Consider the following 72,089-nt stretch of genomic DNA (forward strand, 5'->3'; position numbering starts at 1 on the left):
TCTACTAACATTGAGCAAAATGTTGTTTTATTGTATACATTTATCATTGTTGTAAATGCCATACAAGGGTCAAAATTTAGATTGTTGCCGCATCAAGCTTTTTCAAACCACTACAAGTAATAAAAACAGCCTCTCCCCAATTCCTTTTCAAATTTTTGCAACTTTGTATGTTATAAGTGTCAACTTCCCACTCTATTTATTCTTTTCTCCAAACTTGCAGGCAGCCTGATTGGAGACTGTGCGGGCAGCCATGGGGTTTCTGCCAAGTTGGAAGGAAAAAAGCAGAAGCTGGTGGGATTCAACCTTGGGAAGCTGGTGGAATTTGACCTTGGGAAGCTGGTGGAATTTGACCTTGGGATGGACGCACAAATTTACCAGTCAATGCACTCATTGAGATGAGTTCATTAATTTTGCACTTAGGAGTTAGAAGCAAGTGTATTTTACTGTGACTCACTTATTTTGTGCCCATAATTTGAAGTTTCCATTCATTACATTAATTCTGTCTCTACAAGTTCTGGAAACAGTAAGTCAAAAATTAAATAAGATTCTGGATGGCTGTTGATAGCAAAGAGAAAGCGAACATACATTCACACAGCTCCTTTACTCTTCTCAGGATACTGCAAATTTGTTTAACTTCCAGCGGTTCAACAGTTTTGCTGTGGTTTTACGAAAGGAAACACAACTGCTGTGTCACACACAGGAACCTCCCCTAAAAGGTCAGAATAATTTACTATTAGGTGATAGCTGAGAGTTGAACAGCTGTCTCAAAACAACAAGGATATTCCCAAATTCTCTTTCCTTCGGAATTAAGGAATTGGTACATTTCATCTCTATCTAGTGGCAAAGTCAGACTCCTCATTTTACATCTTATTCGAAAGAAAGCATAGCTGGGGGAGTAGCTTTCCCTCACTAGGTTCACAAAACATCACACTGGATCTTTTAACCACACTTCTGCAAGATGCTTGGTGCCCAGTACTTCCTAACTCAGAAGTGCAGTGTGACCACTGATGCAAAACTGACAACCAAACGGAACCATTCTATCAAGCAAATTACACTCAAACTTTAGTGAAAGGAGACATAGTTGAGACACTGAATGAGCAGAACATTGCTACTAGCAATAAGGGCTATGCTTACATTTGGTTACCAGAACCCGATAAAATGCATTAGATTTGAAGAACAGCTACAAGTTGTGGAAGTCGAATCTTCCATGATGTCATTGTGCCAGAGGGTTCGAGAATTCCACATTGTATGCCATTGCTCCTGAAAAGGATAACCCCAGCAAAGACAGACCAGTCGTCTCAATGCCTGTGATGAGCAAGCAGAAGGCAGCACCAGTGGTTAATAGGGTAGTTAAGGAGGCAAGCAGGATACTTGCCTGTCTTGATCATGGCATAGGTTTATAGGAACAGGGAGGCTTTGTGGAGCTGTACAGGCTTTTGGTCAAACCGCAGCTTAAGTCAATACCAAGATGGCATAATTTCAAGGTGAAAGACAGGAGATATAGAGTGGATTTTAGGAAAGAAAATTCTAAAACACTGTGCTTGGGAAGCTAGTTGAGGCAAGAAATCTTTACAAAGTTCTTGTATGAACAGTAGAAATGTCACAACATTTAGGTCCATGTGTCAATAGCTAGAAATTTAGATGAGGGTATTTTAGCGAATTATTTTTTGTTGGAGCAGACTCACTGAGCCACACTGCCTTTACTTAACTATACGACTCTATGATTCAATGTATCTGTGATTCTGTGCGACAATCTGATGTAAACTTTACAGCAGGTTTGAACATTTGGAGGATTAATTCAGGAAAATATATCATGGGTTCATTCAGATTCATTAATTTGATTCCATTTTTGTATGAGCAAACAAAAAGATATTACAAGGATAATGCATAAGGGTCCTGAACCAAAACGTTGACATTCTTATTCCTCTGATACTCCCTGATCTGCTATGTTCTTCCAGCTCCACACTGTCTTGACTGTGACTCCAGCATCTGCAGTTCTCGCTATTGACGAGAATGAAACAAATATTTTTTTGTCGTGTACATGCTGTTTTGAAAGCCACCTAAAGTGTCACGTTAAAAGCTTGTCACTAAAGATGAAATCCATAAAATCGAAAGGGGCCAATCCACGTTAAAAAAAGAAATTTGATATTGTAGGCAGTATTGGTGGAAATACTGTAATTCAAAAAAGAATTACATTGATGGATTAATTGAACTGTGGCAAATCAAATTTAAAATTGACAAGCATGAATTAATTCACTACAAACAGAAAATGGACATTACGGAATGCTTGCTACATAGTGAAAAGTTTGGAAGACTGCAGACCAAATGAGACATTGTCAACATGGCTTTCTTAAAGGGAAATCATACAAAACAAATCCAGTTGAATCTTTGTGGATATAACTACTGAATGTGTTGGGGGTTGGGGGGGGTGGGGGGGGTGTGGTTCTGATGTTTCAATGGGTAACTTGCATGCTTCTGAACCTGCAGTTCTACGTTTAGGTCCAGTCCCAGGTCTTGATAGTCACAAAATATAGCATTCATAGTAAAATGTAGCAAGAAGCATTCTCAATTTGTAAATTCAACTGAGACACTCACTCAGATGGCAAGAGCAGGAGTATCCCTCTCTGCCATGCTTAGTAAAGAGTGGTGTCCTTCAAGCGTAGCATCTAACAAAAGGCAAGTGACCTGTTCCCTGAAATCTGGACATGAAAGGAATGACTAGTAAGAATCTGTGTCCCATGTGCTTTCAGATATGGGAGAATAACCAGGAAAAATATTTTTTAAAAGTAGCAGGATAAATAAAGACATTGGATATGACACAGCTCAGTAACACAACATACAAAATGAAGAAACATGCAGTAGGGACTCATATTAGAATGCATTGAGAACTGTAATGCAATCCCAGAAGGATAAATGTTAGGGCTATAGTTATTTATATTAACGTTGGAACCTTAAAAGAGATTAGTTCGTCAATATCTTTGAAGATTCAAATCTAGGTGAGAATAATGTGTACGTGCAGGATACACTGAGCCTCAAAGAGATGTGGACAGAACCACTGACTGTATCACAAGGTGATAAATGAAATACAACATGGGCAGTGTCAGATTACTCACTTTAACAGGGAAACTAGAAAAACATAATATTTACTAAAATAAGCCAATCTTTTAATTGCTCAGTAAAAGGTGGGCATGGTACAATAAGGAACACAGAAAGTTAGGACGTAGATCATACATGCAATTAAGAAGAAAAGAAACTAGGTTCCTTTTTATAGTATGACAACTGAAATGATAAACTAAAAACACCTTGCTTTGATTTCACAAAGCTTCATTGCGACCACAACATAAATATTACATCTTCATATTTAAGCAAGAATATCCTTGTCTTGGAAGTGAAACAGAGAAGGTTAAGGACTTTGATTCCACGTCACGTACTGGAAAGTTAAAAAAAACATAACAGAACGCAGGGAAATATTGTGAATTTGATACAAAATTGGCTCAGTGACAGGAAGCAAACAATATTGATCGACGGAGTTTTTATGAATGCAAGTGGCTCAATGCTAGTTCCATTGATATATAATCTGCATCTGAATTAATTGGAGTTAATGTGAGAGTCACGATAGGAAAAATTGTGGAAGAGAGGAAGCTGAATGATGTACTCAATAGTGAATAGGCTAACTATCGATTCCAGCAATAGATCAATGGTTTGATTTAGTGGGTGAAATGCAGGAATATTGGAACATAGGATCAAAAGCAGTGCATTGAGATGGTTAAGCCTATCCTGTCATTCAATACTATTATGCTGATCCAAAACTACCATGCCTTGTGCACACCCCATCCCCATAATCCTGAATGCTGTTGGAAGTCGGAAATATCAATTTCTGCCTTAAATACACTCAAATTCTGAGCTTCCACATATCTCCTGTTGAGAATTCCAAAGCCTCACAACCTCCTGCAGAAAATAAATTCTCATCATCTCAGAGCTAAGTGGCATCCCACAATTTCTAAATTGTGCACATTTGTTCTCGTCTCCCCAGTCAGTTGAACCCTGAACTGTGGTGGCAATTACAATTCAAGCAAAAGATGATGGATAAAGAATTTGCTTAAGTCAAACAAAGGTAAGGAATCCCAATTAACAGGTAGATATTAAGATAAGCATTAATATAAGCATAAATATGGACTTTAAGGTGCTGCATTTTGGAAGGACAAATCAGAGCAGGACTTAGACACTTAATGGTAAGGCCCTGGGGAGTGTTGCTGAACAAAGAGACTTTGAAGTGCAGGCTCATAATTCATTGAAAGTAGAGTCGTAGGTAGATAGGATAGTGAAGAAGGCATTTGGTTTGCTCGCCTTTATTGGACAGTGTATTGAGTGCAGGAGCTGCGAGGTCATGTTGCGGTTGTACAGGGCATTTGGTAGGCCACTTTTGGAATACTTTGTGAAATTCCAGTCACCCTGCTAAAGGAAGGATGTTGTGAAACTTGAAAGGGTTCAGAAAAGATTTACAAGGATGTTGCCAGGGTAGGAGGGCTGAAGCTGCAGGGAGAGGCTGACTGAGTTGGAGCTATTTTCCCTGGAGCATTGGAGGCTGAAGAGTGATCTTACGGAGGTTTATAAAATCATGAGGGACATGGATAGGGTGAAAAGACAGGGTCTCTTTCCTGGTGCGGGAGAGCCTAAAACTAGAGGGCATAGATTTAAAGTGCGAGCCAAAAGATTTAAAAAGAACCTGTGGAGCAAGTTTTTCATGCTGGGGGTAGTGCATGTATGAAATGAGCCACTGGAAGAAGTGGCAGAGGCTGGTATAATCACAATATTTAAAAGGCGTTTGGATGGGTATATGCATGTGAAGGATTTAAAGGAATATGGGCCAAATGCTGGCAAATCAGATGAGATTTATTGAGGATATCTGCTCCACATGGACAAGTTAGACCAAAGGCCCTGTTTCTGTGCTGCAGAACTCTATGACTCTGTGAACCTATGAGCTGAAAACGGGAGAAGCCTTTGACGCATGCCCACAGTTGGTAAAGAAAGCACATGGATTGTGTTCATTTATCGGAAACGGTGTAGAATACAAAAGCATGAATGTTATAATAGGATGGTGTGAAATGCTGTTTAGGAAAAAGTTAAACTAAATTTGAACAGTTCTGACCACCACATTGCAGTAAAGATAACGCTGTGATAGAGAGAACAGAGATTACAAAGGAAATTAACAATCATGTTGCTAAGGCATGAAAATTGCAGCTAAGGTGCCAGACTTGATTACCTAAGTTCTTGTTCCTCAGAGCTGAGGAAGATGTGGGTTTATTTTGTTTCCATGTTCAGAATTACGAGGGGCCTAGATCGAATCGACAGGAATGATGCAGTTATCCTAATGGAGATGCCTACTTCCAGGAGATACAGATTTCATTTGATTGGTCAAAGGATTAGAGGGGACATGAGGAGAAATATTTCAAGAAGGCTGCGGATGCCTGGAATTCTCTGATTGGTTTGATTATAAACACACAAAAACTCGGTTGTGAAGTACTAAATGTTGCAAAGTATTAGCCCCATTGGTCAAACTTGTCCATGCCCACCAGATATCCTAAATAAATCCAGTTTGATTTGCCAGTATGTGTAGAATGGGTGGCAGGAAGTTAGAATTTGGTGTTTGTAAAATGCTAGTGGTCACTTTAAAAGACCATGCGCTTTTTCTATGCTTAGAGATTTAAAATGGATATCTGGGAACAGCTGCTTGAAAGTTTGCAACCACACAGAGAGCACCCAAATTGAATCATTTGTATCAAAAGGCCATACATTTAGCAGGGCAAGCAGAAGTTGTTACCAAAACCACAGGCTTTTGAATTTAGCCAATCAATTTGAACCAGGTACTTAAATACCAAAACTCTGTTCAATTTAAGTCTGATGGTTTTGACAACATAGGACCAATTCTATTGTAAGACATCTTGATATGTCATCAAGGGTATAAAAGAAGGGGGCAAAACAAAGCCCACAGAGAACCAACTGTCAGCTGCCAGAGCTAAAAGCCCTCAGCTCTCAAGACAGAATCGCTGGCTCTCATAGTCTCCTCTATATCTTAGAGAAAGCACCATCTAATAACTACAGTACTAACACCGCAACTAGTTCATACACTGACAGAAGAATCGATGAAGAAGGTATTCCTGACAGAAGAATCAATGGGCAAGGCACAGAACATTCTGGAAGACATGTCACCTGGCTGAATTTTGAGAGAGTAAATTCTGATTTTTTTATATATGCATGTGAGACTTCTATTAACTGGAACAGCATACCATCAGAATCTTGCTCTATTCGGGAATAGTTAGTAGTTTTAAGGGTTTTATTCTGTTTGTTAATAGTTTAGTTAATTTGTTCACTGTTAGAGTTCGATAAATAAATTGTCACTTGTTGATTTTAAAGTGAGTGTCAGAGATTGATTTTATTTAACTGCTAGAAGTTGCTGAAAAGCAGGTTACACCATTTTCACTCTCCATTTGCAGATTATAGAGTGAGGTGCTCCTCTTTGAGTATTCTCATTTTAGTTCTCAGGGTTGTCACACTCCGCTTTATAACAATTCCACTTACACCTCAATAGCTTCATTCCGCCATAACTTTCTGGTAGCTCTGAGGCAATGATTGTCACGAAGGGAGTTGGTCTGTGAAAAGACATTGAAAAAAAATGCCATATTCCCTTTCATAAAAGAATGAGAGGCGATCACATAGAATGATATACGATATTGAAGAGAATTGGTAAGGGAGCCTGTGATAAACTGTTTCTACTAGCTGGTAGAGTAACTGACAGCTATAGTATAAAAATGAAAGAGATAAGCGTGAAATTGTTGCAATATTGAAATTGTAAAAGATAGGTGAAAGGTAATAGAGTGAAGAATTGTCTCTTGACTTTAAATGATCAAGTCTTATTGTTGTTCAGAGAGGAGATAGGATAGCACTTGGGAAAATAGTGATAACTGAGTGTGTGGAGTAACAGCCATCTTACCACTTTTGGAATGTATGAAAAACAAGATGTTTGCCTAAAACGGACCATTTTAGAATTGGTGTAATGTTCTGTCTACATGACTTGCATTTAAAAAAGCTGATGTTTCCTCACGGCATTAGGATACCACCTTGGAATCTTTTCTTGTTAAATAATCTGCCAAAACAGTGATTAGCCCCTTTCTTACTCTTGCTGTAGTTCATGGAGTTTAGGATTACTCATACTGCTGTCAGTAAGGAAGTTCCATGATTTTTACCCAGCGACAGTGAGGGAACAGTGATACAGTTGCAAGTCAGGATCATGTGGAGAATGAAGATGAACTTTGCAGTCAATGGTGTTCCAATATATCTGCTTCTCTTGTCCTCCTAGGTGGTAGATGTCCAGGAGTTTCCCCAGAAAGACACAGACTCTTTCAGCATTTATGGAGCTATAAACATTGCTGAACTTTATCTGACCTTATGATGGAAGGAGGTTCATTAATGAAAATGTTTGCAACATTTTAAATTAAAAGCCACTTGTTCAAAGATTTAAGCATCTTTGTCAAGCTGATCTGATTTAAGTTTCTGATGTGTAAAAAGACTACTCAGCATAAACAATGACTTCATGGTGTTTCAAGTATCTGATAAGCGCTCAGCTAGATCAGAAAGCAGCTTCCTGGGCTTCGAATTGTGGATGGTGAAGCTGGAGGAGTCAGCGTTGATTAATATTAATTGCTCGTTGCCTCCAGCATCAACAATGTAGCCTACAGTTGTTCAACCACCATTATATCAGACAAGGGGAACCACTTTTTTAGAAAATATTCAGTCATGGAACATGGGTGTCATTGGTAGGGCCATGATTTATTGCTCATCCTTAGTCGCTCTTAACTGCTTTCTTGAAGTAGCATGGTTTAGTTGGTGTAGGAAGCCCCACAAAGCTGTTAGGGAGGGAGTTCAAGGGTTTTTCTTAACCCAGCAACACTGAGGGTGCACAATATATTTCCTGATTTTGTTACTGCCAGGTTCATCCAGTTTCATTCTTTGATACATTTTCGTGGTTTGATATAATTAAGTGTTTGCAAGGCCATATCAGGTAGCAGGTAAGAATCACATCTTAGCCAAACTAGACAGGACGGCAACATTTCTTCCCTCGAGGATCTGAGTGTACAGGCTGGGTATTTGTAACAATTGCTTCATAGTCATCATTAAGCTTTTAATTCCAGGTTTTATTTAATGCAAATTCCACTAAATTCCATCATGGAATATGAACCCGGTCCTCCAGAACATGAGCTTGATTTTTATGTAATTAGTGCAGTAACGTTATTCCTATGCCATCATGTCCCTCATTTAACATTAAACAGATGTAAAAATTATTCAACGGTGACTTCTGAGAATTCTTCACTCATCACAGCAGACAAATGGGCTGTTGACCTATAGTACTTTGGTCTCAGAATCATCAATTGCAGCATTCTGCTTTCTGTCAACATTTTTAAAGAACTTATGTCAGGGTGTTCCTGCATCTTCCCTTGGCCCTTCCTCCATTTAAAGCCAGTGACTGTGGGAAGAGGACTTATTAATACACTTTAATTCTAGGATCTAGTCATTTCTTCTATCTCAATCATTTTTTTTAAACTTTCCCAGTTTGGCAGTGTCTGTCAAGGTGACCTCAATATGGGAAACACAATCTGGCTGATCTTAGGTCCTGACTGCTTAGAATTGTTTGGGTCTTTTTCAGAGAGAGAGAAAATCAATCCTGCACACAGTTATGCCATAAGATTTCAATACCATTCTGAAAAAGGCTCTTATTTCTTGAACAAAAGCAGAACTGCAGCTCTGAGGAAGGGTCACTCAACCCGAAATATTAACTCTGATTTCTTTACACAGTTGCTGCTAGACTTGCCGAGCTTTACCAGCGATTTCTGATTTTGTTTCTACCAGTTCTTATTTTTTGAGCCAGGTAGGCACCATTGTTGTAGCAGTATGGGAACAGCTTGGCTATGGCCACAGCAAGCTGTGGTCGACCGATCTTCAGTCTTATTGCCACAATGTTGTCAGTATCAGCTGCCTTCATTTATTTTTTTGCATCACAAGTGAATTGAGTTGGCTGAAGACTAATATCTGAAATGCTGGGGACTTCGGGAGGAAGCCAAGATGGATCATCAATTCAGCAAATCTATCTGAATTCTTTTTTAATGCACAGATGTGGTTGGCACCCTCATTATTGAAGATGAGAATATTAGTGGAGCCAATGAGTTGTTTTATAGTCCACCACCATTCATAACCAGATGCAGCAGGACTGGACACCTATCTAAATCTCTCTGTTCTTGCATCCACTCTGAAAGGGAGCTATTTATCTTGTCTCAGCTCCTCCAACTGACCAGACTGACCCACTTCCACATGCAAATACTGGCAGTGTTAAAATCAGGAACCACTGCTTGGGAAGATGGAGCTGATCAGACTCACAAAGGTTTTGGGTTTCTGCATTCCAGATCCTAATCTGGATTAAAGGGCTGAATTAGTGCCCAGATATTGCAGCCCAGTTTAGATTTTCACTTGTGAAGACAGCTGCAAAGTGCCTAATTAGTCATCTCTAATAATACCTTTCTATTTTTATTCTCTCAATGGACATGGCATTGCTGGCTGGCCAGCATTTATCACCCATCTCTCGTTACCCTTGAGAAGGTGGTGGTGAGCAGCTGTCCACATGCTGTAGGTTGACCTCCAATGCCCTTCTGGAGGAATTCCAGGATTTTGACGCTGTTTCAGTGAAGGGACAATGATGCATTTCCAAGTCAGGATGGTGTCTGGCTTGGAGGGGAACTTGCAGGAGGTGATGTGTGTGTGTCTATGTATAGAACATAGAACATAGAACTTTACAGCACAGTACAGGCCCTTCAGCCCTCGATGTTGTCTGCTGTCCTTGCCCTTCCAAATGGGAAGTGGTTCTGGAAATGTGCTCCCTAAACTTCCGTTGTGAATTTCTGCAGGGCACTTGTAAAATGATATACACTGCTAGCACTGAGTGTCAGTGGGGGAAGGAGTGGATATTTTTGGGTATGGTGCCAATCAAGCGGGCTGCTTTATCCTGGATGGTGTCAAACCTTTTGAATGTTATAAGAGCTGAACTCATTGTAGGCAATAATAGTTTTGCGTTATACTCCAGACTTGAGCCTTGTAGATGGTGAGCAGATTTTTAAGGAGTCAGGAGGTGAATTACTCACGGCATATTCTTGACATCTGGCCTGCTCAGGTAGCCACTGTATTTATATGGCAATCTTAGTTGAGTTTCTGGTTAATGATAACCCCCAGGATGTGATAGTGGGAGATTCGCTGATAGTAACACCATATAATGTCAAGGACCAGTAGGTAAACTGACTCTTATTGGACATGCCATTTCCAGAGGTGTAAATGTTACTTGTCACAAGTCAGCCCAGCCCATACATTTTCCAGATCTTGTTGCATTTGAAAATAGGCTACTTCAGTATCTGAGGAGTTGGGAATGGTGCTGAACATTGCACAATTATCAATAAACATCCCCACTTCTGACCTTATAATGGAGGGAAGGCCATTGTTGAAGCAGCTAAAGATAGTTGGTGCTCAAATACTGCATAAAATGGATAAGTCTCTGGGACTTGATCGGTGTGCCCTAGAAATCGGTGGGAAGCTAAGGAAGTGATTGCTGAACCCTTTGCTGAGATATTTATATCATCAATAGTCACAGGTGAGGTGCCAGAAGACTAAAGCTTGGCTAGTGTGGTGCACTTGACAAGTTTCCTCATGGTAGACTGAGTAGCACAGTTTGATCACACGGAATACAGGGAGGACTAACAGTTGAATAGAGAACTGGCTCGAAGGTAAAAGACAGATGATGGCGGTGGAGGGTTGCTTTTCAGACTGGAGACTGAAGGGTCTGTTTCCTTGCTGTATGTGTCTATGTGGTTATGACCCTGACTAACTCATGCAAAGATATCCTGAAGCTGAGATCACCAAACTCTAAAAATCACAACCACAGCGTTTTCCTTTACACCAACTATGACTGCAACTTGTAAAAGGTTTCCTGAAGCCCATGTGTTCAACATCATAATATTTCCCCATTACTGGGTCTGATACCCTCCTCAATGACTGCTAGCAGCTTGGACAAGCAGCATCTTTCCTTTTGGAATGTGCTTCTTTGTTATTAATTCTTCTTCATAATCCCTTAAAGACACCAAATGTTCCCCAAAACAGGTGGATTAGTTTTGAACTGGGGTCAGAGACAAGAAGTCTCTGGGGAGGTTGATGGCCTAGTGGCATTATCACAGGACTGTTCATCCAGAAACCCAGATAACATTCTGGGGACCTGGGTTGGAATCTCACCGCGGCAGATGGTAGAATTTGAATTGAATAAATATCTGAAATTAAGAATCTAATGATGACCATGAAACCAGTGTCGATTGTCAGAAAGATCAATCTCGTTCAGTAATGTCCTTCAGGGAAGGAAACTGTATTCCTTACCTGGTCCAGCCTACATGTGACTCCAGACCCACAGCAATGTGGTTGACTCCGAACTGCTCTCGGGGCAATTACGGATGGGCAGTAAATTCTGCCGAGCCAGCAATACCCTCATTCTGTTATTGAATAGAGGGAATAAAAAAGTGGAAGAACAGACTCATTTATTATTTAAATTATAATTAAAACAAAAATACTCTTACAGATCCCAGATTTGAAAGCATAAATCAAATAACCATCATCAGTGTTATTACAAAAGACTTCCCTACTATTATTTTATTGGAAATTAACGAAAGCTAATTTAAGTCATCCAACTGAATGTACGCTGCTTAAATTTCTTTGATCTTTCAGAATGACTTTAGTACCATTGTAAATTAGAGTAGTCACAAACTGTGTTATGCAAATGCTGATGTGAATCATGAGCTCAGTTGTAACTTTTATTCCTGCTTGTGATCAGTCCTAGGGTGAAGCAATTGGGAGTTGAATGGATGGAAATTTGGCCTAATATTTTAGTGACCTGAACATTTTTGAGGTACTGAATAGACAGTAAGTACACATAATGATGTATAATGTCGCTGATTGTAAAAGCAGGTATCCTGCTGTATGAGGGCAAAAAGATAAATACTTTAGTAGAATCTCAGCAACCCAGAGAAAAGGCAAACAAAGGCAAACCTGGAATCCCACACATGCTAGCCGCATACCATGATTCCTCTACTTTAGTCAAGCTTGACACGAGATAGTTTAAAACCAATAGGTGCTTTTACTTGGAAAATTGTTGAAGGCAGAAATCCTGAGCCTGTGACATACCTGGGCAGGTAGATGGTTCATGACATTTTTTGTAATGACACAGCAGTAAGGCAATGACTGAGTTCAATAAGACTGTGAAGGGATTTCTGTGTTACTAATGAATATTTAACCCAAGATCTGGAACTGTACCATCGATGAATGGCTGGCACAGCGTTCACACGTACATGTTGCAGTGCCTCAGAGGTCGGTGCCAGATGCACAGTCACTTTGGAATCACCATTTGAAGACAACGTTTCTACCCAGGAATAAGAATCATATTGTCACACAGTGATAATACGGCCAGATATTAGAAAGACACATAGAGTATTGAGATTTTATTGTTTGCATCATCGATTTGAAACGCTTCAGAATCAAGAGTGAATGTTTTAACCGGTCATTCCTTATAGGACATCATTGAATTGGGGCCACTGGGGAATAGAAAGAAATACATGATTATGTTTGAAGGAAACACAACAGACCCAGCACACAGCAGCAGAACCCATCTGACTCAAATTCAAATATAAACAACTGAGAAAGGGTCACCGGACCCAAAACATTAACTCTGATTTTTCTTCACAAATGCTGCCAGGCCTGCTGAGCTTTCCAGCGACTTCTGTTTTTGTTCCTGATTTACAGCATCCACGGTTCTTTAGGTTTTTATTTAGTATCAAACCTGAGCAAGGCTCATTCAACCCATTCCCCAAAAATCAGCAACATCTGGCAGACCCACTCAATAAAGACCAGCAAAACCCACAGGGGCACAAAAACATGATGATTTTTGATTAGCCCCTCAATCCTGTTCCATTATTGTTGTCTGGTTCTAATTAGACTGACCCCTCAGTCCGAGACTGCCCAAACAGTGGAGATGATTTCCCTGTATCTACTACCCACTTCTCTTAATATATTGAAAACCTTGGTCAAATGAGACCTTGACCTTCTACATTTCAGGGAACACAACACTAATTTGTTTAATTTCTCCTCATAATTTAACTCTCAAAATCCAGATTTTTATTCAGGTCTGTCCACACTGCACTCCCTCCAAGATCATAAATCTCCTCAAGCCTGATCTCTTGAATTGCTCTGAGTTCTCCATTAGATCCAGACCCCATCCATCATGGCATTTCACAAACACCAGTAATTCATAATCCCAGGAGAGCAACACTAAACTCCAGGAACCAATTTTAGTGAGCAGTCTGGGAATATTGACTCCCTTAAGGAAATCGAGCAGTTGACAGGAAGCCACATCCAGAATGAGATGTTTACAAATGATTTTATCGTCTAAACCCCATCTCTCAAAGAAAACTTGAGACTCAGACCCGTCTTGGGTAGCCATCTCCAGAAAGTCAGTCTGAAATTTCAGTGCTGAACTCTATGAGGCGGTCTTTAGTGAGCGCACAGTAGGAGGGAGAGAGAGAGAGAGACCCTGAGTTCAGAGACCACCCTCCAAGTTATATAGTTAACACCAATTTCAATATCCCGGTTAGAATGATCTGCTCCCATGACTGATGAACGGTATTCATACCTCAGATACTGACAGAACTGTCTGTGGATGAGGTTTCACCAAGAGCTGTTAATAGAAGGAGAGGTATTAAAAACTGTTCAATATCAGAGGCAGAGACACAGTAATTGCACAGATCAACAGAGCAGAGTCAAGCATACAGTAAAAGGGGTGTACGCACAGATGCAGAGACGGGCAAACATATCCAGATAGTGACAGATAGAAGCAGGCAATGGCAGCAGATAGGCAGATTCACAGAGAGACAGAGAATGATATAAAAACAAATAGTGAGAGACGCTCATGCGTACAACTACACACAACAGATCACTCAAATATACACGCGCAGCATGAGACAGGAAGAGAAAGACAGTTAAGTATATGTCACAGAACGAATGATTCGGTAAGAGAGAAATACCGGTTTTTGATGATAAACTTACATTTTGTAGAATTGTAGTTGCTCATCCCTCTTACTGTAAAAGAATGAATGTCTGTGAGTGACAAGACACCGTCAGAAAGTGAGAGAAAAAATACTACAACTCCAAGTAAAAGTGGGTGGTAGACTCCACCATACTGAACTCCTCCAACTAATTATTGAGCCCCTTACACCTTGACTTCAAATAATGAGACAAATAACAGGTAATTACAGACCAGTTAGCTTGACATTGGCCATTGGGAAAATGTTGAGCTTATCATAAAGGATGTAATAATAGAACGTAATGGAGGTACAAACAGTCAGTATGGATTAATGAAGGGTAAAACATTTACTGGAGTAACAAACAGAATTAGTAAAGGGAAAGCAGTACTTTGGTTGAATGGCACAATTCTGCTCCTACTTCTTAGGGTCTAACGAGCCACCACCATAGACCACTTTGTCGCAAAGAGGGAGACTCTCCCCAGAGCCTGAGTCACCACTAACTCCGAGATCAACTTCCAACTCCCTGAACACTCAGTGAGAAGCTGCCTTTTTCTTACAAACTCCTACCTTTTTTCTTGTACATGAAGACAGCCACAACTGCAAGAGCGATGATTCCGAGGACTCCAAGCACAATCCCAACAATAACAGGAACCTGAGAGTGAGGCTTTCGGACTGTCATGAGAGAGAATCAAGATAATACAAGACATACAACACAGGCTATATCTGCAGTATGTTGTTTTTATTTCAATGTTTAATTCACAGCCATCTTTCTTCCAGGTATGCATACTTTGAAGAAGTTCTGCCGTTCTCTCTGGTGGGATGGGATTGCTGGTGGAATCTTTCAGCTTGTTCATTTTCTTGCTTTCTACTTCTGTCCACTTGCTTTTTCTCCATCATCAACAGCATAAATACCTTTGTTTTCCAAACCTGTTCAGCCCTGAAGAAGGGTCAATCAGGTCTTGGACATTAACTTTATTTCTCTCTCTACAGACAACCCCAGACCTGCTCTAGCACTTTCTAGGTCTCTCTCACTTTCTCTTTTTATTTCAGCGTTTTTGCGTATATTCAGTGTATGTTGCACTTGAAGTGCCACATTATCACCCTCTTTTCATTTCTCTAAATACATTATTACAACTCATTTCAAATCATTCCCTGTGGTAGAAAGTTTTACATTCTAGCCCTCTCTATCATTCAGTATAGCTATGGCTGATCATTCAACTCAGTACCCAGTTCCTGCTTTCTTCCCATACCCTTTCCTTCTATTGGTCTTAAGAATTATATCGACATCTTTCTTGAAGGTCTTCAATATGTTGGCCTCAACAATTTGCCGTGGCAAAGAATTCCATAAGCTTGGTTCTGGATTCCCCAGTTATTGGGAACATACTTACTGCATCTACTCTCACTAAACATGTTTGAATTTTATGGGTTTCCATGGGATTCTACCCTCATTCTTCTAAACTCTAGTGACTATAGTCCTATGCAGTTCTGTCTTCCCCGACAAAAGCAAAAATTGCTGGAGAAATGCAGTAGGGGTTTCCAAAAATTCACAAACCTCTAAGAGACGGTCAAAATCTCTTTGGGAATCTATTCATGGTGAAATCCAATTATTGTGTCATCCAATAACATTTTATCAACAGACCAGATCTGTTACTGTGCTTACAGAAATGTCTGAAACAAGCACCGCTGTATCATACAGGACAGTAATGCTCCATTCCTCTTTCAAGGGGAGTTAGAGTTTCTTTTATCTGTCTTTGAAAAGATCTGACACAATATCTATCTTTAAATTTCCAGCTCAGAAACTTCCAAAAAATCTATTTTCCTTGAACCCGTTTAATATTTTTCAAAGCCATAGCATTATGTTTTACAGTTTGTCTGAAGTACTATTTGAACTCAATTGCTAGCTGATTCTCATCCTCACTAGCATCTTGCAGAAGACAAAGTGTGATCGCCTAAAATGAAATTTTCATCAACTCTAAGACAACATGGTGGTCCTCTGCGCTTTCCGCCAACAATATAACCATTTCCTGATGCTTCTCCTCCCCTGCATCCAAAATCTTCCCTGAAGGAGGTTTGAGGATTTGTGCTCCTAAGATGCTGCTTGGCCTGCTGTGTTCATCCAGCTCTACACTTAGTTATCACTGTTCATGCCTGCTGTCTTATCCTGTCTGAAGCTGTTTTGGAACAGAGAACCTTTTTAATTAGACATGATCAACTGACAGTACACTTGTTTGATACATTGGGGAAATTTTGTGAAAGTTATCTACAGGTAGTTACCCACATCAGCCCGGTACTTTCAAACTTGAATTTAAAGAACAGTGCTGTTTTTGAACAGTAACTCTAGACTAGCAGCATGCTGGGTTGTTTAGTGGTAAATGAGACATTACACTATTTGGGTAATATTTTAAAGAAAACAAAATTGTCTGTTTTGAAACGGATAGTCCACCCAATACCCTCGCCTGGATCACAAGCAGACCATTCAGCCCCTCAAGCCTCTTCCGTCATTCAGTGAGATCTTAGCTGATCAAGGCCTAACTCCATATCATGCATTTGACTCGAGTTCTTTCATTGAACAAAAAGTTATTTATTTCAGGTTTTAAAAATTACCAACTGTCATCCAAAACTATTGTCTCTTGCGAGAAAAACAAAAAACTATGGATACTGGAAATCTGAAACAAAAACAAAGTGCTGGAGAAATTCAGCAGGTCTGGCAACATCTGTAGAGAAAGAAACAAAACTGACATTCAAGTCCAGTGAGCCTTTTTCAGAACTGAAAATAGCTGTTTAAGGTTGGGTTTTATGCTGAATTGGGCAGGGAAAGATGGATATAATAGGAGAGAGTGAATACTGTACACAGAGACTACTCAAAGAGCGAAAGGAAGGGATAGGCAAATGAAGAGATGACAGCTAATAAGCTGAGAAAGATAAATGCTGGCAAGGGTGCGAATGAGAAGTACAAATGGTTGAAAATGTTATCTCTGTGTTTTTCTCTATATAGGCTCTGTCAGACCTGCTGAGTTTCTCTACCATTTTGCTTTGTGATGTTATTTTCTCCTGTGTTTTCTTTCTTCTCTGTTCCACTCCACCATCACTTTCTCCCCACTCTACATCCTTTTCCCCATTTCCAAATACTTCAGCTTCTGCGGCTTGCGTTGGTTTTGTAGCATGACTTTTGAAATCTCACCATGCATCAAGAGCAGAACTGTGATGTATTCCTTTTAAATATCATTTGCAAGCTCTACGCTTCCTTTCGTAGTTTGAGGTTTTCTGGCCTGACATGCATAATTAGAATCTTGTAATGAACTGTTGGTCACCTTTTTAGAGAAATGGGGCTTGTAGTACAATGTAACCTTTCCAGTGCAGTGTGCCTGGGACCAAGCCTTTTCTGGATTTGGAAAAATGTTAAAATGCCAAACCTCAAGTTTGTGGATAGGATTAAAATATGGATCTTCCTGACATGCACAACAGCGACATTAAAAAATAGCAGTAGACGTTTTTAGTCATCTAAATACGGCATTTTCAATGCATTCATTTTGTTTTAAACAGCGATATTGGAGTGAGCTGACACTTTCTGAAACACATCTCTACACATCTTCAAATGTCTGCCTCAACATAACTCATCGACTGCATCATCTTCTGTCTCTTTGTGTTTGGACATATTGATGCTCTAATGTGTACTTGACAAGGTACAAATATGCTTGGAAAGATCTGAAGCTTTTCCAATATCAACTATTGACGCACTAAATTAACTCTGTTTCAGCATTGCAAATGACCAGAGCTGTATTTGTTCAAACCAAAATTCAAGATAGCTGGTGTTCCAGTTTGAGAAGTTACAATACATTTTTCTTACCCAAACAATGAATTGGTAAAGAAAACTCCAGAACAATATCTTATTAGTTCTCCATTGTATTTGGTTGTTAGTGGAAAAAGTCAAGTAAGTGTGTTTACAATGAAATTATCACAGGTATGGATGTATAAATCAACCATTGATAAATCCTTCTAAAAATTGGAGTCAGCTTACGTGACAAGCATAAAGATGAGGTCTGAGCATGGGTACAGATGATCATTTTGAAGTGTCACTGTCATCTGATGCAATCAGTGGATGTATCTTAAACTACTGTTCAATTTCTCAATGCATTGCCTGCTTGACCTCTTCTAAATAACACACATAGGGTGATAAACTGAGGCTGGTGACTAATGCAAGCATAGTCTGCTGTGGTTGGGAGGGATGGTCAATTTGTATATTAAACATAGAACATAGAACATGGAACATAGAACAGTACAGCACAGAACAGGCCCTTCAGCCCACGATGTTGTGCCGACCATTGATCCTCATGTATGCACCCTCAAATTTCTGTGACCATATGCATGTCCAGCAGTCTCTTAAATGACCCCAATGACCTTGCTTCCACAACTGCTGCTGGCAACGCATTCCATGCTCTCACAACTCTCTGTGTAAAGAACCCGCCTCTGACATCCCCTCTATAGTTTCCTCCAACCAGCTTAAAACTATCACTCCACGTGTTAGCCATTTCTGCCCTGGGAAATAGTCTCTGGATACCAACTCTATCTATGCCTCTCAGCATATTAAGTGTATGCATAACCTTAACTTTTGGAACTGGAAGTTAAGGGTTGTATCATGCCAGATCAACACATATGCCACAATTTACAGCAGGTCAAACAGATGTTATAACCTCATCTGGATAATCCTTTTTATTTCAGTATTGCATCATGAGCTAGCATGCAAAATTTGTCGACAAGATAGGGCAATTTAGTTTTACAGAAACTGGGTTTATTGTTTATCCAACATTGCTGTAGCTAGCTTTTGTAACTTTGCGGTCATCTGCACTGAAGACATTTGCACCATGCATATATGGATTTACAGTGCAAATACTTATTTTCAATTCACTGGGAATTCCAGTACATTCAATTAGAGGAATCCTAGTTGATTGTAAGTTTTCTTCTACATCTTTTAGAAGCAGGGCTACTTAATTTGATTTTAATTAGCTCGTAGGAATGATTTGTCAATATTCTACATTTTTACCTAGGTTATATGAAGACAGGATAAAAATGGTCATGGAAGAATGTGAATTAGCCCTATTCCTTTCTGAAGGTGCTTATTTTTAATTCATTTGTGGGATGAGGGATCACTGACTAGGCCAGCATTTATTGCCCATCTCAGAGGGCAGTTAAGAGTCAAGTACATTGCTGTGGGTCTGGAGTCAGATGTAGGCTAGGCCAGATAAGGATAGCAGTTTCCTTCCCGAAAGAACCTTAGTGAAACAGATGATTTTTTCTGACAATGGACAATGGATTAATGGTCATCATTAGACTCTCTTAGTTCCAGATTTTAATTGAATTCCAATTCCACTATCTGCTGTGGCAGGATTCAAACCCAGGTCCCCGGAATTTCACAGATAACACGGTGTGAAGCTGGATGAACACAGCAGGTCAAGCAGCATCAGAGGAGCTGGAAAGCTTGACATTTCAGGTCAGGACCCTTCTTCTTCCCTTTTTCTGAAGAAGGGTCCCGACCCAAAACGTCAAGCTTTCCTGCTCCTCTGATGCTGCTAGGCCCACTGTGTTCATCCAGCTTCACACAGTGTTACCTCAGATTCTCCAGCATCGGCAGTTCCTACTGTCTCCCCAGAACATCACCTGGGTCTCTGGATTAACAGTCACTAGGAACAATAATATGGGATCTTGAGAAATGGTGGATACTTGAATGTTAAACTGAAGTATGCAGTAGCCACTTGACATATGAAACTAGCTTAAAACGCAAAAATCATTGGGGAATGGTTCTTGTTGAGACAGACATACTAAAAATGAACTAAAGATGACTGAATTTTAAAAGAGCTAGTGAAATCTGGATGTTTGCCTGAAGGCTATATGCAGAGTTAGAGGGTTGCTCATAATTTTGAAATAAACTTGCCAAAAGTAATTACGAAACTTTGATATTATAGTGCATCTGCGCAATCACTAAGGTCTCACCTGCAGGCTGTTAATCCATCATCCTAAATGTGTCATGGCTTGTAAAGAATTTAGCAAAATCTTATTAGAACATTTGATTTGATGAAATCTCTGAACTAATTAAGGGAGTGATTTGTATCTTTATAAAGTTGTTATTTTGAAGAGTTATATATTTGATCCCAGGCTTCTAAAACTGAACGAGAATAGGAGAAAAAAGTGTTTTTTTTCTCTTTTTTGCAGAAAACCCAAAGTTGTAGGTTTTGCACTTAACTGAGTTTTAAGCTACAGAATTGTTATCGATATTATCTTTTATTTGAAAAGATGATGTGTTGGGAGTACTTTAAATAAGTTTGTGGTTCTTGTGGAGACTCCAGATGATTCTCTGCTTTTGGTACTTTGTAGAATTTTAAAATTCAACTGTTTTTACCACAAATCAACACATATTGTTTATTTTTACATAATTATTTGCGAATGAAACTACAAAGCATTTTCTTTCTGGCTGTGGTCATGAGATGAGCTTGGATTGTCTACAGAATTGAGGGAAGAGCATTTGTAGTGATGTGTTCTCCTTCAATTCCTGTCCAATCACTTTTTGCATTTGTTAGGGATCCTTCCTTGACTTTATTCCTGTCCTCAAATAAGTCTAATCAGGGACTCTAACCTAATATTGGAGAGTGAGAGATAAAATAGACAGGTCAGGGACATGAGTATTAAAGACTTTAAATAAATCAGGGACTTAAATCCGGCCAGACTGGCATTGTTTGCAGTGATTTCCAAATTAGCCTGTGAAAAACGACTCTCGGGATTATCGCGATATATTGTAACGAAGCTGTTAAGGTTTTAGAATGTTGTGAAGGTTTGTGGAAGTCGATAGTTTGCTGTTCGTTGACAGATGGTTGATCAGTGAAAGTTTTGGGTCGAGATTATAAAAGGAGATTGTTTAAGATGTGTAATAGTATAGATAAGATGGACGATCCGTCTTCTTCACTGGTGAAACTATGTGAATAGTATCCGGATAAATCTGAAAGCCTGCGTGAAGTTTCTGGCGCCTTAAATAAAAAATTAGGTGATGGACATTGGCCACTAGGCAGCCTCAACAGTAATTAATTCGTTAAATCAGCCCAGCGATGAAACATGGGCTCGAAAAAAGAAATGAAAAAATTGATTGGACTGTGGCGACAATTTTGCGACGAAAGCCACAAACAATTGGTATTAAATTCATGGCTGGAGCCTGCCACCAAATTGGGAATTGAACTGACTGACGATGGTACCATAAAATTAATTGAGGTCCTCAAAAACAAATGTACTCAACTCAAATGTCAACAGGAACAAAAAGTGATTGGTGTTCCTATTGGCTCCTCGCACCCCTAAGCAGAAGTTGCGTTTAAAAAGCTCGGAGGTTTGAGTCCCCCAGTGGCAGGAAAAGTGAAAAAAAAATCTGGAGGTTCGCGATAAAAAATATATAAGTCTGGAGGAATTAGTATAAGACTGGTAAAGTAGAATAAGTATTCGGCTATAAGTATAGGATAAGTACAGTGTCTGTCTGTCTCAAACTCTCTGCCTTAGACCGGTTTTTAAGAGGGAAATCCCCGCACGAAGGTCGGGACTGTGAAGTGGGTGTTGAGACCAAGGACACTGGTGTAGTAGATAGAAATAAGCAACAATGTAAAAGCGCTAAAAATTGGTTAAACCTCGGATAAATCCAGGACTGGTGTTCCTCTACATCGAATGTGCCGAGGTAATTCTGAGGATAGGAAGCGAATCAGACGTCTGTCGGCACGCCTTAATAATAAATTAGGGAATGAAATTTGGCCAATAGGGGGAACCTGAGATGTAGATAAATACATAAAAGTGAAAGAAGCAATTTGAAAATGCAATTCAGGGACAAAATTGAAGAACTTTAATATCCATGTAGAGAAAAACTGCTGAGGAAATAACGAACAAATCTAAACTGGCGAGTTGGGAGAATAATGCATGTCGAAGAGGGATTAGAGTATGTGATTATGAGGGAAGCTTTAAATCGTGGGATGCATTGAAGGAGCAGTATGGGGAGTAAAGCAGAACAGGAAATGCGGAATAAAGAATTAGGAGTAAAACACCAGACTGAATTACCGTACGGAAATAAAAAGGAGGTGCCTCCTGACATATCTGTCTTGCTGATGTTGTTCCAAAGTAATGACATAAATGAGTAAGACAAGCAGGACTGGAGAAGGAAGTAGGCTACTTAAAATAAAGTGTTACATGCAATGCAGATTATGTGGTACATTAGAACATGCAGAGATTCTGCCAATACAGATCTGATGAATTGGTTTAAACTCCCTGTTAACAATGCAGAGATTTAGCTGGGTTAGAAGTGCCTTATAATACAGTATCAAGGGGCTATTTCCTAGCAGAAGTTGTTTTAAAAGAATACAGTAACCCTCCTTTGGTTGCCCACGTCGGGGTACTGGAGGAATACAGTTCCTTCATGTAGTCATTTTCAGATTAAACATCAGTAATGCATTTGTGCTGTTGTCTGGCACACCACATTTTAGTTACAGCCATAAGATAAAGAATACAAACCCACGGCTTGTACAGACCATATGTCCTGTCGTACAAGGCTTAAAACTAAACAGAGAAACAGGAGACTGAATACAGAACAGACTGTGGACAAAAGGAGGGAGGGCAGGATTCTTCTAAAACTCACAGGGGAGGCCTTAAAAAAAAGCCTCCTCAGGTACTCCCATCCAGAATTCCCTGTATGTTAAAACCCTTGTCCAGGCAATCCTCTTCCCTAAACAATTGGCTATTATCAAATGCGCTGCCCATGCCTCCTGTATTTATTTAGGGTAATGCTTGGGTTGATCAGGCTGCCACAGATCAAACTTTTATTGTGCCCTCTATGAGCAAGCAGATCATAAATTGCTTACCTCCTTCCAACATCTCAAGCATGCCAGATATTGTCACTGTTCAGTGTTTACAGGGGGTCGCCCCTGACTCTGAAAAACAATTATGGAAGGCGCGTGGGTGTTGGCGCTCTGCGTCAAAAGGCCTCTGGGTCATTCCACTTGGCCAAGTGTGTATACCTGATGCTTTGTTATCAATGCTTATTGACTGGTCAAGGAGTGCGGTGCGTAACAGGAAACACTCTTGCCAGGTAGTCTATTTAAGAGCATTAGCTTGATTTTATTGAATTGCCACGTGTACATTGCTATAGGTATTGTCTTGTTACTGTTGATGTATTTAGTAGAAGAATCGAGGCCTTCCCAACCACTCATAATGAAGCCTCGACGGTGGTAAAATTACTACTGACAGAAATCATACCAAGATTCGGGGTACCTCGACAGATTAGTTCAGACAATGGCCTCCACTTTATTGGGGATATTGACGATGAAATATGTGCTCATTTTGGGATCTGCCGCCAACTTCATTGTGCGTATCACCCTCAGACTGCGGGGCTTGTAGAACGCTGTAACCAAACTTAAAAAAACTAAACTTGCCAAATTGACTTCTGTGACCAGTCTCTCCTGGGTTCAATTGTTGCCTCTGGTCTTATTCCACCTGCGTTGCACTCCCATGGGCAAAACTCGCTTGTCCCCAGCCGAAATCATTTACTGTTGAGCTTTCCGGGGATGATGCCCTTTCCCCTGTTCATTTCTACCACGTGACTGAAGACATCCTCCTGTATTCTTACTTCAACTAAAATTTTGTGAGGTCTTCACTCCCAGTCCTTGCTGCCTATGAGAAGCTCCCCTCCCTGACACTGTTCCAACTGTTGAACCCAGCTCCTTCGTTCTCATCAAGAATTGGATGCGCCGCGGCCTCCAACCTCGATGGGAAGTCCCCTTCCAGGTTCCCCTCACCACCCCTACTGCTGCTAAGGTCGCTGGGCGCTCCGCCTGGGTTCACTTCCATCATTGCAATGTCATCGGTCTAGCCCCTTCCGAAGCGGGGAGATGAAGGAGATGGAGACGATGAGGGACTGGGGAAGGAACCAGAATCAGTTGGTTACAGACCAGACTCCTAAGATACAACCAAAACTGCATGTTTCGAATAATAATTCTTCTTTTGTTTTAGATATCCTACTCCTTGCCCCAGGACGACCAGAAGGAATCTCCCGGCCATTCTAGATTCTCCTGCCAACACCAACAGCTGCCAAAGTCCAGAGGACAGAGCCGCTGGATTCACCTGAGTGATTGTAAACGATGGGCCCCCGCAAAAGGATTAAAGCCTGCTATTGGGCTTTCCATTGTCATGGCTGCCTTTACAGCATTAAGCCAAAAGGACAATTTGTTTTTTATGGCTCATATCCTTTTATGTGGAAACCGCACTGTGTGTCACCCACTTGCCCTGTCAGTAGAGGCGTTATTTGCAACCACCCCTGGATGGACGCCCTTTGACTTATACACGACTGACACGTCTAACACCTCTTGCATAGGCCAGACAAAGTATTCACGGGAGATGTGTAGAGCTGATAAACTGAAACAGGACAGAGTCCCCCAATTGTTCGAACCTGCTAAGTTACCAGCTTTGCTTTTCAGGACAGGGATGGGGATGCGTATACGCTCCAGTCCCCAGTGGCACCTCCTGTGCGCAGATGCAGTGCTCCCGCCAACAAAGGCCTGTTTACATGCACTTGCGATGAACAAAGATGTCTCAACATAACTGCCGGTAGACAGTTTAATTGTGGCCAATGTAATGGGACACATGTCAGTTCAGCCACCTGGACGTATCTGTTTGATACCGACCAACTGGTGGGGTCAGGCAGAGACTCCAGCCAGCCGGAGAACTGGTGGTACAAACAATTCACACAGGAAAATAATCAGGAGGTCAAATGCTATTGAGCTAAGAAAGGCTTTGTGTTCCTCCTTAATGGGATATACACAACAGCCACCCCGACCCTTCCAGTCCTCTTTGCAGTTGGTACTATCGGATCACTTACTGTCCCATGTCCCCAGTGAGGACATACCCACAGGAAGATTGTAACCTGAGCCATTAGCGCAAAATTTTGTGCAGATTGGGAGGACACCAGTCACACTGGGGCCCTCGCTTGGCTACGGGTTCCTCGGATCCCGGTCTCTAGGGGGATCACCGGGAGTCATTAGTGTTAAAAATAAGAGCTACCTTATTTATGGATTAACCATCCTCTTCCTTGGAGTCAGAGGAGTATTGGCAGGCCTTGGTGTCCATCCGCTTGGACTGACCTAATCTGTGCTCTCCTGCCCTATGGTGTGGTCACGGAATGACCAAAGCAGGAAGATAAGAATCTGAAACTTGGATACAGGCACAAGATGGCTTCTCGGTGCAAGTTAGCAACAAAATGGCTTCTAGCCTGGGAACTGTAAATTCTGCTAGAGCTGCTCTTTTAGCCTAGGAACTCTGAGATTTGCTGGAGCTACATAAATAATGCAGTAATGATAAGATAATGTAGTACTATCTATTCTAGCTGACCTTCAGTACAAATGTTATGGCACTATATGGTGAGACAAAAGTAACCTAGACATGGTGACATAAGTTGTTTACCAGTATTGGATGATGTAACTGTCAATGAAGCAACGTCATGTATTGACTGGTAATTGTTTGAAAACACGATGCAATCACGCCAAGTACCCTGCTTTAAGAAAAGTATAAAAAATGTCTTTGTATTAACCCGTGGTGTGCAGCTCCTCCGAGGAATCTGGAAGTGCTCAACTTCTGTGTTTTCCAGATGATCTGTACCCGGCCGATTGAAGAAATACAGTGTAAAGCCTCAAACAGCCAGACCGACTGCGAGCGTTCATTGACTGAGCACGGAATAGAGAGACCCCACCGGGGGTCTAGACTTGCACAATCAAAAGTTCTAAATCAGTTCTGTGTAGTCTTTACAGAGGGGAATAAAACTAGAATCTTGACATTTCTTAGAAATTCTCTACAACTCCAAAATGCAAAAGCATTTTCAACTTACATGGGAAGCTATTTATGTTTATTTTGAGGTGCCAAGAGGGTCTGACAACTGAACCAACACTTGTTATAGTTTGGCAGAAAGTCCTTAGATGACAGTCTTTCTCCACTGCACCTTGGTAGCCGCTGCCCCAAATTTTGAGGGTCCTTCAGCAAGTAGTCCTGGACCTTGGAATGTGCCAGTCTGCAACACTTGGTTGAAGTCAACTCTTTATTTACCCTGGAAGACCAACAAGCAGTCAACAATAGTGTCCTTCACCATGTTGATGGTCCTCCAGATGCAGTTGATGTTTGTTTCGATATATGTCTCAGGCAATGGCCTGTAGAGCACAGACTACTGCATAATGGAGGTGCTTGGGACAACGACAAAAGTCATTGCATCTTTCTCCAGACCTTCTTTGCAAAGGCATGATCTATAAGGAGCTATGTGACACTCTGTTAACTAGTGAAGCCGCTTCAAGGGCAGCGTGCAATAGCACACGAGAGATGAGGCATGAATGAATGATCTGATGGGCAGTGCCATTCTCACCGCCAGCCAAGCTATGACTTGGTGCTTGTTAGAAAGCTCTGATGATGAGATATTTTACATAACATCTTTGAGAGTCCACTTTGGGAACCTCCCAAGAAAGAATCCACCCTTTCCTTTTCCATTACGTGGTCTTGAGGACATTCCGTGCTGACGACTTCCGATGGACTTGTGGTCAAAGGTGTTTTTCTTCTATGCAAATTTTTCCATGAAAGGTGATATAGAATAGTCCAGCTACTTGGAGTATTCCAGGGCTGTGAGGCCAGATCCATCCTCTACGACACCAGAAACTGGTAGAACCCCAGTGCTTAGTGATACTTGTCTATCAAGGGTCTACACACTACTTGATCGAACTACACAAAGGACAGCATAAGGGGGGCATTGGACACATCTTCTCTCCCCTGCTTCAAATCCATATCTCCCTATGGACATGGTCTAATGAAGTGGTACAATGGCTCAGTGGTTAGCACTGCTGCCTCACAGCACCAGGGACTCGGGTTCAACTCCACCCACGGGGTGATTGACTGCGTGGAGTTCGCACATTCTCTCCATGTCTGTGTGGGTTTCCTTTGGGTCCTCTCGCTGCCTCCCACAGTTCAAAGACATGCAGGTTAAGTGGATTGGCCATGCTAAATTATCCATAGTATTCAGGGAGGTGTAGATTAGGTGGGATGCTCTGAAGGTTGGTATGACTTGCTGGGCCAACAGGTCTGTTTCTGCACTGTAGGGATTCTATGATAATTCTTTACTGTTTGCATCACATGTATACAGGGTGGTTAAAAAGGCATTTGACACACTTGTCTTCATTGCTCAGTCCTTTGATTTTCTGAGTTGGGACATTTTGTTGAGGTAGTACAGGACGTTAGCCAGGCCTGTTCTGGAATGCTGTGTCCAGTTCTGGTCTCTCAGTTTTAGGAAGGATATTATCAAGCTGGAGAGGGCTCAGAAGAGATTTACGAGGACGTTGCTGGGCATGGAAGGTTTGAGTTATGAGGAAAGAATGGATAGACTTGGACTTTTGTTGCTGGAACATAGGAGGTTGAGAGCTGACCTGACAGAAGTTTATAAAATAATGAGAAGGACAGATAGAGTTGTTGATTGTTTTTTTTCCTCTAAGATGAGAAATTTCAAGACTAGGGGACACATTTTTAAGGTGAGAGGAGAGAGATTTTTAAAAAAGATAGAAAGCAAGTTTTTTACACAGAAGATGGTCCGCATGTGGAATGAACTTCCTGAGCAAATGGCAGATGTGGGTAAAATTATAATGTTTAAAAGATATTTGGAGAATATATGAATAGGAGAGGTTTGGAGGGATGTGGACCAGGGGCAGGCAGGTGTGACTAGTTTAGCTTAGGATTATGTTTGGCATGGATTGGTTTGACTGCAGAGTTGCTTCCCTCTATGGAAGAAGAAAATTCTCCTCACCTCTGCCCTTAAAGGGTCAACTTAATCTTAAAATAGTGCTGCCACGTCCTGTGCTCAGCTATAGACCAGTGAGCCCTACCTCAGTTGTTGGATTATAGACCAGTGAGCCTTACATCAGTTGTTGGTAAAGTGTCGGAAAAAGTTATAAGGGATAGGATTTATAATCATCTAGAAAAGAATAAATTGATTAGGGACAGTCAGCACGGTTTTGTGAAGGGAAGGTTGTGCCTCACAAACCTTATTGAGTTCTTCGAGAAGGTGACCAAACAGGTAGATGAGAGTAAACCGGTTGATATGGTGTATATGGATTTCAGCAAGGCGTTCGATAAGGTTCCCCACAGTCGGCTATTGTACAAAATGCGGAGGAATGGGATTGTGGGAGATATAGCAGTTTGGATCGGAAATTGGCTTGCTGAAAGAAGACAGAAGGTAGTAGTTGATGGGAAATGTTCATCCTGGAGACCAGCTGCTAGTGGTGTACCGCAAGGGTCAGTGTTGGGTCCACTGCTGTTTGTCATTTTTATAAATGACCTGGATGAGGGCATAGAAGGATGGGTTAGTAAATTTGCAGACAACACTAAGGTCGGTGGAGCTGTGGATAGTGACAAAGGATGCTGTAGGTTGCAGAGAGACATAGATAAGCTGCAGAGCTGGGCTGAGAGGTGGCAAATAGAGTTTAATGCAGGTAAGTGTGAGGTGATGCACTTTGGTAGGAGTAACCAGAAGGCAAAGTACAGGGCTAATGGTAAGATTCTTAGCAGTGTAGATGAGCAGAGAGATCTCGGTGTCCATGTACACAGATCGTTCAAAGTTGCCACCCAGGTTGACAGGGCTGTTAAGAAGGCACACAGTGTTTTAGCTTTTATTAATAGAGAGATCGAGTTCTGGAACCAAGAGGTTATGGTGAAGCTGTACAAAACTCTGGTGCAGCCGCACTTGGAGTATTGTGTACAGTTCTGGTCACCGCATTATATGAAGGATGTGGAAGCTTTGGAAAGGGTGCAGAGGAGATTTACTAGGATGTTGCCTGGTACGGAGGGAAGGTCTTACGAGGAAAGGTTGAGGGACTTGAGGCTGTTTTCATTGGAGAGAAGAAGGTTGAGAGGTGACTTAATTGAAACATATAAAATAATCAGAGGGTTAGATAGGGTGAATAGGGAGAGCCTTTTTCCTAGGATGGTGACAGCGAGCACGAGGGGGCATAGCTTTAAATTGAGGGGTGAAAGATATAGGACAGATGTCAGAGGTAGTTTCTTTACTCAGAGAGTAGTAAGGGAATGGAACGCTTTGCCTGCAACGGTAGTAGATTCACCAACTTTAGGTACATTTAAGTCGTCATTGGGCAAGCATATGGACGTACATGGAGTAGTGTAGGTTAGATGGGCTTGAGATTGGTATGACAGGTCGGCACAACATCGAGGACCGAAAGGCCTGTACTGTGCTGCAATGTTCTATGTTCTATAAGAAGAAGCGTCCTTTCCAGATGCACCTTGTCAAGAACTGTTCACAATGTTATACACGTCAGTCAAATCACCTCTCACTTACCTAACTCCAGTGGAAAACAAGCCCAATCTGTGCAATGTTTCCTCATAAACCAATTCACCCATTCTGGGCTACCTCCACAAAGAATTTAAACATTCTGTGAGTACCAGTTGTAGCATTTCAGGATATGCTGACTCAATTACTATCCCTTATAAATGTTGTAAGCACTTTAACATCAAAACGCAATTTTAGTTTCCCTGCCTGCGCATCATGGAATCTGCTTCTCTGGACTGGCAGCTCGGCACTGATCCTCCCTCCTGTGCTCTGGGTCTGACTCCTCTCTAATAGTGAGAAAAGGTCTTACCGTAAATCACTACCAGCTTGTCCTCCAGCCCGCTGTGTTCCACCTGACAGGAATACTCAGCCTGATCCACCGGATCAAACTCCATCCATTTCCGGATCTGGTAGGTCCTGTCATGATTGGGTAAGATTCCAGTGGACAGTGTCTCATCAACCAATACTCCATCCCTCCACAGGGTCACCTCGATGGCTTGGGGGTAAAACCCAGTAACGAGACAGGACAGCTGGTTGGAATTGCCCAGACGGGTAAGGGACACGATGGGGGCAACTGAGGGAGAGAGGAAGAGGAGTGAGTGCAGGAGCATCAAGATAGAGAGAATGACTATTATTTTTCCCCTTATTCACTGAATGCCCCCCCCCCCGCCCCAGTTTACTCAGTTGCCCCTTACTCACCTACACTCAGTTCTCTCTGTCCATATTCCAGGTATTTCCTCAGCCACTCAACACACTCCACCTCCAAAAAATGCTTCCATTGCTGGTTGTTGAACTTATCCTGGTCCAAGTTGTTTTTGATGCTGTCCGCCCAGGGGACTTGGGTCACCCACACGACATGATCCTTATCGAAACTGATAATGCCTTGTCCATCCCACCCATATTGATTGACAGCACTCACCATCTCATTGTCCCTCAGATCACAACCGATCATCATCTGCAATGTGTGAATCCCTGTCAATCCGGAACACAATTAGAGACAGTCACAGTGGGAGACCAAGGCTATCAGACCCACAAACACTGCCAATCAGCTTCTGGATCCCCAATCCTGATCCACGCCTGATTTCTCCCCATTCCATCCCAAACCCCCTGACTATACAGGAAGATCTAGAGTGGTGGACAGCTGAGCACTCACCGTCTGTCTGGTTGGTCAGTGACATCACTATTGGAAAATAGTGTCTGAAAACATCCTCCCGCTTCTGAATGAGGAATAGTTTCCTTTTCCACAACTCAGGCCCCTCACTCTCCACCATCCACTGTTCCCGGGGGATTAGCTCTTTCCGATCACTGTCGTACATAACAAACTGGACCCCATCCACATAACCAACAAGCACAAACTCTGGGAAACTGGGAATTGGAGTCATGCCAGTGGCAAAATACCGGACAGAGTGAGTGTCTGAAACACAGAGACAAAAACAGTGGGGCATGAATTCCTCAATATCAATCACAAAACTCCAAGTGAATACTGAGAGAGACCTCCCTTTACGTTCCATACCTCTGTTTATAAAGCCAGAATTCCATCCACATCTTTAACCATTTTCTGAACCATCTCCCCTCCCCCCACTGCATCCCAAAACCAGCCCAGCTCATCCCCGCCTGCCTAACCTGTTCTTTCTCTCACCTATCTCCTCCTCCCATCTCAAGCCGCACCCCCATTTCCTACCTACTAACCTCATCCCACCCCCTTGACCTGTCCCTCCTCCCCAGACTAACCTATCCCCTCCCTACCTCCCCCTCCATGCTCCCCTCTCCACCTATCTTCTCCTCTATCCATCTTCAGTCTGCCTCCCCCTCTCTTCCTATTTATTTCAGAGTCATCTCCCCATCCCCCTTTTCTGATGAAGGGTCTAGGCCCAAAACGTCAGCTTTTGTGCTCCTAAGATGCTGCTTGGCCTGTTGTATTCATCCAGCTCCACACTTTGTTATCTCGGATTCTCCACCATCTGCAGTTCCCATTATCTCCGACCAACATTTTTTGTTTATATTTATATTCCTGGTCTCTCTGATCCTGCATAGGGTTTAGAAATTAAAAGTTTACTTTGTCTTTTCACATTCTTCTTGTCAAAACATGTAATTCTCCACTGTTCTACATTAAACCTCATAGGGGACTTCTTGGCCCTTTCCACCAACAAATTTGAGTGCTTTTCTGAGGTTCAGCAACCAAGAATCTATGATCAGAAAAGATTAGGGCATTCTTTCCAGTTGGAAAGAACGCAACAAGATGAAAATGGCAGTTTCTGACAATGTTTGTAGACACAAGAAGAGTTTGATTTTCAAATGAATGCCATAATGTTCAGAAGAAAGGGTTGAGGCACAAACTTTCAGGCAGACCTAGTTGTTAACCTGCAGAGTCTATTATTTACTTAGCTGCTGGTAACAAACTGATTCAGAAGTTCAGAATATGTAATTAATGGTCTTGAAATCTAAAGAAATTTCTATCAAATGTAACTGGCCATCAACCGGATAATGGCTGGTCATTAATGAGCTTATTCATCGTCACATTGGAGTTTGCATCTCCCTGATCAATCCATTGAACCTGCCCTTGATTATCAATAGTTTTTGCATCCCTGGCAGAATAGGTCAGGGGCAGAGAACGGGGTCTGATCTCTTCTTGTTTCAATGTCTTTTTTCAGTATCTTCACACAATAACAGGTAAGAAACTGTCTTTCCTAAGTCACTCTGTAATCCACTGTAAAAAGCTTCACAACCATGATCACTTTGTAAGTCATATGATCTGTGGAAACCATTTTAAAATGCAGCAGTCAGTTTTTTTTTCAACAAGAGCGAAGTACCAATTTTAACACTTGCAATATCCTTCATGTTTCCATGGACATGAAAACATTCAAAGCTGAGTTAGATGGATTTTTGATGTACTTGGGGGTTAAAGGCTTTGGAGAATAGGCAGATAGCTAGAGATATTAAATGCAGATAGAGCTATATCCATGGAGAATGCACCTATTAATGCTGATTGACCATTCACCTCAAAGCTTTGTTTAGAGAGTTAAACAAGGCAGCTTGACACTCATTGGTCAATCCATTACGCTGAGAAAAGAGCCAAGAAATGCTGTTGAATTGAACTGTATTTTTAATCTCTTGCAATACTTCAGTTTTGTCCATGAAGGAACAATGTCATTCTAATTATTTTTGGAATTTGGAGCGCAAAATACAAGCAGGTGCCCAGTTACAAGGAAGGAACTTGAGCGAGAGGAGGATGAAAGAAGCATCCCTGGAAACATCTCTAGAGAAAAGCAAACAGATGTCAACAGATGTGGGACCCTCTTTCAGAAGAAACTGATTTCAAGGAACCTATGGTATGAAGGGACACAATTTTTCAAGAGCAGCTATTGGCCAGAAGGAGCCTGCCAAGTCTGCCAACGGGATTCAACACAAGGTTTGGGATCATCACCCATGCAAGCAGTCATAGAACCCACGATCAGTAACATGGAATTTCCTAGGTGCACAATCATATTCATTATGGAGTATTTGCTGGTGACCATTCATGATGATTGTCGGCAATTTCAGTAAGTAGTTTTCAATAATTTTCTCCAAAAGTCAATGTATCTTTCCTCAACAGTGATTAATCCAGCATTTGGCAAAGAGCAGGCCTTGGTGATGATTGTACTGTTGAGTTTTTGACAGATTTTTTTGTGTCGTCTGCAAAATTTTGATACATTACACTTGGTCCCCAACTCTAAATCATGTACATAAATGTAAACAGTTGCAGTGCCAACACTGATCCCTGAGATACACAATTAGTCATTGATCGCCAACAAGAAAAATGCCCATTTACTCCTCACCCTTTGATTTCTATTAGTTAACCAATCTTCCGTCCATGCTAATATCTTGGTCAGGTGTGCCAGTGGGCTGAGGAATGGCAGATCAAGTTTAATTTAGATAAATGTGAAGTGCTGCATTTGGAAAGGCAAATAAATCAGGGCAGGACATAAACACTAAATTGTAAGGTCATGAGAGTGTTGCTGAACAGAGACCTTGGAATGCAGTTCCCTGAAAGTGGAGCCACAGGTAGATAGGATAGTGAAGAAGGCGTTTGGTGTGTTTGCCTTTATTGGTCAGTGCAATAGGTATAGGAGTTGGGAGGTCATGTTGCAGCTGTACAGGACATTGGTCAGTTTTGGAATACTGCATTCAATTCTGGTCTCCCTGCGATAAGAAGGATACTGTGAAACTTGGAAGGGTTCAGAAAAGATTTACAAGAATGTTGCCAAAGATGTTGGAGGCTTTGAACTGTAGAGGGAGGCTGAACAGGCTGGAGCTATTTTCTCTGGAGTGTCAGATGCTGAAGGGTGACCTTATAGAGGCTTATAAAATCATGAGGGGCATAGATAGAGTGAATGGACAAACTCTTTTCTCCAGGGTATGGGAGTCCAAAACTAGAGGGCACAGGTTTAAGGTGACAGGGGAAAGATTTAAAAGGGACCCAAGGGGCAACTTTTCATGCAGATGATGGTGTGTGTATGGCATGCGTGGTGGAGACTGGTACAATTATAACATTTAAAAGTCATCTGGATGAGTATATGAATATGAAGGGTTTAGAGAGATATCGGCCAAATGCTGATAAATAGGACAACATTTATTTAGGATATCTGGTTGGCATGGATGAGTTGGACAGAAGGGTCTGTTTCCTTACCATACATCTCTATGACTCCAATACATTATGCATACACCTTTCTCTTTTCAGTAGTCTTTTGTGAAGCACCTTGTTGAATGCTTTCTAGAAATCCAGGTACAGAACATCCAGGCAGGGACCCATTGTCCACTGTGCTCATAATGTCCTCAAACAAGTACACTGTTCAAATCCCATTTTGCTGCCTTTGGCCCTTCCTGCACTTTTATACCTTGGCACCACAAGTACACATCTAAATCCTTCTTAAATGTTATTCAGGCTTCTGCCTGGACTACCCTTAATCGCAGTGAGTTCCAGATTCCTACTAGTCTCTGAGTGAAAATGTCCATTCAAAGGGGAACAGTTTCTTCCTGTCTACCCTGTCTATGTCCCTTATAATTTTATACATCTCAATCATGTCCCTCTCAGTTTTCTTTGCCGTAGGGAAAACAACCCCTGTATGTCCAATCTCGCTTCATAAGTGAAAGTCCATAGATCTGGTAAATCTTCTCTGCACCCTCTGCAGTTCAATCACATCCCTCCTATAATATGGCTTCCAGAAGTGGACATAGTACTCCAGCTGTGGGCTAAGTAATGAAATATACACTTGCAGCATCACCTCCTTTCACTTAAATTCTATACCTCAGTAAATAAAGCCAAGTATCTATAATGCCTTCTTAACCAGTTTATCCACCTATTCTGATATCTTAAAGGGGACTGGTGGGCATACACACAAGATCCCTCTGACTTTGATGTTGCCCGGGTCCCACCATTCATCATGTATTCCCTTGCTTTATCTTTCTAACTGTTAACTGCTTAAGTCATCCTGCTGCCAATCTTTTCAATGTAATGAACTCCAAGTTTGAACTGAATGTACTGCTGCTGTCTCTTCCCAGTCCTTCAGTACTAATGCTTGTCTCAGATTGTGCACTGTGCATTGAACTGATACTATCATCTCAGACTTTAAGTTGTGTTTTGCATTGCTGATGTTGTCTTCACATATGAGTTGGGTGCTGCACTGATGCTGTAGCTCTCATTCGGACAGTTATGTCCTTTTACTGTTGCTGTCCCTTCTATTCAGTTTCCTATACTGCTATCAGCCCTCCCAGTCTCTGAACTGTGTCCTGTACTGACACTTCCCTCACTTTTGTAATCTGTGTCCTGTGCTGATATGGTCCTCTCAGACTGTGAGCTGGGTCCTGCATTGATATAGACCCTAGAGGGGTGAGAGTTGTTGTCCTGTACTAATTCTATTTCTCTCTCTCTCTGTGTACTGCAATTGTACTGTCTAACTCATTTGCTGTAATATGTCCAGTACTCATACTGTCCCCTCAGGCTGTCAGCTTGTCCTGTGCAGATTCTGTCCCTCTCAGTCTCTGATCTGTCTTCTGTACTGATATTGTCTCATGTCTCATTTGTCTCAGTGTGAGCTGGTTTCCATATTACCCCTCACAGACTATGAGCAGTGTCCTGAAATGAAACTGTCCCTCTCAGTCTGGGAGCTCTACTCTGCACTGATGCTTCTTTATTCATTCACAGGATGACAACAGCGCTGGCTAGGAACCACTTATTGTCCATCCCTAATTGCCCAGAGGCCAATTAAGAGTCAGCCACATTGCTATGGGTCTGGAGCCACATGTGGGCCAGACTGACAGTTTCCTTCCCTAAAGGTCATTAGTGAACCAGATGGGTTTTTCCAACAATCGATTCATGGTCATCATTTGGGTCTTAATTCCAGATATTTGTTGAATTCAAATTCTGCCATCTGTGTGGTGAGATTCAAGCCCGAGTCCCCAGAATGTTAGCTGGGTCTCTGGATTAGCATTCCAATGATAATACCACTAGGCCATTGCATCCCCTTAGATACTGCTCCACTCAGTCAGTAATTGAGTCCTGTACTGAAACTGACACTTAGTTGGTGAGCTGGGATCAGTGCTAATTCTGTCCCTCTCATTCAGTGAGCTTGGACCAGTATTGATACTATCACTCTCTGTTTGTGAGATCATAGATCATACAATCCCTACAGTGTGGAAACAGGCCCTTCAGCCCAACAAGACCACACCAAACCTCAAAGCATCCCATCCAGACTCACCCTCCTATAGCCCACATAATCTACACATCCCTGAACGCTACAGGCCAATTTAGCACAGCCAATCCACCTAGCATGCATATTTTTGGACTGTTGGAGGAAACCAGAGCACCAGAGGAAACCCAGGCAGACATGAGGAGAATGTGCAAACTACACAAAGAGGACAGAATTGAACCTGGGTTCCTGGCACTGTGAGGCAGCAGTGCTAACTACTGAGCCACAGGGCCACCCCAAATGGGTGTCCTGTGCTGACGTTGTCCTCTCAGTATGTGATCTGTGTCCTGGACTGATATTGTGCCTCTCTGTCTGAGCGCTGTGTCCTGTACCGATAGTGTAGCTCTCATATGGTCATCTGGGGTAAGTACTGACTCAATCCCTCTCAGTCATTGAGCTTGGGCCTGTCCTGATACTTCAGTCTGAGGGCTGTGTCCCGTATTGATTGTATCTCATTTCAGTTTGTGAGCTGAGATCTGCAGTGATATTGCCCCCGCAGTTTGTGAGATGTGTTATCTATTAATTCTTTTGCACTCTGTGTCTTATATTGATACTGTCACTCTCAGTCAATGAGATTTGTCCTGATCTGACATAATTCCTCACTTTTAGTGGCCTGGGCCCTGTTCTGATACGGGTCCTCTCAAAGTGTAGATGTGCTCTGTCCTAATTTTATCATTCTCAGTCAGTGAGTTATGTCTTGGACCTGTACTATACTACTCACTTGACGTGATGTGTCTTGTACCCATATTGTCCCGTCAGACTGTGAGCATTGTCCTGAATAGTTTCTGTCCTTCAATCCTGTCTGGTATTAATACTGTCCCACTCAGTCTATAAGGTATGTCCTGTACTGGCACACTCACTGTCAACAGTGTCCTGTGCTGATACTATCCTTCTCCAACTCTGCTCTGTGTACTGTACTATTAGTGTCTCAATCCAGTCTATTGCCCCTATTGAGCCAAGTCCTGTATTGAATCTGTCGTATTCTGTCCATGTCCTGTCTTGGCACTGTCCGTCTCAGTCTGGAAGCTGTGTCCTTACTGAAAATACCCTTCCCAGTTTGTGAAAGTTATTGATGAACGTATCCCTCTCTGTCCATATCCTATATTGATACAGAGTCAATTCAATCTGTGAGTTGGGCCTGACAGTCCCAAGCATTCTGTGATTTGTGTCCACTATTGATTCTAGCCCTCGACTTCCATGTGCCATATTAATACTGCTCTGCTCTATCTGTAAATTATACTGACACTCCACCTTAGTCAGTGAGCTGTGTCCTATATCAATATCGCACCTCTCAGTCTGTGAGCAACATTCTACACTGGCAGTATTCCTCTCAGTCTGTGAGCAACGTTCCACACTGGCAGTACTCCTCTCAGTCTGTGAGCAACATTCTACACTGGCAGTATTCCTCTCAGGCTGTGAGCAACATTCTACACTGGCAGTATTCCTCTCAGTCTGTGAGCAACGTTCCACACTGGCAGTATTCCTCTCAGTCTGTGAGCAACATTCTACACTGGCAGTATTCCTCTCAGGCTGTGAGCACATTTCTACACTGGCAGTATTCCTCTCAGTCTGTGAGCACATTTCTACACTGGCAGTATTCCTCTCAGGCTGTGAGCAACATTCTACACTGGCAGTATTCCTCTCAGTCTGTGAGCAACATTCTACACTGGCAGTATTCCTCTCAGTCTGTGAGCACATTTCTACACTGGCAGTATTCCTCTCAGGCTGTGAGCAACATTCTACACTGGCAGTATTCCTCTCAGGCTGTGAGCAACATTCTACACTGGCAGTATTCCTCTCAGGCTGTGAGCAACATTCTACACTGGCAGTATTCCTCTCAGGCTGTGAGCAACATTCTACACTGGCAGTATTCCTCTCTGGCTGTGAGCAACATTCTACACTGGCAGTATTTCTCTCAGGCTGTGAGCAACATTCTACACTGACAGTATTCCTCTCAGGCTGTGAGCAACATTCTACACTGGCAGTATTCCTCTCAGTCTGTGAGCACATTTCTACACTGGCAGTATTCCTCTCAGGCTGTGAGCAACTTTCTACACTGGCAGTATTCCTCTCAGGCTGTGAGCAACATTCTACACTGGCAGTATTCCTCTCAGGCTGTGAGCTGTCTCTTGTGCTGACACTATCCCTCTCATTCTATGAGCTGTTTCCTGTATTGACACTGTTGCTCTCAGTCTGTGAGCTATCTCTTTTATTGGTGCTGTCACTCTCTATCTGTATGCCATTTCCTGAAATGATGCTGTCTCTCAGTCAGTGAGCTGTGTCCTGCACTGATACTAACCCCTTAGTCTGTAAGAACTGTTCTATACCTAATACTGTCATTTTTAGTCTGTGAGTATGACATGTTCTGATACTGTCCCTCTTTGTCTTTCAGCGGCTTCCTGTACTAACACCATTACAATGATACTTGAGCTCTCCGCTGTATGGCTGCTGTGTCTTCCCAAACCTTAGTGTTAATACTTGTTTTGGGCTGTGCAGTGTGCATTAAACTCTGAGCTGCGTCTTGCTCTGATCATGACATCTCCACATACAGGCTGTGCCCTACACTGACAATGTCACTCTCAGACTGGGAGCTATATAAGGTCCTGATTTTGTCCATCAAAGCCTAAGTCCTGTGCTGGTATTGTCCTGTAAGTCTGTAATCTGTGCCCTGGCCTGATACTGTACTTTTTGTTCTGTGAATTGTGCCCTGTACGGATTCCAGCCTTCTCATTCAGTGAGTTGTGTCCTATATTGTTACTGTCATTCTCAGTCTCTGAACTGTGTTTTGGACCGACACTGTTCCTCTCAGTCATTGAGACGTGACCCATGCTTTTATTGCCCTTTCAATCTGTAGGCTGGCTCCCGTAGTGATCTTGTCTCCAGCAGGCTGTGAGCAGTATACAGTATTGATTCTGTCCCTCTCTGTTCCTGTTCTACGTTGAAACTATCCCATTCAGTCTGTAAGCTTTTCATTGTCCTGAAACTGACCCAGTCAGTCTGTAGCCTACAGTCTCTTCTTGTCTGTGTCCTTGACCTCATTCCAAAACTGCCCATCTCACAACTTGGGCTATGGCCCATGCTAATACTGGCCCTCTCATTCACTGAACTGTGTACTGTATTAATCCTGTCTCATCTCAGTTCTTGACTTGTGTCCTGGACTCATACTGTTGTTCTCATTTGCAGTAACGTGCCTTATACTCATATTGTCACCTCAGGCTGTGAGCTGTGTTCAATGTTGAAGCTGTCACCATCTCCAAGCTGTGTCTTGCATTGATGTTGTCTCTCCTTGTCTTTGATTTGTGTACTAAACTCATGTTGCCTCATTCCTAACTATTGCCTCTAACAATCTGTGAGCTGTATCCTGCATTGAATCTGTCCCTTTCTGTCCACATCCTGTAATAAAACTGTCCCACTCAGTCTGTAAGCTGGAACATGTTCTGCATGGCTGCTGTCTGTTCCCAAACCTTAGTCTGTCAGTTGTGTTCTGTAAATCTAGATTCAGATTTAGGTTTTATGGTCAGGTGTCCTCAGGTGCAGGGTACAAGAGAACATTGAAAAGTTTACACTGTCACCACGCGCAGACCCATTTTAGGTGCAAGGAACCGAGACACAAATTCTTATTTAGAGAAGTAGAAAAATAAAGAAACAAGTTAAAAAGTAGTGACGGGCTCCCTCTCAGTATCTCCCGACTGTTGAGCTGCCCCTCTGCTCATATTAATTCTCAAAGTGGGATTCCATTGTGATACTGCCCAGAGGATTCTGCGAACGGTGCCTAGTGTTGATTCTGTCCCTCTTTGTTTGTAGCTTGTATTGATACTGTTCCTCTGAGTCCGTGAGACATGTCCCGCACTGCCAATGACCCAAGAGTTTTTTGACCTGGTACTGTACTTATACTGTCCATCTCAATCTCACGGATATGTCCCAAACTCAAACTGTCCTTATGAAGCTATGAGCTGTGTCATGCATTGGTACGGTCTTCTTCAGCCTGCTAGCTGTGTCCTGTACTGATGTGACCCTCTCAGATGATGGGCTGAGATCTGGACTGATTCTGTCCCTCTATATTTATAATCTGTGCGCTGCAATGAGATTGACCTTCTCAGGTGGTGAGTTAGGATCTGTACTCATCCTGTCCCTCTCAGCCTATGCCTGCTATCCTGTATCAGTTCTTTCCCTTTCAATCTGAGCTATGTTCTATACCGTAGAACAGTACAGGCCCTTTGGCCCACGGTGTTGTGCTGAATTTTTACACTAATCCTCAGGCCTGTCTAATCTCCACCTCTATCTTATACTATCATCCATATGTCTATCTAACAGCCGCTTAAATGCCCCAAATGAGACCGACTCCACTACCCTCTCCAGCAATGCCTTCCATGCCCCGATCACTCTCGAAGTAAAGAACCTACCTCTGACGACTCCCCTATATCTACCTCCACTCACTCTGCCCCCTCGTAAAAGCTACATCCACCCTAAGAAAATGTTTCTGGCTACCTCTGATCATTTTGGACACCTCTATCAAGTCACCTCTCATCCTTCCTCTTTCTAAAGAGAAAATCCCTAGTTCTCTCAAACTTTCCTCGTGAGACCTTCCCTCCATTGTAGGCAACATCCTGGTAAATCTCCTCTGCACCTTTTCCAATGCTTCCACATGTTTCCAGTAATGAGGTGACCAGAACTGGACACAATACAGTACTGTCACAATGGCGGAGTGGACTTGATGGGCCGAATGGCCTTACTTCCACTCCTACGTCTTATGGTCTTAATATTCCAGATGTGGCCGAACCAGGGTTTTGTATAGCTGGAGCATAACTTCCCAACCTTGAACTCAATCCCTCTATTACTGAAAGCTAACACAGCATACACCTTCTTAACAACTCTATCCACCTCGGTGGAAGCTTTCAGGGAACTGTGGACATGAATCCCAAGATCCCTCTGCTCCTCCACACTGCCAAGAATCTTTCCGTTAACCCTGTATTCTGCTTTCAATTTTGTCCTTCCAAAATGAATCACGTCACATTTGTCAGCGTTAAAATCCATCTGCCACTTCTCAGCCCAGCTCTGCATCCTATCGATGTCCATTTGTAGCCTAGAACAGCCCTCTGCACGATCCACAGCTCGACGCACCTTTGTATCATCTGCGAACTCACTAATCCACTCTTCCACTCCTACATCCAAATCACTTACAAAAATCACAAATAGAAGAGGACCCAGAACAGATCCTTGTGGTACACCACTCGTAACTGAGCACCGTACTGAATATTTTCCGTCCACTACCACCCTTTCTCTTCTAAGGGTCAGCTAATTCTGAATCCAATCTGCCACATTTCCCCCTATCCCATGCCTCCTTATCCTCTGCATGAGCCTACCATGGGGAACCTTATCAAATGCCTCACTTAAGTCATGTATACCGCATCCACTGCTCTACCTTCATCCACGTGTTTGGTCACCTCTTCGAAGAATTCAATAAGGTTTACGAGGCATGATCTACCCCTCACAAATCCATGCTGACTATCACGAATCAAACTGTGCCTTTTCAAGTGATCACAAATCCTATCTCTCAGAGCCAGTTCCAATAATTTGCCCACCACTGATGTGAAACAAACTGGCCTGTAATTCCTGGGGTTAACCCTATTCCCTTTTTGAACAAGGGAATGATGTTTGCCTCTCTCCAACCTTCTAGTAGTATACCCATGGACAGTGAGGATGAACAGATCACCAAAGGCCCTGCAATGTTTTCCCTCACTTCCCACAGAATCGTTGGATAAATCCCATCAGGCTTGGGGGACTTATCTATCTTCAAGTCTCTCAAAATTCCTAGTGCATCTTCCTTACTAACATTGACCTCATCAAGCCTATCAACCTGTTTCACACTGTTCTTCTATACAACTAGGTCCCTCTCAGTTGTGAATATTGAAGAAAAGTACTCATTAAGGACCTGTCCTATCTCTTTAGGCTCAGTGCACAAATTCCCTTTACAATCCTAGATTGGCCCTACCCTTTCTCCGGTCATTCTCTTATTCCTCACGTACATGTAAGAAGCTTTGGAGTTTTCCTTGGTCCTATCTGCCAAGGTTTTCTCATGCCCCCTTACAGCTCTCCTAAGCCCTTTCTTCAGTTCCTTCCTGGATAACCTATATCCCTCTAGAGCCTTTTCCATTCCTTGTTTCCTAAACCTTACATAAGCCTCCTTCTTCCTCTTAACCAGTCTTTTGACCTCTCTTGAGAACCAAGGCTCCCTCACTCGACCACATCTTCCCTGCCTGCTAGGGACAAACATATCGAGTACACGCAGTATGCACTCCTTAAACAATCTCCACGTTTCAATAGTGCTCTTCCCTGACAGCATCTGTTCCCAATTTATGTTGCCCAGTTCTTGCCTAACAGAATTGTAATTATCCTCCCCCCAATTATAAACCTTGCCCTGATGTATGTACCTTTTCTTTTCCATGACTATTGTAAAAGTAACAGAGTTAAGATTTTTTTCTGAAGAAGGTCTAGGCATGAAACAGTGACAATGGGAACTGCAGATGCTGGAGAATCCAGGATAATAAAATGTGAGGCTGGATGAACACAGCAGGCCCAGCAGCATCTCAGGAGCACAAAAGCTGACGTTTCAGGCCTAGACCCTTCATCAGAGAGGGGGATGAGGAGAGGGTTCTGGAATAAATAGGGAGAGAGGGGGAGGCAGACCAAAGATGGAGAGAAAAGAAGATAGGTGGAGAGGAGAGTATAGGTGGGGAGGTAGTGAGGGGATAGGTCAGTCCAGGGAAGACGGACAGGTCAAGGAGGTGGGAGGAGGTTAGTAGGTAGGAAATGGAGGTAGGGCTTGAGGTGGGAGGAGGGGATGGGTGAGAGGAAGAACAGGTTAGGGAAGCGGAGCCGTGCTGGGCTGGTTTTGGGATGCAGTTGCGGGGAGGGGAAGAGCTGGGCTGGTTTTGTGATGCATTGGGGGGAGGGGTCGAACTGGGCTGGTTTTGGGATGCTGTGGAGGAAGGGGAGATTTTGAAGCTTGTGAAGTCCACGTTGATACCATTGCGCTGCAGGGTTCCCAAGCAGAATATGAGTTACTGTTCCTGCAACCTTCGGGTGGCATCATTGTGGCACTGCAGGAGGCCCAAGATGGACATGTCATCTGAGGAATGGGAGGGGGAGTTAAAATGGTTTGCGACTGGGAGGTGCAGTTGTTTATTGCGAACCGAGCGGAGGTGTTCTGCAAAGCAGTCCCCAAGTCTCCGCTTGGTTTCCCCAATGTAGAGGAAGCCACACACAGTATACTACATTGGCAGATGTGCAGGTGAACATCTGCTTAATATGGAAGGTCATCTTGGGGCCTGGGATGGGGGTGAGGGAGGAGGTGTGGGGGCAAGTGTAGCGCTTCCTGCAGTTGCAGGAGAAGGTGCCGGGTGTGGTGGGCTTGGAGGGGAGTGTGGAGCGGAAAAGGGAGTCACGGAAAGAGTGGTCCCTCTGGAAAGCAAACAAGGGTGGGGATGGAAAAATAGGGTCGGATTGTAGATGGCGGAAGTGTCGGAGGATGATGCGTTTTATCCGGAGGTTGGTGGGGTGGTATGTGAGAACGAGGGGGATCCTCTGGGGGCAGTTGTGGCGGGGGCGGGGTGTGAGCGATGTGTTGCGGGAAATGCGAGAGATGCACTCAAGAGCGTTCTCGACCACTGCAGGGGGAAAGTTGTGTTCCTTGAAGAACGTGGACATCTGGGATGTGTGGGAGTGAAAGCCCCATCCTGGGAGCAGATACGGCGGAGGTGGAGGAATTGGGAATAGGGGATGCAATTTTTCCAGGAGGGTGGGTGGGAGGAGGTGTATTCTAGGTAGCTGTGGGAGTCAGTGGGCTTGAAATGGACATCAGTTTCTAGCTGGTTACCTGAGATGGAGACTGAGAGGTCCAGGAAGGTGAGGGATATGCTGGAGATGGCCCAGGTGAACTTGAGGTTGGGGTGGAAGGTGTTGGTGAAGTGGATGAACTGTTCGAGCTCCTCTGAGGAGCAAGAGGTGGCGCCGATACAGTCATCAATGGAACAGAGGAAGAGGTGGGGTTTGGGGCCTGTGTAGGTGCGGAAGAGGGACTGTTCCACATAACCTACAAAGAGGCAGGCATAGCTTGCGCCCGTGCAGGTACCCATGGCCACCACCTTTGTCTGTAGGAAGTGGGAGGAGTCGAAAGAGGAGTTGTTGAGGGTGAGGACGAGTTCGGCTTGGCGGATGAGGGTGTCGGTGGAGGGGGACTGGTCTGGCATGCGGGACAATGTCAGCTTTCCTGCTCCTCTGATGCTGCTTGGCCTGCTGTATTCATCCAGCTCTCCACCAGACTATGTAGACAGATCATTCTTGAACTGCCTTTCAGTCGCTGCTCTACTAGCCCTGACTGGCAATGCCATTCCCCCGCTTCTTTTTCCACCTCCCTATTTCTTTTAAAGCATCTAAATCTCGGAACTTCCAACAACCATTCCTATCCCTGAGTTACCCAAGTTTCTGTAATGGACCACAGCTGTCGCTCTCGGTCTGTGAGCTCTATTCTGAACTGACACTGTCTGTTTCAGCCTTTGAGCTGTGTCCAGTTACTGAGACTGTCCCTCTAACTCTGTGAGCTGTGACCTGCACTGACACTGTCCCTCCCCACTCCAGTGCGCGAGCTATATCCTATATATATATTGCGCCTCTCAATCTGTGAGCCATGTCTTATACTAACACTGACCTCTCAGTCTCTCGTGACCTGTATTGACACTGACCTCGCAGTCTGTGAGCTGTGTCCTGTATTGACACTGTCACTCTTGGTCGGTGAACTGTGTTCTGTAATCACATGCTGCCAATCAGTGAGCTCTCCCTCTCCACATATTAATTCTGAATGCTTCTTCAGATATCTTTTCTTGAATGTCTGTGCAGCAGAGCTGAAATCTGATTCTTTCCTCAAACACCCTGTAAGTTGATTAGGCTTGCAAAATGCAGTTGATGCCAAACTTAGTTAGCAAGCCAAGCCTCCAACAGAATACAGACAAATGGCATTCTCGATCATTCTTTTCTTCCTGTTTTACTTGTTGGACCTGTTTTTGCCACCACACCCCTTGTGGGTTCAACAGAAAAAACCTATTGTGATGAACACATTCCTCATCTTGTGTTGCTGGGGTGTCAACCATCTCATTGGATTGTGTATGCAATACTACCTTTGGCATTCTGCATATATTGTGTTTCAGTGAGCCACATTATTGATACTGTCTCTCTCAGTCTGAAATATGCCCTATACTGATGCTGTCCCCCTCAAACTGTGATAACAAAGTGTGTAGCTGGATGAACACAGCAGGCCACGCAGCATCTCAGGAGCACAAAAGCTGACGTTTCAGGCCTAGGCCCTCAAACTGTGAGTTGTGTCCTGAACTAATATTGACCCTGATACCCAGTGAGCCATGTCCTCCAATGTCCTATCTTGTACTCATACTGCTGTTTCAGTCTGTGAGGTGTGTCCTATACTGACACAGTCATTGTCAAGCCGAGAGCTTTATCCTGTACAGCTATTGCCCTACTTGTCTGTCATCTGTGCCTTGTACTGGTACTGGCTCTCTCAGATGTGAGCTGGGACCTGCACTGATTCTGTCCTTCTCAGTTAGGGAGATGTGCCCAGTACCAACACTGTACCTGTCAGTCTGCAAGATGGATCTTGTGCTGATACTGTCCGTCTCACTCTCTGCATTACGTCCAATATTCGTACTGACTCTCCGAGGCTATCAGCCATGTCTTGTATTGTTTCTATCCCTCTTGGTACAGGACATGGACTGACAATGTCTTACTCAGTCTGTAAGCTGCATCCTTCACTGATATTGGCCCCTTCAATCTCTGAGTTGTGTCTGTACCGATACTGTCCCTCTCAGTCTGTAAACTGTGTGTTCCGTAGTAATGTGCTTCTTCTCAGTATCTCCCCATTGCTGAGATCTGACTCTACGTGTTAATTCTCAACAGTCTCTCACAAATTGTACTCTGGATTCTCTGTGAAGCAAAGCTGAAACTTGATTCTAGCATCAGAGAGTGGTGACTCTTTGTGAATAGCGTGCAAAACAGTACTTTTTGCTATATTTCAGTACATATGACTATAAATCTAATCTAATCAAAATTTATTTTGTTTGTGAGTTGCAATTGATGCCAAAGTAGGTTGAGAAACCAAGCCTCCAACACAATACTGACAAATGATATTGTCAATCATTCTTTTCTTCCTGCTGTACCTGTTGGGCATGGTATGTGCCTATGCACTTCTTGTGAGCTTAATATAGAATCTAATGTCGTGAAAAAATTCCTAACCATGTGCTGTAAATATGTCAATCATATCTCTGGATTGTGTATCCAGTACTACCAGTAGCATGCCTGCACGTTTTGTGTCTCATAGGTAAACTACACTTTTCACAGTCGGAATCTCTGTATCCACAATCATTACTCAATCTTTCCTACCTAATATGGAGTACAATGGTTCATGGTCAGTCTCTCTGAGCACTTTAAGCTAAGGAAATTAATAAGACTATGAGGCAGCCTTGATCAGTTTATCTCCTGGAAGAATATTTGTTCTTCTCCCCAGCCAGTCCCTTCTAACATCAGTGTTTTGGATGGAACTTAATTCTGTCAGCGTTAACAATTTCAGAAACAAACACCCTTTACAAAACGAGTCAAATGTGTGATGGAATACTTCCCACTTGTCTGGAAACCCACCTACCTATAGCCCACCAAATCTGCACTTCCCAGAACACCTTGGGAAATTTAGCATGGCAAATCCGTCTAATCTGCATATCTTCGGACTGTGGGAGGAAACCAGACCACTGGGAGGAAACCCACGCAGACACAGGGAGAACGTGCAAACTCCACACGGACAGTAACCTGAGGGTGGAATCAGACCCGGCCCCTGGTGCAGTGAGGCAGAAGTGCTAACCACTGAGCCACCGTGCTACCCCAAAGTAGCAATTGCAGCATCCCCAGCTGGGCTCGAACCACCATCCTTTCAGTTAATAGCAGAACCCGCTAACCACTTGCGCCACAGAGATGGACATCTCATGTGCTTATTATTATGCAACAGATAGATTTGGAAATTTTGTGCTGAGTTCTAATGTATGACTATTGGAAGAAGTATTCAGAAGCATAGAAAAATGTTGTGTGAGTCAGAAACCAATCATAATTAAACAATATCTGAGTTAATCAATGACTCTTCGACAGTTAGACTAATTGGAGATAACTAAATATGAATCAATTAGGTAAAATAAGCCTTTCAAAGATATTTTATTAACCCATTTGTAGTGATTGTAACAGCTCGATTCACAGAATATGAATTCCCTGATTGGGGCTGTTAATCTTGTCCAATCTGGAATTCCTGGCTGACAGATAAAAATAGAAACAGATTTTGGCTAATACAGAGCATAAATACACCCAGATAGTGGAGGATGGTTTCACAGTCATATTCACAGTCAGGAAATTCCACCAATACCTTTAGAGACAAATTTGTAATAACAATGGATCAAAAGCCCCTGCTGGTTCTAATTAAAGAGAACAAGGCAGTGCAGCCCATAGCTTCAGGCCAAATTCTGAGTGTGTGAAGTTGGAACACCATTCAGGAGCCCAGTGGCAAATGTGGATGCGCTGAGTCACCTCCCACTGGCAGACACACCATTGGTGGTATCTCTGTGGGATAATAAATTTTTTGGGCACACTTCGAATTACTGCTGACAACATCAGACTTCGGATGGAGAAAGACCCATTCCTGGAAACACTGAGAAAACTGGTGGTGATGGGGGAAACCAAAGGGCCATCATAATCAGAATTGAAATCTCTTTTGGACATAGAGAACCTAGATCACAGTAGAGGATGGCATATTATAATGGGGAGCAGAAGTGATTGCTTGGAGCAAAGGTCGCTGCCAGATACTGGCTGAACTCCACCAGGGTCATTCAGCTGTTACCAAAATGAAGATGTTAGCCCGATATTTTGTCTGATGGCCTGGATTGGACGCCAGCATAGTTGGTGGACCAGATTGCCAACCAGGACAAAAGCTACCAGCAGCTCGCCCACAGTTGTGGAATTGGCCGGGTAAATCCTGAGCTTGGTTACAACTCAGCTATGCAGATCCTTAATGGGCTTAATGTTTTTAATTAATGTGGTCACCTACTCAAAGTGGTTGAACGTGAAAACATGGTGATGGAAAGATTGTGCCCATCTATTGTAAAACATGGACCCCTGGAGGTTTGGTCGTAGGGCCCTTTTACCAGCAAGAAATTTAAGCATGTCCTAAAAGCAAATGGTATTTTACATACAAGAATAGATTCACACCATTCATCATCCAGTAGTCCAGCAGAAACAGCAGCCCGAATGCTAAAAGCATGTTTAAAGAAACAGCCTGCAGCATCGATAGAAACCAAACTGTCCCAGCTCCTATTTGATTATATAACATTCATGCAACTACAAGAATAGCTCCAGCAGGGTTGCTGATGCAGAGAAGACTCCTCACCACGTTAAAACCGATCTTTTTGACTTGAGGGGGAGAGTGAAATGGCATCAGAATGGCAATGCCAGACACAAGACTCTGCTAAGCAAGAGAAACAGTTTACTTCAGGGGACGAAGCTTAGAGTAGAAACCATGGGAATGGTCCTGCATGGGCAAAAGCCATAGTAGGCATGTGGTCAGGTCTAAAGTTTGGGCAGGTGCGTCAGCCCTGACCACGCACAGGGACCATATGAATGCTGCTAACTCACAAAACAGTATGGGTCCAAAATGTGAGATAACAAGGTGTAGAGCTGGATGAACACGGCAGGCTAAGCAGCACCAGAGGAGCAGGAAAGCCGAGAGCCTTCTTCAGATTCTCCAGCATCTGCAGTTCCTACTATCTCTGGGTCCAAATTGTGCCTGGATCCTTCACAGATTTTCTGACTGATCCAGAACCCGTGGGTTCTCCCTCTCTGTCAAGTGTTGAAGCGATCTCAAAATCTGAAATGGACATGGTGGATGTCACTGCCGCAACACAGCACAAGGAAGAGAACACATTTCTTCCAAGATCCTCTAGGCTCGGGAGGTGTACTACTGCACCTTATATGTCGCACATATCTGTGGCAGGGTTGAAAAAAACTGTCCTGGTGTTAAAATGCCTCAGGAGGAGCTACAAAAAAAGAGAACCTGTCTATGTTCTCTGACTCAGAGGGTGAGGAATGTGGTGATTGTAAAGAGGTCAGCCAGGTGGACCTCAGTTAATATAAGTTCCCTGACTGGGACTGTTAATCTGGTCATATCGGGGATCCCTGGCTGACCGACAGAAACACCAGTGTCAGGCATCCTGTGTGTAACAACGGATCGATTGAAGGTGAAAACATGAAGTCAGATAAATCACAGCCCCATAAACCATTCTGACAGGAACATAGTCCAGAGTAACATCCCCAGTACAGAACAGCACTGTCGGCCCTTACACCCCAATGCCCACGGATTGAGGACTAATGCCCCAGCACCCAGCCTGGTTCTCCTCCCCTCACATCCCCATTACTTACCTGCAGAGAGCTCTCCACACAAAAGCCCCAGCACTATCAGTCCGATCATTTTGACATCATCTGGAAATTCGTGAGAAGTCATTTTCCAGCGGAGTGTCTCAATCTGTGAGCTGCGTCTGGACCGATATTAAAACTCTGCTCCTGTTCACTCAAACACCTTGATACCGTTTGGACTCAATCAAAATTAAAAGGCTCTTTACATAATAGACTCCGAAAGAAAATTGAAAATTCACTTCCCCAAGAATGCGAACAACCCAATCAGATAAATACTCCCAAACCTATCATCGGTTGCCGGGAGAATGAGCCGAGCTGCAAGTTGCCTTCGAGAAACTTTTTGGAACAGGCGGAGACAATTCAGTCTCTTGGACCTGCGTTTTACAACGTGCCGCAGGCTTTAGTTTTTCTGTGTTTAAACAGTCAAATCATATTAACTACATAAACAGTTCGATCAGATTTTCACTCTTCTATCTGATATGGAACTCAGCACACCAGAGCAAAACAAAACGGTGAAGAATCAAGTGCTGACAGGATGAGATTTGCCTCAGCAGATCCCCACAATCCCATTTTGTCATGAGTCTGATTCACTCTGCGTGAGATGAGAAACGGCTGAAACGGCAGCAGAGGCTACGGGTCCTGAAAATATCCTGGCAGCAATCCTGAGGACCTGTACTCCATAACTTTTCACATCCCTAGTCAGACAGCTATCATACACAGTAATGTGAAAATTGCTTCCAAGTGTGAGCTGTCCACAAAAGGCTGTACTATTCCAACACAGCCAGTTACCCACCAGAGCAATGTACTCTCCATTATCAGAAAATGATGGGAGTATGTCATTGACAGTGCTATCAATTTCACCAAAACTCAGCCTGGGTTTCGCTGGGGCCTGGTATTTCCTGACCACATTACAGCCTTGCTCCAAAGATGGATGCAAAATCTTATTACAACAGGTGATGTGAGACTGAATGCCCATCACACCAAATCAGCATTTGACTGAGCATGGCATCACAGAGCTCGAACAAAATAAGTCAATAGTAACCAGGGTGAAAAGTCTCCTCTGGATGGAGTCATAGCTTACACAAGGATTGTCTTTATTCGAGGTCAATCCTCTCTGCTCCAGGACAGCACTATAGGAAATGCACAGGGTGATGAATCTACTTGCTCACTAAGAAGTCTTTAATGCAATGAGAACAATGCAGCACTACTGTAATTTGCAGAACTAAATAACTTTAAAGGAGGGAGAATAATGCATTAAAGACTTCTAAGTGAGCAAGTAGATTCATCACCCTGTGCATTTCCTATAGTGCTGTCCTGGAGCAGAGAGGATTGATCTCCAACAAAGACAATCTTTGTGTAAGCTATGACTCCATCCAGAGGAGACTTTTCACCCTGGTTACTATTGACTTATTTTGTTCGGTATTTTTTGTGGTATGATGTGGAGGTGCCAGAGTTGGACCGGAGTGGACAAGATCAAAAAAACCAGGTTATAGACCAACAAGTTTGCTTGAAAACACAAGTTTTTGGAGACTCTTTCCTTCTTCAGATTTTTGTGAGAGAGAAAGCAAAAAGGCACAGAATTTGTAAGTAAAAGATCAAAGGCTCATACACTGGTGTGAATTGACCAGACCTAAGATGCTTTTAAATATTTAATCAGTTGGAAAGGAGATACAGCTTTTGATTCACTAATATGCAAATCCCCAAATTTCTGCCCATAGATAAGTAAAGATTTTATCAAAGAGGAGGTGACATCTCAGGTCAGATAATGCATGTGAGGTCTGAAGCCCTGTTTAGAATCTGCTTGTGTTTCGACTTATAGTCAGATTTATAAAGTAGGAATTTATAAAACGCCACATTGACTGACAGTCTACAAATTGTGTGCTTTTTGAACAAAATAGAATGTATTTGCAAATATAAATCTATAAATGCAAATTCACCCCGGTGTGTTTGTGTGTGTGTGTGTGTGTGATTGTGCATATGTGTAAGTGTATATTGTGGTGGGCCACCTGTAGTGCGACATGAACCCAAGATCCCAGTTGACGATGTTCTCATGTGTATCAAGCTTGGCTAAGAGCCTCGACTCAGCGACTGCATTGTTGTGGATTCTGAAGACATTCTTAGAACATAGAACATAGAACAGTACAGCACAGAACAGGCCCTTCAGCCCACAATGTTGTGCCGACCATTGATCCTCATGTATGCACCCTCAAATTTCTGTGACCATATACATGTCCAGCAGTCTCTTAAATGTCCCCAATGACCTTGCTTCCACAACTGCTGCTGGCAACGCATTCCATGCTCTCACAACTCTCTGCGTAAAGAACCTGCCTCTGACATCCCCTCTATACTTTCCACCAACCAGATTAAAACTATGACCCCTCATGCTAGCCATTTCTGCCCTGGGAAATAGTCTCTGGCTATCAACTCTATCTATGCCTCTCATTATCTTGTATACCTCAATTAGGTCCCCTCTCCTCCTCCTTTTCTCCAATGAAAAGAGACCGAGCTCAGTCAACCTCTCTTCATAAGATAAGCCCTCCAGTCCAGGCAGCATCCTGGTAAACCTCCTCTGAACCCTCTCCAAAGCATCCACATCTTTCCTATAATAGGGCGCCCAGAACTGAACATTTACGCAAAGATCCAAGGCTGAATGCCCTTGACTGCTGAAGTGTTGCACCACTGCTCCTGTGTGGCGATTGTTTCACAGTGCCAGTTCATCCATTGTCGTAGCGCCTGCATTTTTTGCCAATATACCATGCCTCGGGCATCCTTGCCTGCAGCATATGAGATAGGCAGCGTTGGCTGAGTCACATGAGTATCTGCTAGAAATCACATAGTGGATTTCTGCTGCCTTCTGAAGATACACAAAGACAACACACCTGAACATCTCATCATATCAGGCAATGGGGCTCTGTGTGAGAAAGTCTCTGGCTATGGCAAGGGCATCTTGAAACCCATTGTACCGGGAACTCCCAGCTTCTGTCATGACACTACAGATTTCTTACAGAAACTCATTACCCATGGACCAGTTGAACAAGGAGTATTCCTTGTCACAACGGACATTTCGGCACTCTATACCAGCAGCCCCCATGATGATGGCATCACTGCAACAGCCTTAGTATTCAATACCAACAACGGCCAATTTCCAGACACCATTTTATAACTCAGTGATAATGTGAACTGCAGATGCTGGAGAATCCAACATAACAAAGTGTGGAGCCCGAAACATCAGCTTTTGTGCTCCTGAGATGCTGCTTGGCCTGCTGTGTTCATCCAGCTCCACACCATTTTATAACTCATCCGCTTCATCCTTAAGTCTTCACCTTTGACAGCCAATTCTTTATCCAGACACACAGAACAGTCATGGGGGACAGATTTGCACTCCAATGTGCCAACATTTTCATGCACAATTTCAAACAAGACTTTTTAGCTGCACAGGACCTCCAAGCAACACTATACACCAGACACATCGACAACATTTTCTTCCTTTGGACTCATGGTGAGGAATCACTAAAACAACTACATAGTGAGATCAACAAGTTTCATCCCACCATCTGACTTACCATGGGCTACTCTTTGGAATGAGTCGCATTCTTGGACATGCATCTCCTTATGGGACAGACATCTCAATACCTCACTCTGCTGCAAGCCTACAGATAACCTCATGATGCTGCACTTCTCCAGCTTCCACTCCCAGAACAAATTAAAAGAGCCAAACCAAAAACAAGCCCGACACAGACACGGGATCTGTTCAGATTTGGAGCAACATGACAGACACCTGGAAGTGTTGAAGGACACCCTCATAAGAATGGGATTTGATGCTCAGTTCATCGAAAACCAGTTCAGACATGCCATAACAAAAAACCATCTTTTCAGCCACCAACACATTATCGCTGATGATGACCACTTCATCAAGGTCTTTCCACTTGTCACCTTCAAACAATTGCCAAACCTTAAACAATGATTGTCTATCCAGCCTTCAGGAAAACATTGACCACAACCCTATACAACCCTGTCATGGCAAACTTTGCAAGACATGACAGATCATTGACACAGATATTGCCATCACACATGGGAACACCACTCACCACGTACACGGCAGATACTCATGTGACTCTGCCAATGTTGTCTCAAACACTGCAGGCATGGTATACCAGTGAAGCCATGCAGACACTATGACAATGGATGAATGGGCACCATGCAACAATCAACTCACAGGGATATTCCCTCCCAGTGGGGGAACACTTCAAAATTCAAGGGCATTCAGCCTTGGATCTTTGAGTAAACATCCTCCAAGGAGGTCTTCAGGATCCACTAGAACACAGTCGCCAAGCAGAGGCTGATAGCCAGGTTTGGTACCCATGAGGGCGTCCTCAACCAGGATCTTGGGTACCTGTCACACTACAGGTGACTCCACCACACTATACACTGGCACACATACACACACTCATCACACATATAAGTCCAAGGGGTGAATTTTCATTTGTAGATTTATATTTGCAGATACATTCTATTTTGTTCAACACAATTTGTAGACTGTCGGCCAATGTGGCATTTTATAAATTCCTATTTAAGAAGTCTGGCTGCAAGTGAAAACACAAACAGATTCTAAACAGGGCCTCAGACCTGACACGCATTGTCTGACCTGAGATGTCACCACATCTTTGGTAAAACCTTTACTTACCTATGAGCAGCAATTTGGGGATTTGCATATGAATGAATCAAAACCCTCATTTCCTTTCTAACCATTAAAGATTTAACAGTATCTTAGGTCTGTTTAATTCACATCTGTGTATGACCCTTTGATCTTTTACTGACAAATTCTGTGTCATTTGCTTCCTCTCTCACAAGCACCTGAAGAAGGAAAGAGTCTCCAACTGCTTGTGTCTGAGGACCAATCACTGGAATTTAGGTTCTCAGCATATCTGGGAAAATTGCTGCCTGAGAGGATTAGCCTCTGGGATTTATATTCTTAGTAGTATTAAGCGACCATCTGTGCATGATGATTTTCTTCTGGGATTAATCTCCTCAGTATCATTGGAGTAACAACTGCCTGCAAGGATCAGAGCCAGGAATTTATATTCTCAGTATTTTTGGGGTAACAGCTATTTGTGAGGACCAGTTTCTGGGATTTGTGTTCTCAGTACTGGGGGCATGAATAGTTGCTAATGGGGACTCTTAGTAGCTCATAATAGGTTGTGTGTGATAGCAACCCATGTGACAATTAGGTCTAATGTGTTGTGGTTGGACTAAAAACATTGAGGAAGGTGTTCAGGTTGTAAAATTATTGAACTTGTTTTTGGGTCCTGATGGCTGCAGCGTTCCCAAGTCGAAAACAAAGTGCTATTCTTGGCTTACGCAGAACTTCACTGGAGGGCTGCAAGCCTGAGGCAGAGATGTTGGCCAGAGAATTCAGTGGTGTGTCAAAGTAAGCTGAGGGTCACTTTTGTGGATTGAACGTTGGTTCACATCTTTGGACTGTGGGAGGAAACTGGAGTACCTGGAGGAAACCCATGCTGACATGGGGAGAATGTGCAAACCCCACACAGACAGCCCAAGGGTTGGGCTGTTAAGCAGCAGTGCTAAGCACTGAGCCACCATGCTTCCCCTTGGCCCAATGTCATTAATTGGTTCCTGGAAAATTATGCAGAACAACTTTAAGGTGGTGTAGCGGTAAGTGAAAAAGGTTATCAAAGTACAACAGGACCTTGATCAACTGGGCCGAGGAGTGTCAGATGGAGTTTAATTCAGATAAATGTGAGATGTTCCATTTTGGTAAGATAAATGAGGACAGGATTTACACGGCTGTGGAGTGTTGTTGAACATAAAGGCTACGAGTTCCTTGAAAGTAGAGTCACAGGTAGACAGAGTAGTCACTTTATTCATTCATGAGATGAGAACATCGCTGGCTAGGCTAGCATTTATTGCCCATCCCTAATTTACCAGAGGGCAGTTATGAGTCAACCACATTGCTGTGTGTCTGGAGTCACATGTAGGCCAGACCAGGTAAGGACAGCAGTTTCCTTCCCTAAAGGACATTAGTGAACCAAATGGGCTTCTTCGACAAACGGCAATGGATTCATTGTCAGAATGAGACTCTTAATTCCAGATATTTCTGAATTCAAATTCCAGCTGCCATGCCACGACCAGATCGCAGCTCCCCAGCACAATTCCTGGGTCTCTGGATTAACAATCTAGCAATAACACCACTGGGACATTGCCTCCCCAGTGGAGAAGGTGTTTGGCTTCATTGGTCAAAACATTGAGTACAGGACTTGGAACATCATGTTAGGTTTGTACAAGACTTTGGACACGGACCACTGCACACAATTCCAGTCACCCTGCTATAGGAAGGATTTTATGAAACTGGAAAGGGTGGAGAAAAGATTAACGAGAATGTTACCAAGACTGAAGGGTTTGAGTAATAAAAAGAGTTTGGATTGGCTGGGACGTTTTTTCCCTGGAGCATGGGACTCTGAGGTGTGAACTTTTAGAGGTTTCTAGAATCACAAGGGGCACAGATAAGGTGAAAAGCCTTTCCCCCAGGCTATGGTAATCCAGAACTAGAGGAAATAGTTGAGAAGGGGAAGATTTTAAAGTGACCTGAAGGACAACTTTTTCACATATAGTGTGGTGCGTGTATGGAACAAACTTCCAGGGGAAGTGATAGAGGTAAGTGCAATTACAACATTTAAAAGATATTTGGACAGTTATATGAATAGGAAGGGTTTATATGAGCCAAACCCAGGCAAATGGGACAAGTTCAGTTTCGGAAACCTGGTCAGCACGTAGAAGTAGAGCTGAAGGGCCTGTTTCCGTGCTGTATACCTCTATGACTCTATAAGAACAAATTAACATTCGTGGCTGAGGATGCACTGTGGTCATGGCTCTGCTGTAGGGTGACAATTTCCCATTCTCTTCTGGGACCACGCCACTCCATCTGAACCCTCCTCTACAGTGTTCATAGAATGGAATCATAAAATCCCTACAGTGTGGAAACAGGCCTTTCAGCCCAACAGGTCCACGCTGACCATCATAGCATCCCACCCAGACCCATCACCCCATAACCTGCCTAACCCACTCGTCCCTGGACACTAAAGGCAATTTAGCAGGGCCAACCCACACAACCTGCACATCTTTGGACTGTGGGGGGAAACTGGAGTACCTGGAGGAAACCCATGCTGACATGGGGAGAATGTGCAAACCCCACACAGACAGCCCGAGGGTTGGGCTATGAAGCAGCAGTGATAACCACTGAGCCACTGTGCTTCCCCTTGGCCCAATATCATTAATTGGTTCCTGGAAAATTATGCAAAACAACTTTACACAGAACCATCTTGCTTCCGACCCTTCAAGTATTTTATGCAGAGATTGACTTGCAACTTCCAGAGGGTGAGCCTTCTCAATAGACAGTTAGAGCTGAACTGCACTGCAGTTCAGATAACATGGAATACAGAGAAGAATACCAGGTCAGGGTGTGCTGCAGTGTAGTGTTTAGAAGACACTGTCTACTTCATTGGCCTCATCTCAGATTTTCAGCATTTCTCCATTATTCTCTTTGCTCTTGTGCACTTGTTGTGTTGTTAATAGCAGATTTTTGTTCATAGATAAGATTTGAACAATGCTGGCTAGGACAGGATTGATACCCATTGCACAACAACTTTTGAGAAGGTAGCAGTGAGCTGCCATCTTGACCTGCTAAAGGTCTACCCCCCAGATAAGTTGGAAGTATTCACAGACATCAATTTGTGCTTCATAGGTGGGCACTGAGAAGACAGGAAGTCAGTTACTCATCACAAAATTCCCATCTTCTGAGCTGCAGTTACAGCTTCAGTATTTCTCAGGATGATCCAGTTCATACGCTTGCTTTGTTACACTTTACAAGCATACTTGTATTCATGTCCAAAATGTGGACATCATTGAACGTAGAACCTACATCACAGGAACAGGTCCTTCAACTCAAGGTGTTACACTGAACATGATGCCGAATCATGCCATAATTAATCCTGCTTGCCCTTGGTCCATACCCCAATATCCCTTGCATATTCATATACTTATCTAAAAGTCTGTTAAATGTCCCTGTCGTATATACCCCACCATCACATCTGGCTGCATATTCCAGACTCCTACCACTTTCTGTGTAAAAATATTGCCCATCACATCTCCTTTGAACTTTCCCCCTCTCACCTTAAATGCATCCTTCCTGTACTGTGGCGACAAGAATGGAATGAAAGACTCTTAAGCATGGCCTAACCCAAGTCTTATAAAGCTGCAACATGACATACTGACTCTTCTACTCAATTGCCTGACCAATAATGGGAGGCATGCCAAACGCCTTCTTTTCCATCCTATCTACTCACGTCACCACTTTCAAGGAGTTATGAACTTTAACTACAGACTCCTCTGTACATCAGTGCTGTTCAGGGTTCTGTCTTCAACTCTACACTTTCTGTTAACATTTGATCTCCCAAAGTGTAGCACCTCACACTTACCCAGATTAAACTGCATCGGTCATTTCTTACTACCATTTAGTTGCCGTCCCCAACCATCACGAAGAAGCTGACGATAAGCCACCTCTTTGAACTTAGAATTGTTGTTGTACATGTTGTGTAGGTAGACTCACATTGCTCTTCAGAGCGATCCAGAGTTTTGACCCAATGACAGTGAAGGGACAATGACACAGTTCAAAATAGGGTTGGTGAATGACTTGGAGGGGATTGTTCAGGAAGTGGTTTGGGCATGTGTCATTCTTGCACCTGAAGGTGCAGATCTTGCTATATGTCAACACAGCGTGCTTTATTATATGTGAAGACACAGGAAGTGCTGAACATTGTACAAGCATCAGCAGAAATGATGACCATATGATGGAGCAAAGTTCATTGGCTTAACCGCAGAAGTCCACTAAATGCCAATTGATTGCAAAACTTTCAGCTTCCTTCTCAAGTTGGTTTGATTTGAATATCTGATGTTTATGAAGAGCATTTTCCTTTCATAATGACTTGATGATGATTCAAATCTCTGAATTACTCTCAGCTGAATAAGAGAACATCTTGCTGGTGTTGGGGTAATGTCCATCGATAGTGGAGCTACAGTATTCAGAGGAAGGTGGTGGTCTAGTGATATTATCTTTAGCCTATTGATCCAAAGACTCAGGTAATATTCTGTGGATTGGGATTTGAATCCCACAGGCAGATGAAGAAATTTAAATTCAATATGTCTATACTTCAATGTCCGAAAATAAGCGAAGAGCAGTGACCATGAACCATGGTCAGGGAAAATCCCACCTGATTCTCCATTACCCTTAAAGGAAGGAAACCGCTGTCCTTATCTGATCTGACTGAGATATGTCTCCAAAGAGTGCAATTGACTCTGAAACAGGGATGGGCATCAAATGCTGGCCGAGCAAGTGACATCAACGTCTTGTGAATGAATAAAAAAAAGACTCTTGTCAATTGCTGATGGGATTCAGTATCAACATTATTAGTCTCTCACCAGCATTATACCAACAAGGAGCTAGCACACAATGATCCAGGCAACTACAATGGAAAGCGCACACTTGGGAACCCAGTCTCAGCACCAAGTTCCTGATTCTTCCAGGTTTCTAGTAAGACGTAGTCCTTCCATCAGAACTTGATTAGATTTGTGGAAGCTCAGTAAATCTTCCCATGGGCCTGGTTCCAGACTATACAAGGAGGGTGGATCAACTGGTCCCAGGCAACTGCCTTAACAATACTGCACTCACTCCTGACCAATGGCTGCTGTTACACCAGGAGAAGAATCTGAAGATTTGGCATGTCTTAGTATGTTTATAAGGTCATTTTTGCCCTCCACCTGCCTCTCCCTCTCTCAGATCTTTGGATAACACTCATGAGATCTGTTTGTGAATGTACCAAAACTTTTAATGGGAAACTGTTTGATGCTGACGAGGACGGTGTGAACATCAGTGTTCCCTGGGAGTATTCTGTCCCCTGGACAAAGTGTCAGGGAGTTCTTCCCCAGGTCTTACTGCATTTCCCATGTGCCATTTGCCACCTGCCTACCTGACGAGAACTGCCCCTGCCTCCAAACACTTGTTAATGTACTTCAGTGCAAAAGGCTGGTCAGTTTACAATCTGTCAGGCACTTTGTTCAGCATTTCTACACAATGCATTTGGTCAGGTAACCAAGATTTCAGGATCATCACTCAATCTCTGTCTATTCATATGCTTCAAGATTGTTTCTTAGTTTACTTGTTGAGGGTTGAAGATCATCTGCCAGCCATTACCAGAGGGGTACACAGGTTGTCAAAAATCTCTCTGTGATCAATTCAGGAATATCTGTAGAATCTAGCGACCTCAATGCAGGGAATGCAATGTTTGTCTTCAACCTTGTCATTGTCCCTGAATACCTGGAATTGTTTTTTTTTCCCCACAGAGAGAGAGAGAGAGAGAGAGAGAGAGAGAGAGAGACAGAGATTCAATGCTGTGCCCACTGATTCCTCAAGAGTTCTAGAACATAGAGCATAGATAGAACACAGAACATAGAAAAGTACAGCAGAGTACAGGCCCTTCAGCCCACGATGTTGTGCCGTGGAATAATCCTAATCCAAAAATAAAATAACCTAACTTACATTCCCCTCAATTCACTGTTGTCCATGTGCATGTCCAGCAGTCACTTAAATGTCACGAATGATTCCGCTTTCACGACTACCACTGGTAAACTATTCCATGCACTCACAGCTCTCTGGGTGAAGAACCTCCCTCTGATGTCTCCTCTATACCTTCCTCCTAACACCTTAAAACTATGACCCCTCGTGGCCGTCAATCCTGCCCTGGGGAAAAGTCTCTGGCTTTCGACTCTATCCATGCCCCTCATTACCTTGTACACCTCTCTTCCTCCTTCTCTCCAGAGAGAAAAGTCCGAGCACAGTGAACCTCTCGTCATAAGACAAGGCCTCCAGTCCAGGCAGCATCCTGGTAAACCTTCTTTGCACCCTCTCCAAAGCTTCCACATCTTTCCTATAATAGGGTGACCAGAACTGGACACAATATTCCAAGTGTGGTCTCACCAGGGTTTTGTAGAGCTGCAGCATAACCTCGCGGCTCTTAAACTCGACCAACCCTGTTAATGAAAGCCAAAACACCATATGCTTTCTTAACAACCTTATCTACTTGGGTGGCAACCTTGAGGGAGCTATGCACTTGAACACCAAGATCCCGTTGTTCCTCCACACTGCCGAGAATCCTGCCTTTAATCCTATATTCAGCATTTAAGTTCGACCTTCCAAAATGCATCACCTCGCATTTATCCAGGTTGAACTCCATCTGCCATTTCTCAGCCCAGCTCTGCATACTGTCAATGTCTTGCTGAATCCTGCAACAGCCCTCGATACTATCAACGGCACCGCCAACCTTTGTGTCATTAGTAAACATACTAACCCACCCCTCAACCTCCTCATCCAAGTCATTTATAAAAACTACAAAGAGCAGAGGCCCAAGAACAGAGCCCTGCGGGACACCATTCAGCACTGATCTCCAGGCAGAATACTTACCATCTACAACCACTTTCTGCCTCCTGTCAGCCAACCAATTCTGAATCCAGACAGCCAAATCATCCTGTATCCCATACCTCCTGACTTTATGCTGTTCAATACAGTACTACTCAATTAAAGCACTGTAATTCACAGAGACGCAGAAGTGCCGTGGTGCAGAAAGAGACCATTTGGCCCATCATGTCTGCACTGCCTCTCTAAGTGAATATTATGATTTCGCGCTATTCTCCTGTAGTTTCCACATGCCCTTGCATGTTGTTTCTATTGAAATAATCATGTACTTCCATCCTGAATGCCTCAACTGATCTTGCCTCCTTCATACTTCCAGGCAATGCGTTCCAGATGTGAACCATTCATTACACCTTGCATTTGCTTTTGCAATTCAATTTGTATCTGTGCCCCACTCATTCTTGATTCTGTTTTGAGTGGAAAGGGTTTCTCCCTGTTGACTCCACACCCCCTCATTATTTTGAAGACTTTTCCTCTTAATGTTCTTCTCTCTAAAAAAGAACACACCCATCCTCTTCTATTTAGTATCAGAACTGAAGTTTCTCTTTCCTGGGACCATTGTTGTAAATGTCTTTTGCATTCTGTCTATTGAATTTAAATTCTTCCTATAGTGCTTGAGCTGAGGTGTAATGTCTGTCTTCATGAAGTTCAGTATCACTTCCTTGCTCGTGTACTCTGTGCTCTGTGAATGAAACCAAAAATACACCTTATTTTGTTAACTGCTCACTCCACTTGTCCTTCAGTAATGTGCACATATACACCCAAATCCCTCTGCTCCTTTACCTCCTTTAGAACTGTACCACCTACTTTATGCTGACCATCCTTGTTCTTCATTAAACCCATTAACTTGGCACTTCTCTGCACCGAACTCCTCTGTCACTTGTCCTCTCATGTCACGAATTTGTCTATGTCCTTTGGAAGTTCTGAACTGTCCTCCTCAAAGTTTAACATTCTCCCAAGTCCTGTGTCATCCAAAAACTTTAAAAATTTCCATTTGCACACAAAAATCACAGTCATTAGTCATGAATCACTGCTGTCTTTCCTGTTGATGGCCACATCACTGCAGTCCTTGTTAATTTTCTCACTTTTCTATCTGAAGGAAATATTCTTGTTAATTTCTCCAAACTAGTTTTTAGCTAACCTAGTTATTCCTGAAGCACTAATTTCTCAGTCTTGCATCAAACACATACCAAAGGTCCCAGAACTGTCTGATCATTACTGACTGTCTTCAGCACTCTCTCTCACTACAGATCACCTCATTCAACAATATTCCTTATTCTTTGGATGGACCACTGTTAATTTCTCAACTATCAGTTTACAAGTACACTTAATTAGAACATAGAACATAGAACAGTACAGCACAGAACAGGCCCTTTAGCCCACAATGTTGTGCCGACCATTGATCCTCATGTATGCACCCTCAAATTTCTGTGACCATATGCATGTCCAGCAGTCTCTTAAATGACCCCAATGACCTTGCTTCCACAACTGCTGCTGGCAACGCATTCCATGCCCTCACAACTGTGTAAAGAACCCGCCTCTGACATCCCCTCTATACTTTCCTCCAACCAGCTTAAAACTATGACCCCTTATGTTAGCCATTTCTGCCCTGGGAAATAGTCTCTGGTGATCAACTCTATCTATGCCTCTCATTATCTTGTATACCTCAATTAGGTCCCCTCTCCTCCTCCTTTTCTCCAATGAAACAAGTCCAAGCTCAGTCAACCTCTCTTCATAAGATAAGCCCTCCAGCCCAGGCAGCATCCTGGTAAACCTCTCTGAACCCTCTCCAAAGCATTCACATCATTCCTATGATAGGGCGACCAGAACTGGACGCAGTATTCCAAATGCGGTCTAACCAAAGTTTTATAGAGCTGCAACAAGATCTCACGACTCTTAAACTCAATTCCCCCGTTAATGAAAGCCAAAACACCATATGCTTTCTTAACAACCCTGTCCACTTGGGTGGCCATTTTAAGGGATCTATGTATCTGCACACCAAGATCCCTCTGTTCCTGCACACTGCCAAGAATCCTATCCTTAAGCCTGTACTCAGCTTTCAAATTCGACCTTCCAAAATGCATCACCTTGCATTTATCCAGGTTGAACTCCATCTGCCACCTCTCAGCCCATTTCTGCATCCTGTCAATGTCCCGCTGCAGCCTACAACAGCCCTCTATACTGTCAACGACACCTCCAACCTTTGTGTCGTCTGCAAACTTGCTGACCCATCCTTCAATCCCCTCATCCAAGTCATTAATAAAAATTACAAACAGTAGAGGCCCAAGGACAGAGCCCTTTGGAACACCACTCACCACTGACTTCCACGCAGAATATTTTCCTTCTACTACCACTCGCTGTCTTCTGTTGGCCAGCCAATTCTGTATCCAGACAGCTAAGTTCCCCTGTATCCTATTCCTCCTGACCTTCTGAATGAGCCTACCATGGGGAACCTTATCAAATGCCTTACTGAAGTCCATATACACCACATCCACAGCTTGACCCTCATCAACTTTTCTAGTCACATCCTCAAAGAACTCGATAAGGTTTGTGAGGCATGACCTGCCCCTCACAAAGCCGTGTTGACTGCATTTAATCAAGCCATGCTCTTCCAGATGGTCATAAATCCTATCCCTCAGAATCCTTTCTAACACCTTGCAGATGACAGACATGAGACTTACTGCTCTGTAATTGCCAGGGATTTCCCTATTTCCTTTCTTGAAGAGAGGAATTACATTTGCCTCTCTCCAGTCCTCAGGTACGACTCCAGTGGAGAGCGAGGATGCAAAGATCTTCGCAAGTGGCGAAGCAATTGCATTTCTCGTTTCCCAAAGCAGCCGAGGACAAATCTGATCCGGGCCTGGCGACTTGTCAATCTTAATGTTTGACAAAATTTTCAGCACATCAGCTTCCTCTATCTCTATCCATTCCAGCATGCACACCTGCTCTTCAAAGGTTTCATTCACTACAAAGTTCGTTTCTTTCGTAAAGACAGAAGCAAAAAACTCATTTAGGGCTTCCCCTACCTCCTCAGACTCCACACACAAGTTCCCTATGCTATCTCTGATCGGCCCTACTCTTTCTTTGACCATTCTCTTATTCCTCACATAAGTGTAAAATGCCTTTGTGTTCTCCCTAATCTGTTCTGCCAAGCCTTTCTCGTGTCCCCTCCTGGCTCTCCTCAGACCATTTTTGAGCTCCTTCCTCGCCTGCCTGTAATCCTCTAGAGCTGAGCTTGACCCTAGCTTCCTCCACCTTATGTAAGCTACCTTCTTCCTTTTGACGAGAAGCTCCACCGCTCTCGTCATCCAAGGTTCCTTTATCTTACCCCTTCTTGCCTTTCTCAGAGGGACATATTTATTCATCACTCGCAACAACTGTTCCTTAAACAGTCTCCACATGTCTATAGTGCCTTTACCATGGAACAATTGCTCCCAGTTCATGCTTCCTAACTCATGTCTAATCGCATCATAGTTTCCTCTTCCCCAATTAAATATCCTCCCATTTTGCCTAATCCTCTCCTTCTCCATAGCTATGTAGAATGTGAGGCAGTTATGGTCACTATCACCAAAATGCTCTCCCACCACAAGATCTGATACCTGCCCCGGCTCGTTTCCGAGCACCAAGTCTAGAATGGCCTCTCCCCTCGTCGGCCTGTCAACGTACTGAGTTAGGAAACCCTCCTGAACAAACCTTACAAAAACAGCTCCATTCAAATTTTCTGCTCGAAGGAGGTTCCAATCAATATTGGGAAAGTTAAAGTCACCCATTACAACAACGCTACTACGTCTACACTTTTCCAAAATCTGCCGACCTATATTTTCTTCAATCTCCCTGCTGCTATTGGGGGGCCTGTAGTAAACCCCTAACGAGGTGACTACTCCCTTGCTGTTCCTAATTTCCACCCACACTGACTCAATAGGCAGATCTTCCTCGACAATGGAAGTTTCTGTAGCTGTGATACCCTCTCTGATTAGTAGTGCTACACCCCCTCCTCTTTTTCCCCCCTCCCTATTCTTTTTAAATGTTCTAAACCCTGGAACATCCAGCAACCATTCCTGCCCCTGAGAAACCCATGTCTCTGTTATGGCCACAACATCATAGCACCAGGTACTGATCCATGCTCTAAGTTCATCACTTTTATTCCTGATACTCCTTGCGTTAAAGCAAACACACTTTAACTGATCCCTTGGTTCCTTCCCAGGAAAATCCTTCCCACTAGCTGGTCTACCTCTTGCTACTGCCTCACCTGCATCAACTCTCCCCTCTGGTATACAGCTCAGGTTCCCACCCCCCTGCCATACTAGTTTAAACCCTCTCAAACTACTCGAGCAAACCTTCCACCCAGGACATTGGTCCCCTTCCAGTTCAGATGCAACCCGTCCGTCTTGTACAGGTGCCACCTTCCCCAGAAGGCATCCCAATTATCTACATATCTGAAGCCCTCCCTCCTACACCAGCTACGCAGCCACGTGTTAAGCTGCGCCCGCTCCCTGTTCCTCACCTCACTATCTCGTGGCACCGGTAGTAAACTAGAGAACACTACTCTGTTCGTCCTGCTTTGCAGCTTCCATCCTAACTCCCTGAAATCACTTTTTAGATCCTCAATCCTTTTTCTGGCTATATCATTAGTGCCAATATGTAACATGATTTCTGGCTGTTCGCCCTCCCCTTTTAGAACCTTATACATCCGATCGGAGACATCCCGGGCCCTGGCACCAGGGAGGCAACATACCTTCTGGGAATCCCGATCCTGACCACAAAATCTCCTGTCGATTCCCCTAACTATCGAGTCCCCTACCATGAGTACCTTTCTATTCTGCCCCCTTCCCTTCTTTGCCACAGTGTCAGGCTCAGTGCCAGAGAACTGACTACTATGGCTTTCCTCTGGTAGGTCATTCTCCCCCAGCAGTATCCAAAACGGTATACTTATTGCTGAGGGGAATGCCCACAGGGGATCTCTGCACTGTCTGTCTGTCCCCTTTCCTCCCCCTAACTGTAACCCATCTATCCTTGTCCTGAGCCTTTGGAGTGACCAACTCCCGGTAACTCCTCTCAATTACCCCCTCTGCCTCCCGAATGATCCGTAGTTCATCCAGCTCCCTAACACGGTTTTCAAGGAGCTGTAGCTGGGTGCACTTCCCGCAGATGTAGCCAGCGGAGACGTGTGCCACATCTCCCAACTGCCACATTTTGCAGGAGGAGCAAGCAACTGCCCTAGCATCCATACCCCACTTATCTGAACACCCACTCAGTACTAAAGTAGAACGCTTAGTTCAAGTTGCTATAAAGTTAATAACAAACTTATATTCAATAGAGAAAGTTTAGAATGAACCTTACCTTATTAACTAGGTTAGAGGAGGAGGGTGGGTGGGAGACACTACAGTTGTAGAGTCTCGGGTTTAGCCGCCTTGGCTGATATATATGGCCACTGCTTTCCTTCCCGGTTGCCCCTCTGGCCGTCGTCACTTCCTCCGCTGCTCCCGCTCCTTCTGTGAAAGCGAAAACACCGCTGCCTGCTACCGGTAAGTAATTTTTAAAAACTGCCTTACCTTACCTGCAGTCTTCCGGGTTCATCTTACCTCCTCTGCTGCTCGCACTCAAAATGCAAATTAATGCAAGATTATTCAGGAACTTCACCCGTATTCATTTTGTTATTGACTCCACAATAACACTCAACACTGGAGCCCCAGGGTTGCCTCCTCAGCCCCCCTATTGTATTCCCTGCATACCTATGATTGTGTTGCCAAATTCTGAATGAACACCACGACTGAACCACAGTAGTGGGACAAATATCTAACAATGACAAGTCAAAATTCAGCAGAGACAGAGGGCTTGGTGACATGGTGCATTGAAAATAATCTATCTTTCAACATCAGCAAAACTAAACAACTGAAACTCGACTTGAGAAGGAAAGGAGGGGAACATGCCCCCATCTCATCAATGGAACTGAGGCCGAGAGGGTGAAGAGCGTCACGTTCATCAGAGTGACGATAAGTGATCACCTACCCTGGGCTTCCAATGTAAATGGAATGGTCAAGAATGCAAACAACGTCACTTCTTCTTCAGCAGCTCGGGAAATTTGGAATGTCCGTGAGGTCCCTCACTAATTTCTACGGATACACCATTGAAAGCATACTGTCTGGGAGCATAACGGCATGGTATGGCAATTGATCTACCCAGGACTGTCAGAAACTACAGAAGGTGGTGTGCACAGCCCATTCTGTCACAGAAGCCAACCTTCCATCCATGGACCCTATTGACATGGCTCACTGCTGCTGAAAGGTGGCCAACATCATGAAAGATTCGTCACATCCTGGTGATGACCTCCTACAACCTCTTCGATCAGGCAGAAAATACAGCCTCCTGAACACACACGCCAGAGGTTCAGGAACAGGTCCTTTCTGGCCAGCATCAGACTGTTGAATGGACTCTTGTCTCAAATAGTGCAAACTGTATGCTTCTGAGTCTTTTTGATCTGTATATTCTTTGCGTGCTGTGACCTGCCTGTACTGCAAGCAAAGAAAGCTTTTCACTGTATTTCAGGACACGTGACAATAAATCAATCAACCAACTTGTATTATGCATTATTTTCCCCTTCATCTATGCTGATGCAAGTCCATTTGACTTTATTTTACTCCCTCTCACCATTACTACGTTCATTGTCTTCAGGGCAGTTTCTTGGCTCAATGCTTGACTCAGTGTTTTCCTGTTGTGCAGGTCACAGTTAGTGAAGTTACATAATATCTCAATATCAGACAACACTTTGTTTACTTTCAAATAATCTTATCAAAAATTCAAAGTGATTCACAGTCTGATTTTCATGTATCCTCTCCTGCATGGTTCTGATGTCTCAGAGGTTGACAAAATTGTCCCTCTCAGTTCTCTGAGAAAGTTCATAGTCATGGATATAAAAATGTCAATCCAAACATATAAACCTGTCATGCACATCCACAAATTACATTCACAAGAATGTATATCAATACAATATATTATCTCTTATTGAATTATAAGTTCAGTTGAGATATTCAAGTTTGCATGGAGTGCTGCATTCCTTTCTGAATAACTTTACCCCTTACCATCGACCACTTCCTCATATGGAGACCGTTCCTTGACAGTGAGTTGCTGAAAACTGGCATCTGCTCTTGAGGGAGAACAGCACAAGCTCACCCACTCAGCACGTCTGACAGAAGATGGATACAAACGAGAACATAAGAACTGAAAGCAGCAGTGAGCAATTCAACCCCTTGAGCCGAACACTAAATGTGGTCTCAGCCCATGTTCTTGCCAGTTTCCCATATCGTGTCCATCCACTACTGATTAAAAACCTGTCTGTATCCTCCTTAACTTCACTCAATGTCGCAGTATCTACTTCACTCTGGGGTACTGAATTCCACACATTCATGATCAAATTGACTCTTGTTCTGAAGTGTTTTACTCCAGTTTCATTCAGGATGAGGCAGTGTGTACAGCCTCCTTTTCCTGTTGATTACCATTCACAACTGGGTACGGAAGGATTGTAAACATGCCCCAGAAGGCAGTGGAGGCCAACTCTCTGGATACTTTCAAGAAAGAGATAGACAGAGCTCTTAAAGATAGTAGAATCAAGGGTTATGGGGATAAGGCAGGAACAGGATACTGATTGTGGATGATAAGCCATGATTATAATGAATGGTGGTGCTGGCTCGAAGGGCCGAATGGCCTACTCCAGCATCTATTGTCTATTGTCAGATCTCTCTGCTATTGCCCCCAACCTGATGTGCACACGTCCACATTTGCCTGATCAGAGTTGGTCCAAGTTACCAGAGAGAGTCACTTCTCCATGAAACTTCTGGAGCAATCAAAATCAGGATCCACTGACTGGAGAGGAGTCGCAGGCAGTGTTTTGAAGATTACTTTTTGCCAGTCCTCAGCATTCTAGCTCCAAATTCGCAATGAGGGCCTGGAATGGTCCAACGGCATTGTGCTCCAGTTAAAGCTCTCTTGTACAAAAACCAATGTCAGTTTCTCATTTTAACCTCTCTCACAATCACCTACGTGGTCATTGTTAAAATGTATTTCTAAAGACTATGCATTCTACATCCACCACATCCCCCTATCATGTGTCTATCCTCTCCTCAAATAATGATGACTGGTTTGACTAGTTGTTTCTATCTTTTGCACACTCTGCACTAGATTCAGTTTTTAATTATTAATTCCTTACAGTTTTATCCTTAAGGGACTCAGTATTGTTGTTCTACACATCAAGAGGACATGTCTTCAGAAAAAGACGAAGGACAGAGACAGAAAGTGGAAGAAAAAAATTCTTTTATTTTTGCAGCTTCAGCAAAGACAACATTAGTGCAATGGATTCTACACTGAAAGCCTAAATCAAATATCCCAAACAGATAAACATAAGTGATCAGAAGTTCAAACTTTGGCAGGATTTAGGGCTGCAGTGTGAGATCAAAACAATAAAAATGTAATAACTTCAAGAAATCTAGATGTGAGACCTGAGTATGTCTTTACATTCCATTACCACACTCCATTTAAATAAAATCACTTGCTTTTGCTTTACTAATAAAATAATCAAAAATGAACTAACATACAAATCTTTTATCACTGATTTGTAATAACACTAAGAATTTGTGACATAAATCTCAGGACCAGCTGCAAGATTCATTTGTGTGGGAGATGGCATGACTGGGGGGGGGGCAATACTTTTACGGTGAGAGGAGAAATATTTTAAAAAGACATGAGCACCACAGTGAGTGGTCCATGTGTGGAATGAAATTCCAAAAGGAAGTGTTGGAAATAGGTACAGTTACAACATTTATATTTGGATACGTACATGAATAAGAACTATTTGGAGGGGTATGCAGGCAGGTAGGACTAGTTTAGTCTGGGATTATGTTCGGCATGGATTGAAGGGTCTGTTTCTGTTCTGTATGACTCGATGCTGCACAAACAGCTGAACACAATCTCTGAATCAGAGAGAGAGGAACAGAAAATCGTGGTGCCTTGAACCCAAGACATGAGAGCTGCAAACCATGATTACCCTGCTTGAATGAGGCTTTGCACCAGGAAGTTTATAAATTGATGGAAGTGTTAAAATACGAAATAGCTCAAGTCAGAGCCTGAGGCTGCAGCATGCCATGAGCAGGAGATCAATTCATGACATCTATTGCCATTTGGCAGTGTATACCAAATTAAAAGTAACAATTGGCTTCAGTCAGTCTCTGTAACAAGAGCATAGAAAAGGCTTCACTCAGTATTTAAGGTGCATGAAAATTGAAATGAAATCTGGGATGATCTCACTGAAGAGTGACTGACAAAGAGATCAGGTTTATGTGCTGAATTGACTGACAGGACAGTGCATGTGGCATGACCATTGGGCGTGATCTGTGGAGATGAAATTTTTCTGAGGAAAAATAGTCAAGGCTTAAAAGTTGTTTCTCATTGTCCAGAGGGTAGTTAAGATTTAACCAGTTGTGCAGTGACATGTGGACCATGCCAGATATGGATGACAGATTGCTTTCCCGAAAGGGCATGAGTGAACCAGATGACTTTTTATGACAATCAGTGATGATTATGTGGTCACCATTAAACCAACTCTTAATTCTAAATTTGACTGAATTTGCATTTCACCATCTGCCACAGAATTATTTGAACCTGTGTCTCCAAAAAAAATTAAGCTGGCGGTCTGGATTCTCAGGGCAGTGACCTTAGCACTGTGCCACCATCTGCGCCGAAGGTGAAACTCACAATATCATGTCAGACATTGTCTCAATAATCTATAATTAACAAAGTGATATCATTTCTCAAATCCAGATCATCTATTACTCCAGAAATTGCAGGAGAATTAAGCAGAAGATCAATCACAGCAATGGAAATCGAGTTTCCAGCAGGACATCAGAGACCACTGGGGAAGAGAAATAGCATGGTTACAGACCACAGAAAACCCAGCAGACCCTGAAGCATCTCCCACAAACACCAGCAGCAAAACACAAAAACCCATTCCCTAAGCATCAGCAAAACCCCTCAGACCCACACCCTAAAGACCAGCAAAACCCACAGGGGCACAGGAAGATAGTGAGGCCATTTAGCCCTTCAATCTTGTTCCACTGTTCAGTGACATCACGGGTAGTCTGGCACCTCAATCGATTTACCCATCTTCAGCCTGTCCCTTAATTTTCAGTCTTATTGATTTCTAATTCACCAAAGCCAATTTTGCATGAATTTTCTTTTGAGGAAAGTTCTAACCATTTCCTGCTCTGTTTGTGTGGAAGCGTTTCCTATTTTCACTCTCAATGGGTGCAATTCTAATTACACTGACATTCAAGTCCAAGACGCTCCAACCATTGGAAGCAGTTCCCCTCTATCTACCATGTCCGCTTCTCCTAATATTTCAAAACTTCCATCAAATCAGCCCTTAACGTTCTACATTTTAGGGAGCACGGCCCCAGTTTGTTTAATCTCTGTGTCATTTAACCCTTGAAGACCAGCTTTCATTCAGGTCTATCGACACTGCACTCCCTCCAATACCATAAATCCCCTCACAATCTAGTTTCCTGAACTGCGCTCAGTTCTCTATCAGGTCCAGACCCCACCCACTTCCCTGCATTCCACAAGCACCCAGAAATGCAGAATTCCAGGACAGCAACACTGAACTCAAGGAACACACTACAGTGAGAACTGTCATCGTATTGACTCCCTTTAGAAAGGCAGCATCCAGGATGAAAAGTGTCCGGTTATTTCTGTAGCTTAAACCCCACCCCTCAGAGGTACATTGAGGCTTACACCCATATAGAGTC

The 72,089-nt window shown here is 43.1% G+C and overlaps 2 protein-coding genes across 6 annotated transcripts in view; both read right to left on the reverse strand.

Annotated features, from left to right (window-relative positions):
* Positions 1 to 11,658: 11,658 nt before the first annotated feature.
* Positions 11,659 to 50,116, reverse strand: LOC125446295 (class I histocompatibility antigen, F10 alpha chain-like). Of its 3 annotated transcripts, none has more exons than XM_048519773.2 (8): positions 49,764 to 50,116; positions 30,680 to 30,940; positions 30,226 to 30,498; positions 29,837 to 30,100; positions 14,721 to 14,825; positions 14,176 to 14,208; positions 13,763 to 13,807; positions 11,659 to 12,668 (listed from the first exon to the last, which is right to left on the reverse strand). In XM_048519773.2, the coding sequence occupies exons 1-7, from the start codon at positions 49,843 to 49,845 to the stop codon at positions 13,764 to 13,766; spliced, it is 1,062 nt and encodes a 353-aa protein (XP_048375730.2). In that variant the 5' UTR covers positions 49,846 to 50,116; the 3' UTR covers positions 11,659 to 12,668; position 13,763. The 3 variants fall into 3 exon arrangements, with proteins under 3 accessions (XP_048375730.2, XP_059495569.1, XP_059495568.1); XM_059639586.1 differs by lacking the exon at positions 49,764 to 50,116 and adding an exon at positions 44,993 to 45,178; XM_059639585.1 differs by lacking the exon at positions 49,764 to 50,116 and adding an exon at positions 44,959 to 45,178.
* A 19,470-nt stretch (positions 50,117 to 69,586) lies between these two features.
* The window catches only part of LOC132206193 (class I histocompatibility antigen, F10 alpha chain-like), a 16,942-nt gene continuing 14,439 nt past the window's right edge, over positions 69,587 to 72,089 (reverse strand). For all 3 annotated transcript variants that reach the window (XM_059639410.1, XM_059639411.1, XM_059639409.1), the window contains one exon: positions 69,587 to 71,197. The gene's annotated coding sequence lies outside the window, so the exon portion shown is untranslated. The remainder of the gene's footprint in view (positions 71,198 to 72,089) is intronic.

The sequence above is a fragment of the Stegostoma tigrinum genome, chromosome 34 (assembly GCF_030684315.1).
Source record: "Stegostoma tigrinum isolate sSteTig4 chromosome 34, sSteTig4.hap1, whole genome shotgun sequence".
Taxonomy (NCBI): Eukaryota; Metazoa; Chordata; class Chondrichthyes; order Orectolobiformes; family Stegostomatidae; genus Stegostoma; species Stegostoma tigrinum.

Coding starts and splice junctions, on each gene's coding strand:
- LOC125446295 (XM_048519773.2), bottom strand. CDS start 49,845: ATGACTTCTCACGAATTTCCAGATGATGTCAAAATGATCGGACTGATA. Junction 30,941..49,763: donor GTGTGGAGAGCTCTCTGCAG/GTAAGTAATGGG, acceptor TCTGTGTTTCAG/ACACTCACTCTGTCCGGTAT. Junction 14,209..14,720: donor CTTCATGTACAAGAAAAAAG/GTAGGAGTTTGT, acceptor ATTCTTTTACAG/TAAGAGGGATGAGCAACTAC.